Source organism: Cannabis sativa, chromosome 6 (assembly GCF_029168945.1).
Source record: "Cannabis sativa cultivar Pink pepper isolate KNU-18-1 chromosome 6, ASM2916894v1, whole genome shotgun sequence".
NCBI classification, from domain to species: Eukaryota; Viridiplantae; Streptophyta; class Magnoliopsida; order Rosales; family Cannabaceae; genus Cannabis; species Cannabis sativa.
In genome coordinates this window covers 57,153,031-57,225,119 of record NC_083606.1, presented here as the reverse complement: position 1 = coordinate 57,225,119, position 72,089 = coordinate 57,153,031, and the positions used below count along the sequence as shown (strand labels likewise).

Below are 72,089 nucleotides of genomic sequence, written 5' to 3'. Positions count from 1 at the left end.
ATGTGTTCAGATTCGGGTTTGACTCTTCGGAGGATAGGAACTGGGCTCTGCTTAATGGCCCTTGGTGCATCCGAGGGTATACGCTAGTGCTCCAAGCTTGGACTCTGGCTACTGATGGGCCGGTTGTGTTTCATCTCATGCGTGTGTGGATCCAACTTCATAACCTTCCCCATGAATATTTTTTTATCTCTAATGGCAATCTGCTGGGAGGTTTGGTTGGAAAAGTGGTGAATGTTGATTTGGAGGAAGATAAACCTGTTTTGTGGGATGATTTCTTGCATGTCCAGGTTGACATTTATCTCAACAATCCTTTAGTCTCTGGGTTCTTCTTTGATTTGGCTGCTGGGGTAAAGAAATGGATTCAAGTTAAGTATGATAAAATAGGTATTTTCTGCTATTTATGTGGCTGGCTGGGACATCAACGGAGGGGATGTAGTTTGTCGTCGCCGGTTACGGTTGCGAATATCGATGGCACTCCGTTTCCTATGTTCGATCCTTAGCTATCCATCTCCTCTGCGTATCGTGATGTTTTTTCCGGGCCAAAACCGTTTGGCTCCCGTAGTATTTTGGGTGTGGCTCAAAGAAAGTCGACGGGGGATGTTCGTTTGTCACCGGAGGCCATAGCAGAGGGTGTTGATGACCCGAGTTTCAAAATCTCCAACCCGGTTCGACGGACGAGGCATACCTCGATGGTGACTTCTCGTGACAAAGTTGTTCTCGGGCAGTCCCAGCGTATTGCGTGGATTCCTAAGTCACGTCCTCCTCGAGTTGCATCAGGCATTGCTTCTCTTGGTAGGGGAAGAACCACGGAGGTATTGGAAGTGGAAAGAGTACCTGAGAAATTTCCTTTTTTAATGATAAAAGAAAAGGACCGGTCAATGGGAGGTCAAAGTAATTTAAATGAGGGGACCGTTGGTGAAAATGGTATATGCACTGGGCCTAGTTCTATTGGGCCGAGTTTGGTGGAAAAGAGTGGGCCTTTTAACTTGAATTCTGCTGAGGTGGCTATTGTTTCGGCTGGAGGGAATAGCTTGGTTATTGGGCCGGTCCCTCATGGGCCGTGTTTGTCAAGAAATGGGCAGGCCATCATATGTAACAACTCTCCTGCCTTTGGGCCTTCTTTGCCTGATGGTACCATTATTCCCTCTGGGCCTGAGTTGCTAGATAGTAATGGAATGTCTTCACATGAAGGTGGAAATGGAAACCCAAGGCCCGTAAGTTGTATTCCAATTACTATTGATCCTAGACATAGTAAACAGAGGGACGAACAAGTTGAGATGACCACTTCTTTGGCTCCCTCAAATGTTCCTGATGGGGTTTATGAAGCAAAAGTGCAATCGGATGAAGATAAGGCTCTATCCCAGTTCTTTCATGCTCAAGAAAATTTATTACATGATCTCAAACATTTTGCAGAGCTTGACTTGTACGAGATTCGTAAGATTGGCGGGGATATTGGGGTCCTGACTTCTTCTGAAATAAATGAGAGGACCACTCCTTTCAAGAAAAGAAAATTTGAAACCTCTGCCTCCCTCTGTTGTAGGCCGCACAAAATTCAAGGAAGCATCCTGTTGTCATTCGTGACTTCCCTTGGGATACTAAACAGATTGATAATGATTCAAGAATGGTGTTTGATGAGCCTTCTGAGGACTCGTCGAAATCCCTGAACAGATCCGAAATTATGAAAAATCCTTTAGTTGGATCGTTTGTTGTTGAAAACTCTGGTTCTAGCGTCTCTGCTTACTCTCATACCCCTATGGAGGAGAATGTCGCATCTCCTCCACAGGAGTCATGAGAGGCATTGCTTGGAATTGTAGAGGGTTGGGGCAGACCTCTACAGTTCTTGAACTGAAGTCCCTGATTAGCTCTCGCTCTCCGGATTTTGTTTTTCTGCCTGAGCTTAAAGTGGATGCTAAACCGCTGGTACGTACTCTTAAAAATCTCCACTTTTACTTTAATATTTATGTTCCTCCGACTGGTGTTGCGGGTGGCATTATTTTGGCTTGGAAGTCGGGATTTAGTTTTGAACCTTTATCTTGTTCGCGTAATCATATATCTGGGCTAGTGTATTCGGACCCCCCTTTTCACCCGTGGCTCCTCTCGTGTGTTTATGGCCCTCCTTATTTGAACACTAAGAAAAAGTTTTGGTCTGATTTCTTGAGTTTGGGAGATAAGTTTGGTGGTCCTTGGCTTATTTTTGGTGATACGAATTTTGTTCTCTATGATTCTGAAAGAGAAGGCTCCTCGGGTCGGGATCCTTTTATCCCGGTCATCTATAATCTTGTTGCCTCTTGTGGTCTAATCAATATGCCTATTCAAGGGGATAAGATGACTTGGGATAATCACCGTTCTGGGCGGAGTCATGTAAAGTCTGCCCTTGATAAAGGGTTAGTCAATGTACACTGGCTCAATTTATTTCCAAAAGCGATTCTCTGTTCCATTCAGACTAGCAACTCTGACCATAGGCCTTCGTGCCTCCTATCGGGGGGTATGGATCAAAAGTTCTAGAGATTCTTTAAATTTGAAAAAGGGTGGACTCGAGATGAGCGAAGCAAGCTGGTAGTTGACAACACTTGGAAGTCTGTTAGTCATCCTTGGCCCCCTGCCCGAGTGTTTAAAAAAGTGGGGGCAACAAGGGTAGATCTCTTGCATTGGAATCGCACTCAATTTGGTAAACTAGATATGGTCATCAAGGAGCTTGAAAATCAACTCAACGCTCTGCAGAGCCTTCCTGCTGGATCGCGGGACTGGAATCGAGAGTGTGATATGCGGGGAGCGCTGAATGAATCTCTGGAAAGAAAGTCGATATACTGGAAACAAAGGGCAAGGATTTCTTGGCTAAAAGATGGGGATACATGTTCAAAATTTTTCTTTATGTCAGCTGCCATTAAAGGTAGAAGAAATGCCATTGAGAGTATTTTAGATAAAAATAATTCCTGGATTTTTTACCGTGAGCTTATTGGCAGAGAATTCATCGATTTTTTAAAGGTATTTTCGCAGGGGCGGATAATGGTTTGGAATATGATTGCGGTCATCTATTCCAAGAGCGAATATCTTTAGAAGAGTCCAAGACTCTTCTTACTTGCCCAAGCACCGATTAGATCAAAAGAACCTTGTTTGCCATGAACAGTCATAAGGCTCCTAGTCCACATGGAATGTCTGTTCTGTTCTACAAGCATTATTGGGAGTCTGTTCATAGTGATTTCTGTTAGGCAGTGTCTGATTTTTTTACAAATGGTAGTATGCATAGGGGTATCAATTCAACCAATGTTGTTCTCATTCCAAAGGTCCCGAACCCGAAAAGAACCAACCATTTTAGACCCATCTCCCTATGCAATGTGATGTACAAGGTCATTTCTAAGATTCTGGCGAATAGAATTAAACCTTTGTTACCTTCTCTCATTTGCCCTACTTAAGCTGCTTTTGTTCCGGGAAGAAATATCCATGATAACAATGTCATAGTCCAGGAGATCATACACTCTTTCAATAGAAAGAAAGGCAAGGAAGGATTTTTTGCAATCAAAATTGATCTTGTCAAAGCTTATGATAGGATGAGCTGGAGATTTATTGACCATGTGATGGAATGCCTAGGAACACCCGTGAGGTTCTGTAATTGGATCTCACAATGCATTTCCACCACGACTCTCAACATCTGTCTTAATGGGAGTCGGGTTGGAAAGATTAACCCTTCATGTGGTTTACGACAAGGCGACCCCCTCTAACCCTACCTGTTTATATGGGCAGCGGATGTGTTATCCAGATTATTACATAAAGCTCTTGCTCTGGGCAACATTCAAGGTATAAAGCTAAGCAGGGGTGGCCCGACCCTTTCCCATATTTTCTTTGCGGACGACTTAATTTTGGTGGGAAAAGCCAATTTAAATGAGGTCAATGGTTTCTGGAGATGCCTTGAGAATTTCTGCTCTTGGTCTGGCCAACAGGTTAATAGGCTAAAAACCTCAGTCTTTTTTAGTAAGAACACCCCGATGGGAATGAGGAAAGAGATTAAGGAGACTCTTGGGATTGAATCTCCTGAAGGTTGCATCAAATATTTAGGGCTACCTCTTTTCCGGTCTAGACAAAAGGACGCAGATTTTAATTTCATTCTTGATAATCTCTCGGCAAAGCTATAGGGTTGGAAGGATAAGACGTTGTCCAAAGCGGGCAGAGCTACCCTGATAAAATCAGTGGGCTTGTCTTTCCCTATGTACGCTATGCAAACTACCAAACTCTCAAACCGAATGGTCAATCGGATTGATGGATTAGTTAGAGATTTCTGGCGGGGTTTTGAAAAAGGAAATCATGGGATTCACCTAAAAGTGTGGGACAAGCTCTGCCTCCCAAAATCTCTTGGCGGCCTTGGATTCCGGAAAACGAGAGAAATGAACCAAGCTTTTTTAGCAAAATGGGGATGGAATATCCTAACTGGTAGCCAATCATTGTGCTGTAAAGTTCTGGCAGCCAAGTACTTAAAAGGAAATGACTTTCTCAATCACAAGTATAAAAACTCAGACTCTTGGTTCTGGAAGAGTGTTGTGAATGCAAATACAATTTTGAGAAGGGGTGCCTGCAAGATCGTGACAAATGGAGCGAATACAAATGTTTGGAGAGATCCCTGGATCCCTCACTTTAAAGGTTTTTGTCCAAAACCAAGCAGGGGCGATATCGAGTAGCAGATTTGTTGTTACCCAATGGATACTGGGACATTAATAAACTGAAAGAAAGCTTTGATCAGGAAACAGTGGCATCTATTTTAAAAGGAGGACATCCTTCAGGTCAGGGCTCTGACCGATGGATTTGGACTCTGACAAGTAATGGGCGATTCTCGTGCAAATCGGCTTATCTGGTTCAAGCCTTGGAAAGAGCGCCCCAGTGTGAGGTGGCTCCGAATCTTTGGAATAAACTTTGGAATAGCAAAGTTATGGAACGTCATAAGGTCTTGTGGTGGTGTAGCCTGTCTAATGCCTTACCTATAAGATCTGTGATCAGTAAGAGATTTCAAATTGAGGACACTAGCTGCCCTCTTTGTGGAACAAGGGAAGAATCCATGGAGCACCTGTTCCTTTCTTGTGAGGTGGCTTTTCACTTATGGCGGTCTTCCCCTTGGGGCATTTATCCTATTTGTAATACAGGCATCCAAGTTTGGGATTGGGTTAAGTTCATTTGGGATCTAAAGCACCGAGGAATTCAAGTCGAGGATGTTTTCTTATATGCTTCGATAATTGTGGATACTGTTTGGAGGGTTCGGAATGATAGAGTCCATAATAACTGCCCAGTTGATATGAAAAAATGTGTTGATGATATTAGTACTTCTTATTTTGATCTGCATGCTTCGTTATTCCCTAGTCCTGCTCCGCATCTCAAGGAAGCTTGGTCCCCTCCCCCAAGGATTGGATCAAGCTGAATTGTGATGTAAGAGTGGGTTTTGACAATATGTGTATTGCAGTGGTTGCTAGGAATCATCTTGTGTTGGAAATTATTTTACCAGGATCTAGATTTACTAACAAGTATGTTGGATTAACAACCTAATATGAATTCTAAAACAATGAAAATAAACACATATAAAGTTAGAAAACCTTACAGTGGGTGCAGCGGAATAATATGACTCCTTCCGTTCAGATCTCTAGCCCTTGATTCCTTTCTGTAGCAGAGCATCACCAAGATCTGAACCTGGATCTTCTTTTCTCATTCTTTGATGCAGAAATTCCATAGTCTTCCATACTATGATTGAGATACCACTTGATGTGTGTGGGCACTACTCATCTCACAAGGATTTCGAAATTTCTCTCTATTTTCTCTCTTAATTTCGTGGCTTATCATGCATAGAAGAGAAGAGAACAAGGTTGCTTTATATAGGGAAAAGGGAGAGCACAACTTTTCAAATAAAACAGTTTCCTTAATTACTGTGTAATCAATTAACTGCCTTATTTAGTGTGATCCACCACTTTCCTATTATAGCTAGGCTTTGATTAGCAATTACATGGCAATTAAAAAATAAAAATAATAATTGGGAAACACAAAGGGAGTGCTCGGCCCATAGAGGGAAAATGGGCCTCACTTGGATTTTGCAGTTTCCTCAATTTTATTTCTATTTCTCCAAAAATGCCATTTTTCTAATTCTAATCATTTAAATGCCAAAACTAATTATTTAATAACTAAAATAGATTATTAAATAATATTGTCATTTAAAATAATTATTAATTAGACATACAAAGTCTCTTAATTAATAATTAAACCTAGAAACCCTTTTCTTTACGATTTCATCCTTAAACTGTGAGAATTCATAAAGTAGACACAGTCTAACTTTTAGAATTATAATTGATTAATTAAAATCAATTAACTGAGTCTTACAAGCAGTATGGCCTCAACTAGTATGGGGACCATGGGTCTATATAACCGAGCTTCCAATAAGTCGAACTGAATTTACCAAGTAAATTCCCTAACTTATTAATTCCTCATTGAATCCACACTTAGAACTTGGAATTGCACTCTCAGTCATATAGAAACGCTCTATATGTTCCACGATATAGACACGTCATTAGTTATCCATTGTTATAACCTTAATGTGATCAATGATCCTCTATATAGATGATTTACACTGTACAGGGATTAAATTACCGTAACACCCTACAATGTATTTTATCCTTAAAACACTTAACCCTGTATAAATGATATTTCACCTAAGTGAAATGAGATCTCCACCATTTATCTTCGTTTGGTTAAGCTCGAAGGAAATCATCCTTTACTTCTATTTGCCAAATAGAAGCTATAGATTCCATATTTATGTTAGCGCTCCCCCACTCAATTGCATTACCGTGTTCCCAAAATGTACGTATCACCCTGATACAAAACTAGGCTTAACTAACAAATCAAAGAACACGAATAACACTCTTGAAATTGAGCCTAACCATATCAGGATTTCGATCATGTGATCTAGGATCAACTTATGATATTGAATTGAATAGATGTTTACGGTAAGTTTCAAAATCTAATTCAAAGTTCAATATCGGTCCATTCCAATGCATACTCCATGCATCCGATACTGGTAAACTTTGCCAATGTCCTGGAAAGGACATAACACTTTTCCAAGGTGTAAGAATACCTATCGCTGATTATACCATGTCAGTCTAAATCCAGTGTTCTGACAAATCAGGGAATCAACTTTTGAACATATAATAAAGATTATATTCCACTGTGCTGACAACACTATAATCTTTAACCAACTCATATGTTCTGGACTTAAAAGGAATTCATACATTATATACATATAATCATGAAATAAATCATGTGAACCATGCACCATAAAATGTTATTTCTGATCTTTATTAATAAGTAAATCTGATTATATTGAAATGAGTTTTATTTAGGGCATAAAATCCAACATCTTGGCAGCGTGATTAGAGTCCAGACGGCGCGGGTGGACTTCTCTGATGCTCTTTGTGGAGAAGCTGAGGCGTGTTGCTTGGCTGTGTCGGTTGCCTTGGATATCGGTTGCCAGTTTGTGATAGTGGAGAATGACTCGAGGGTAGTGATCAATGCTATCAATGGGATTGAGTCTCGTTGGGCTCTTGATCACTATGTCTCCTTTTGTTCTAAGTCTTCTCCATCCTTTATTAGTTGTAATTTTTCCTTTATTAATCGAACTTGTAATTTTGCCGCTCACAATGTGGCTAGATGGGCCTTTGCTCATCAAATGTTTGGAACTATCCCGGTCTCTGTTTTACCGGAGAACCTTTTATGTAATAACCATGAGATCTATCTTTAAGTAATTTAATGATATCACGCTTATTTTAAAAAAAAAAAAGACAATTTTATAGTTTCTAAAATACATACGAAGAAGTGACCCACTGCTTTGACAACTACTTCTGCCGCACTATTGATATATAGTGAGAAACAAAACAAAAACAGAGACCATAAACATTCATAAGCAAGCCAATGAAAGTTTAAAATAAATATATATATCTTTTTCAAGCATGCCAAATAGAATGATGAGAAAGTGAACTTTGTACATCGCTATGATGTGGTAGATAAAAAAGGGAAAAAATTTCAATACTCAAACACACATTTGGTAAAATCGCATCCAACAAAATTCTGTAGTAATGTATTCCAGCAAGCATAGAATAAAACTTGACCTGAAAATAATCTAGATTGTTCTCGTAAACGTAAAAACTTCTTTACCTTTCTTTGAAGAGCCCGACTTTCTGAATTTAAAGAAATCTACACACAATATATTTTTTGAGTAATGCAAAGTGCTCCAACTGCTAATCTCACCATGACTAATTAGTCTTCTCATTTAACCATTATGTGAGTTCTTAAAAGTTACATTTTTCATTTTTGGTTCGGTACCCTATATTATATGATATTGTATTATATATTATTATATTTAATTATACATATAATATTTTTATATATAACTCTATATAATATTGACTTTTATACACTTAAATATATAAATATTTAATATTTTAGTATAAATTAAAATTTAATATAATATTATATAAAAATATAATATATATATATATATTTATATAATCTAATTCATTATAATACAATACCACTTACTATAACAAACCAAACAAGTTCATGTCTTAATCAAGATCTTGCAATACAAAATTAATCCACCCATCCGACCGCAGTACATGTATTCGCAGAACCTACTTCACTACGGATGAATATTTAAGATATTCAAACTCAACTAACATGCATTGATAATTAATTATATATTAAGAAAAAGTTAGTAAAAGTATATACCTATAATTGCAAGCCCAAATACGCTACACACAAAATTATGCCGAACCCCTATAATATAAAGAAATACAACGAAATTACAAAATTAATTATTTCATAACTTATAACTAGTTATAAAAAATTGTAACAAGTTACTTAGTTACTAAATTATACATACATATATATAATCAATTATATCTCACACTATTATCTCAAAAAAATAAAATTATATCACACACTAATTCCATTTTAAAATTTTTATTTCTAAACTAATGAAATCCCTCCAATGTCATTTTATTCACAATAAATATATATTGCAAAAAATATATAAAATACAATTACAAAATTTATTTTCATAAAAAATATACACACACTATATACACACACACAATATATACACACATTATATACAAATATTCAATAAAATATACAAATACATATATATACTATACATTGTGGTATAAATTATTACCTAATAACCGCAATCCGACGACCACCGTAAAAAATCCCGACACTATACACATAAAACACAATAATATTACTAATAAAATAAAAAAACTCAAATAACAATTTACAAAAACAAAAAATAAAACAATATACATAATACAATAAGAATAGAAGCAATATTTATACCTTAAACAAGGTTGAGATTGAACAATTTCTCAACAAAAATGGGTGGCCGGATTTCACACCCAAAATTTACTATTTGGGTTCGGATGACACTTTTAGAGGCTAAAAAATCAGAACTTTTTAGGTGTATGTTATTAAGTATCGAAAATGGAGGATTTTAAAAAAAAAATGGGCTGAAATGGTTGAGAAATGGGGGAGATATGGTTGAGGGAAGGTGGTTCGGCGAGGGTTTTGGCTGGGTTTTTTTCTCTCTGGTTTTTGCTGGGTGGGGAAATGGCTGAGTGAAATGAAGGAGGAAGACGAGCCATAGGGTTTATTCAGAGATCGACCCTATGGCGTCGGTTCCTTCATAGGAACCGACGGCATAGGGTACACGTGTCAGGTTTTCGTGTACCCTATGTCGTCGGTTCCTATGAAGGAACCGACGCCATAGGGTATTTCAGAAAAAAAAAAATAAAAATTAATTTCCAACCGCCTCTAAATGGTATAATGCAATTTTATACCTACGGTTTTTATCAAAAAACCCCCTCTAAATGTCAATTTCGAACATAGCGGGTATTTTCACACCCTTTAGCTTCCCTTTTTATAAATGGGGTTGAAAAAACTGCCTCTAAAGGCTAACATTGTAGTAGTGTTAAGTGATACGTTATAAGTTAAGTCTTAGCATACTCTTTAGGAACAAAACACTAACCTTTAGACATTAAACGAAAGAAATCATTACCATCCATAGTTATTGTGAGCGAGACAATACAAGACTTCCAATGGAGTCATTCTCATGCTATATCAATTAAGTTCCTAACAAGTATTAGTAAAGGTGGCAGATATTAGATACTCAGAAACAGAGTACATCAAACTTTTACAATATGAAAGCATGGTGAACTAGAAAATACAGAAGCATACTTAGCATTTTAACTTCAAATTAGGGTATCTCGGTAAAATATACTAAAGAGAGATTAATAAGATAATAATGAACCCATAAATAATTAATAAAAAAAAGTTATCTTTGATACTACACAATTATTAAATCACAAGCGAACTACGAATAAACAAGAGATTGATTAATTAGTGACTTTCATAAATATAAATGAAAGTAGTAACAAGAAGCTTATATATAAATTTACATATACATGAAATTAGCAAAGTCAATTCGATTGAAATTACTAAAAGTAGAAGATAAGTACTCACAAATTACAATGAAAAAGACACATCACTACTAACATACATATTTTTAATCAACATTTACAAGAGCTTGGCAGTATAACAGACCTTGATAGCAAGTCAATTCTATTGAAGCTACTAAAAGCAGAGGAGAAGTAACCACAAATTACAATGAAAAAGACTCGTCACTAACATACTTACATGTTTTTAATCAATATTTCCAAGAGCTTGGCAGGATAAAAGACCTCCATTGTGAAACTTTTAAAAAGTGACATTTGGATATAGTTTTTGTTACGGGTGTTCACGAATTGGTTTGGTTCGGATTTTTAATTTTTTTAAATTAAATAAGTATTACTGTTTTTTCAAAAATTCAAAACTACACCAGACCAATTAAATGATCAAACCAAACCACTCAGAAACAAATTATTTTGGTTCGAACCATGGTTTATATTTCGTAGTTGTCTTAATTTTTTTTTTACAATAATTGTTCATTTTTCGGTATTTTTTTACTTTTAGTAAGTTTATAATACATAATTAATAATAAAAAATTATAATCATAACAATATAAACTCAATATCAATATTCTACATAAAGTTGTTCTTAAATATCAATGTTTTGTGGAAAACAAAAATATATTAAGAGTATATATATAATAGTTATACGGATTAGTTTAGTTTGAAATGCTACCAAAAATTCTAAAAGTGTGACCGAACCAAAGAATTTAAAACGGTCCAGATTGATCAAATCATTCACACCAGATTTATTTTGTCAGGTCTCAAATGGTTTGGTCCAGATTGGTTGGGGTTTGGAACTACGAATTGCACATATGAACACCCTTAGTTTCTGTTAGAATTTGAGATAAGATGAATGAGGTTCTATCTCAAAAGTAATTGGCAATAGGAGGAGTAGCCCATTCATCTTATATATGACAATTTATGTCCACACATTAGCAATGTGGGACTAACTCTAATACACCCTCCTCACGTTTTAGCCTAAAAAGTGTGGGTATGACGAACGACCTTTAATAGTCCACAGGGCTGAACGTGATATTTGAAAGAATCCCACAAGGCCAAATATCGGGAAATTTGTGGGTGTATAAGTTGGGAAATTTGTAGATTTTGAAACACAATAAGGACCCCAAAACTAAAACTGGCACACATTAGTTGAAAGGTCTGAAATAGAGGTTAAAGGGGAGATAAGAGAAGTTTGGCTCGCCTTTTTGGATTGACGACACTTTGGGCTCACAACGGATCACAAACGGTTCTTTTTATGGCTCATATTTTTGAACCAGCGGCTTTTTAGGCTCATAACGGATCACAAGTGGCTCTGATACCATGTTAGAATTTAGGATAAGATAAATGAGATTCTATCTCAAAACTAATTGGTAATGGGAGGAGTAGCCCATTCATCTTATATATGACAATTTATTTCCACACATTAGCAATGTGGAACTAACACTAATAGTTTCTCCACGTGATTCTAATTTCTTTTGAAGTTTGGTAAAAGGATACATGTTGTTAATCATAATAACTAATCAAGAATAAACCATGATTCTTCAATTACCTTGCATAAATTATGAGAAAAAATATGAACTACAAACAGGAAAATAAAACTAATACTATGTTTTTAACTAATAAATAAATCTAAAATAATTTCTAAGAAAAAAAAATATAATTATTTCAATTTCTTTACATAAATTCAGAGAACAAAAAATATAATTTAAATAAGAAATAAAATTTAAAATCGAGAATTCTCACAAATAGTTTAAATCTCATCATACTTATCTTCAACGTTGAAGCCACTCCCCCTACCCAATTCAATCTACTTCTCTCTCAAATCATCATCATCAACAAAATCAACTCTAGTCTAGAATTCTTCCTGCTCCTATTCCTTTGCCTCAATATTGGATTTGGGGTTTTCAGCTTGAACCGAGCTCAGATGGATTTTGAGTATTGAGTTAGACCCAAAACGGCATAAATAACATTGCTTACTGTTGAGCTTGAGATTGAACTGTAACTGGGGAATTAGAGAACTGCTAGTGCTTCCCATCTCAATCTCTCATTCTATTGATTTCTTTAGCAATGAAAAAATTTAAGCATGTCAATAGAGCCCATAGCACAGAGAAAACAATAATCTTACAATGAGAAAAAGAACAAATACCTTAGTCTCGCACTCTTCCAAGAAGAAGAAGAGATCTGACCTTTCCCACCACCAGAGTCCTAGCCACGAGAGCTTCGTTCGTGCCCATCATCGTAGAACTAGAAAGGTTTTTTTTTTTTGAGATGGGTGCTTTCATTTTGTCTATAGAATAATTTTTATGTAGAGGAGTGATGATATTCGAGTTTTGGGGTAGTTTATGATGGCTAAAGGCAAAGAAGGTGAGAGAGACTAGGTGAGATTGAAGAAGAAAATGGTTAAATGGGTGGAGAAGAAGAAAGCTTTTAGGATTTATTAGGTGTGCATAGTTGGCACGACATTGACCTGCCTAATTTTCTGCATATTTTGTGCAAATAGAAAAAATATACACAACGTGATAGATCATCGGGGTCGACATTTATCGTGTCGAACTTGTTGACTGGGAAAATTCCCGCCACTTCCAACGTCATTTTTGATAAATTGAGAAAAAAACATAGGCACAACAGTGACAGTGACAAGAGACCCCTTCTCATGCAAGAAACACTTTTGTATTCAAATAAAAAAAAAGTGAAAACATGGTTGGCATGACAATTAGGGTGTCGGCCCTAAAACCATATCCTTTAGGCACAATTTTTTGCCATGCCTAACTACGGTGTACCTGTATCCTAATTTTGTTGTAGTGGGACTTAGTATTTTTGCCATAACATTCTCAATATAACTCGTAATCGGACAATTGAAGATGTTTTAGAAAGCTAATAAAGATATATACAAATTTCATGTTTATGACCAAATCCACTTCTAAATGTAAGATCATCTAAATCCACATACAAGTTCTACCTAGTAACTTGGTCTCACTAATTTTACTCGTACCAATCAGCCTCCGTTGGAAATACCTTAAATGAGTTAAAACACATGATTGACATTTGAAAACCCTCATAGAGAGAAGTATCTCCTATTAATAATTACTCTATTTGCAATAAATTCATTTTACACCATGTGAATTTTCAAGGTTAACACACAACTTTGAGGGAGTCGTCTCAAGGGACAAAACCATCATCCTTGGTGGCATAAGAGAATAGTGTATGGGCATCCCAAAGGGTGGTTGTCACAGGGGGTATCGTTTGAACTTATTTTACCAAGGTCTCATTTACTATCAAGTATGTTAAATATGGATTAATAAAATAACAATCTAGAACATGCTTTTGTAAACACAAAATATAAATACATGAAGTTTGAGTATAATTACAGCATTGGGCAAAAAAACAATTGATTCCTTTAATTCAATCATGTTATCTTTTGATTCCTTTCTGTAGCAACATTTTATCAAGTGATGAATATGGATCTTATTTACTCTAAATATGTGATTGATGTTCTTCACAGTCTTCCACTGTGTCCTGGATATCACACATGATTAATGTGGGTCATTTCTCAATCACTAAGTGTTATTTGTGTTTTTTAGAAAAGACACATAGCGCAATCGGAAAGTAATCATCATCCAAAATAGGCCTAAGCCTTGCCTCATGTAAAAGGCTAAGCTAGACTTGGAATGGGCCTAAGCCCAACGAAGTCTCAAGGTTTCGCCCCCGAGACCTGAAAGCCTCCATAGCCTTCCTAGATAGGGAAGGAATAAAGACCTCCTAATGAAGGTAAGGGCATACATAGAGACAGGCCGTGTGAGATGCTCTTGGACGCCTACCACAAGAGGGCACTCGGAAGCCTTCCACGGACTGGGAGTTGGTGGTTTACTGTGAAATGAGAAGAAAATGTCTCCCCTAAGATGACGTGTCCATGTCTCTAACATAGAATTAGATATTGTCCCATGTATCAGATCATGGTATTGTGCGCATTGCATACACCCCTTTTGTCTAACGGCTCCTCTAATGCCTTTGTCTGCCAGGTGTAGCCTCCGTGCAACACATGTTTTGTACCAAACGGTCCCCTTATTAGTGTGGGACAGTCGCCCCATGACTTTGATATCCTTAGTGGGCCTCATAGTCATGTATTTGTGTATTTTACCACGTTAGTCGCTAATTTTTACAATAAAACCTTAATGGGTCACGCGTATGCCCCAACATAAACTCTAGCCTATATAAACCCTACTACCACTTCATGAAAAATGGACAAAACTTTAGCGAAAAGCTCTATTGGTTTTAATTCTAAGCTTTCTTCTTCTCTAAGAGAAACCTAGAGAAACCATGATATAGCAAGAGTTAGGGTTCCTTACTATAAAACTCATTTGTAATAAATTTAAGTGCCTAAGAGGCCAATAGATTGACTCATGGACTATGGATAATTAACGTCTAAACCATGTAAAAATCCTCCATATCTTTTGCTTAATCTTTACTTAAATTCTTGAAGCTCTCACTTAATTAGATTCTAAAATCTCGATAAACATTTTGGTGCATTCATTGAGAGTTGAAGGAAGCTTAAAGCTACAGTACATATTGAACAATGGTGGCTACACGTAAAACTGCGGTAGAAGAAACTCCTCGAGCAGATCCTAAAGTTATCATGGGCGATCTTAACCAACTCCCTCTAGTGTACGTCTAGCCAAGCCATGTGAGGGATGGGGAAGCATTTGAAGCTAGCAACAGAGTTTATGAGCCCACCAAGTCTAAAGAACATTTTGTGAGCAAGAACCTTGATGATGTAGAAAAGGAGGAAGAAGATGATGTAAAAATCAAAGGCAACTACTATAAAGATGGATACTACTACAAACAGGACTCCAATCTTCTTTGAGTGTCCAATGAGCTAGTTAAAACTCAATAAAAGTTAGCACCTCAGGAAGAGTTCTCTCAAAAAATGGAGAAAATGATGGTTCACCTCTGGCTAAATTTGGCGACCTGGATGAAGACTCTGAGGAGGTTGATTCTGCGGATCCTCTCGATGGAGAAAATAGAGCAAACCCCACCAACGTTGGAACCCCGGATCCTATAAAGGACAAAGGGGAAGGAGAAGGTGGGAGAACCTCATACCGAAATTGCCTCGTTACCTCCATTGAAAAATGTAAACACTGCCAATTAGCTCATACAGACGTAAAAGGCCACCACGCCTTCGGGGTTGGACGCCCTTTCTGCTCCACAGGGCAAGGTTGTGCCAAAAAAAGGCCTGGTGTAATATCTTGGAGACTTAATTATGAATAATTAGGATTTATTATATATTATTGATTAACTAAGTAGTAATGAGTAAGATTATTATCTCGCAAACATAATTAGCATAAACTATAATAGCATCAGCTACCTCTTCACTAATAACCTTCCAATTTTCCTGAAAAAAAGAACTACCAAATCCATCTGGCCCTGGAGCTTTGATACCAGGAATAGCAAAAATAGCTTCCTTTACCTCCTCTCTAGTGTAATCTGTCATTAGGAAATCTGCTTGTATTTTTGTTAATAGGTTCCTTTCTTTGAGTATGCACTGTTGTATTGGCTTCCTTCCCTGCATACTAGTACCTAATAGACCAATATAATATTGTATGAATGCCTCAATGATGTCTCTTGGTTCCTCTACTCTTTTCCCTTCTGCATTTACAATTAAGAGCACCTGATTGTGCCTCCTTTACTCTCGGATGCTGGTGTGAAATAATGCAGAATTCTCGTCTCCTTCTCTTGCCCAATTCAATTTTGCTTTCTGCTGCAAAAAGGATAGATAGTTCTTATAGATAGCAGCATAATTGGTCCTAGCCTCCTGTTGTGTCTGTTGCAAAACAACATTTAATGGTTGTTGTTGCAGCTGTATTTGGCATTCTTTGAGCTGAAGTTTTACATTTCCGTGCTCTTCAATTTGGAAACAATACAAAATATTTTAGTTCCATATATATGTTTCTGCTAAGTCTGCTTTACAATTTTAACATAGTTGGGGTGGGTTCCATATATATTATAACTGCTATTATTATTATATTATTAATATTATTAATACTATTATTATAATATTATTATTTTAGAAAATTATCAGATTTAATAAATTTAAAATATATATATTATGTTTAAAACAGTAAGAACATACGAAAAGAAACCCTCCTCTTTCTATCAAATGAAAATCTTATCCCTTTTATCTATTTTTTTTTTCAATTTTAACCTGAAACATAGCAATCTAAGCTATGATAATAGCGGGATAGAAAATCTTCAGAGAAAAAAACACTAAGGTATAGTTTAATTTTTTTTAAAGATAAAAATGATTAGTTTGATGTAGGAGTTTCGTGAATTAGAATAGTTATGGAGGTTCAGACCTTATTGAACTATTCTCTAGTAGTCATGGGACTAGTTTTGATATTTTTTTTATTGAATTTGAGGAGATTTTAAGTTAGAAATTGAGTTCGGAACTTTTTTGTAGCTTAAGTTCGAACGTTAGTAGTGTTTTTCAAATAAGGGCTCGATTTTGATTTTAATTATGTAAGTATAGTCATATGTATGGTATATGTGCGCCTTATGAAGTTCGTAGTGGTTTGGACAGGTTTTGGTAGCGTTTCAGTGAGTGCATAAATTGAAAATCGAGATTTTTTGCCCCTACCCAACTAGCCAACCGGTTCTTATGGAGGCAGTTAACTGGTTCTCAACCGATTTACTGTTTTGGACAGTCTTGGGAAAATTGGAAAACGTATTTTTGCCGTAACTTTTCACTTGGGTGTCCGGTTTGGACATTCTATCTACCATTTTGAAGCTTGCGACGAGGTCTACCATATGTTTTATGTTTTAAAGCCAAAATATAAGTTTTATTTTAGTGTATTTGTACTAGAGGTTTCCTAGGAAACCCTAGGTTATTCTTTGCAACTGTTAAGCAGTGTTTTGGGATAAACACTTATTGGTTTACCGTTGTTGTGACATAAGGGCAAGATCATTAGGGAGGTTTCTCCACTTGGGTATGTCGACATGTATGAATCTGGATTATAGGTAAGAAAAGTATATTGTATTGCATAGTATGTTGTATCGTAGTACAATTAATATTGTTGTGAATTGATTGATATTGAGATTGAAATATGGTTAATATTGTTTATAATAAAAAGATTGATTTATTAAGCAATAATAATTGGAGGATACCATGAATGTGAGTACCAGGAGTAGGTACAGGCTCACTTGATTAGGTGATGAAATATGCCAGGCATCGTACCTATTAGGGACGAGCAGCAGTGATATATGAGTGCCGAGCATAGGTACAGTGACATATGAATACTGAGAGTAGGTAAAGTGACATATTAGTACCGAGCGTAGGTACAGTGACATGTGAGTACCAAGCGTAGGTACGGTGACATGTGAGTACTGGGCGTAGGTACGGGATCGTCTTATTAGGCAATGCGATATATTAGTGCCAAATTTTGGCACAGGCTCACCTTATTAGGTGATGCAATTATGCGGTATATAAGTGCCAGGCTATGGCAAGGGCTTGCCTGATTAGGCAATGCAATACAAGATTATCAGATTAAAGTGTCAACTTGTCTAATTAGGAAATGCTATGTAATTAAGATGGTTACTTTATGACGTAACATATACATAATTTATATTATTAAATGAATATGAAATCTGTTATTGGTATAATAGTTTTGTATTACAAAATATCTGTATACTGATGTTTATTCGTGGTAGAGTGGTAGATGGCAATAGTGCTTGAGATTTCATCTTATGAGCAACGCATGATTGTTTAATTTTGATTGTGTATAAATGATAATATTCAAATATTAAACTATATGATTATTATTATTACTTTTCTTACTGAGTCCTTATGATGCACGAGTGCTGTGTGGTGCAGGTAACGACAAGGAAAAGTTAGAGCTACCTTGAAGTAACTGCCTTCTCCAGCAATGTACATATTGACCTCATCGGCCTGCGTGCTAGATTGCAAGGAGTTATTTTAGGTTGTATCTATTGCTTATTTAAGTTTTAGGTTTTTTAAGCATCGTTGTATATAGCTCTTTTATAAAACTTTTCATAACAAGGATCTCAAAAACACTCTTTTTACGTTGTTATAATATTTGTGTTTAGTGTTTTAGTTTATTCAAGCTTTTAATATTATCAGGATTTTTAATAATTAATTAATCTATTGTATTAAACTAGTTTATAAAATCACACACGTGGCGTCCCCATAGATTAGGGTGTTACAACTTGGTATCAGAGCAACCATAGTTTTAAAAGTCCTAAAAATTAGTCGAATATGTACATTTGTTGTGAAAAAAGGTCCACTTATGGTATAGTAAGAATTTATATTGTTTGTTATTCGATTAACTGCCTAGATTATTATAAAGTATATTGGGAAAAGTAGTATAATGATGATTATAATAAGAATATGTGTATGGTATACACATATTGATATTGATATTCATTTGAGTTCTAGATGCTTGGAAGATGTGGATTAAATGTGTGACAAGTTATGCAGTAAAGGCAATCGAGTTGTTTAATTAGCGAGCTATCTAGGCTCAAGGCAAACAGTAAGGAAGAGAATCCTTTATTGCTGCAATACTTGGAACATGTAAATTCTGCTATGTAGGATATGATTAGGCAACAAGGGGAAATAGATCCGAGATCTGAGAGAACAACAAGCTCGTCTTGTGTCTATTCTTGTACTACCAACACTTCCTTTTGTACAACTGGATGTGGTGAAATATATGAAGTCAACTTAAGAGCAGATCACAAAATGAAAACTAAATGAACCACCAATTATGGGATAGAACAAAAAGTTTCTAGGGTGACCAAGATAGTAGTTAAGTGAGAATAAGAAATGGCAACTTTATCCTGAGTGTTCAAGATGCAAAAATGTGCTATTTAGGCTAATGTAGAGCCAAATCTTATTATTATGGGGTAGTGGGTCATATGAAAAGAACATGCCCATGGTTTAAAAATACTGATGCTAAAGAATAAATTTGTACGGGTCCTGCCCAAGTGCTGATTATGACTCAAGGTGACCCAGGTATCTATCCTTCAGTCGACTCAAGTTAGAATTTTATGGGCAATATTACACTTGCTATTTAAATTGATATCCATATTAAGCATTGTACATTCAGTTAGAGACATCAAGGAATCTGAATTGTCTTTGCATGTATGTTATTTAGTGGTAACTCATTTAACAGGGTAGAGAGTTAGAGAATTCACAATATGAGTAAAATTTGATGGTATTCCTAAGTGGAATATAGGACATGAGTAGCCAATGGAGGCATCCATTTAATTGATTTAGAGAAAAGAATCTTTTTGTCCAAAAGTGATCTAGTGTTAGCAAATGTTGGACAATTTATGAGTATTGCTTGGAATTCTAGGTCAATTAAAGGAGACAATTATGTGGGTTAATCTATTTAAAAATGAGATCAAAAGGGGTATGAATCAAACAGCTACAGTTAGGAATTGGATTTTGAGACTATGTAGGAATGGGATTACATAGATGTAAGGGAGTTGAATGGATTGATTGGGGCTACCTATATTAAAAAGGCGTATATTTCTTTTGGTAGCCATCACGAAAGAACTCCATAGTTGAGTGTCCTTGACCTAGAGTGATTTCATTCAGGAAGGGTGACTTCCTTGGAAGTTTTCCCAAGAAACATGTGAGTCAAAACAAAGCACATTGGGCACACTCAAGTTGACCTAAAGGGTCAATCATCATTCCATGAAACATCCAAAGTGACATACTCGTGTATAAGAGCCACCATTCTATGGGAGTAAGGGCCAATGGAGGCTTGAAGCAGGAACGTTACAAATGGTATCAAATAACCGAACATTAGGGAGAGTAGTGGTATCACTGAGGTAAAGAAGATTCCTTGAATTGCTCATGGTGATATGGTAATGATGGAGAATGCTTTTATATTTGACCAGATGTTCAATTTGGTATACGAGGTGACTATTGAAATTTCAAGAAAAGATTGTCTTATTAAGCAATGATAAAAAGGTATGCTCACCCAGAATGGAAAAGCATATAAACTGGGATGCAATTTAATGGGCATGTATTCAAGTGGTTGGTGAATGTTGGACTGCAAAGTAGGCTGTTTATTAAATAACGAGCTATATAGTTGAGTGTAAAATAAGTTATAGAGGGGTTAACCAAGTAGAAAGATGTGATGATTGAAAGTGAGCAATGGTATGCTGGCGTATGAACTAGGGAGTAAAACCTTAGTGGTAATGATGGGAAAAATATACGTTTTATGAATTAGCATCATCAACGGGGGACTCACTATAAGTTGTCATGGTAGTTCATGCCAAGGAATTATCAATAAAATAGAGAATATACTTGAGGAATGTATGTCTTTTGATGTGTTTAAAAATATTTTAAGACTTCTACTAAATACAGAAATGAAACTTCGAGATCAAGGAATGATCTCTGATTAATTGTTATCAGTTGAGAATTCAGGAAATGAGTCTTTCTAATTTAGTTATGGGTGGCTAACTGTAATTGATTGGAAAATTTAAAAGTTGTGCTAGTTCAAAGAAAATTGATGCAAGATAAGTAGAGATTAGAAAGATTCAATTTGATAATAAGGTGGAAATTCGTCATAGTTAAGTGAACAAAACAGATGAGGAATTGTAAGACGATAATGAAGGGGGTGATAGAAATTAAATTTATTAACAAAAGAATGAGAGCAAGAAATACAATTAGGAACAACAAAGAAGCATTTACTTTCTGATAACCCACCATGAGCTTACCTTAAAGTTAAGCATACTTAACTTAGGGTAATCTCAAGATGAGAAATCTTCCAGGAAATTATCTCGAAAAGCGTACGAGTGAGGACAATGTACGCTAAAAAGATACATATTAGGATGTAGAATCGATAGTAGTTCCAGAGATTATTGAGAAAAAGAAATGTGTTAACAAGTAAAGATTTACAAGGTATCGAGATGAGTATATGTTAGTGAGTAGAATTAAGAAATGCTTTGATTGAATATCTATCAGAAACGAATACTTAACTTGTTATTAAGTTAAGTCAGTGGATCAGCCTAGGAGGTTCCATAAGAGTAATAAACAGACATAATTATGAATATAATGTGGGATCTTATGATTTTGACTGAGTAGTAACGGTTTGACATATCGAGTTAATATGTTGTCTATCAGTGTAGAATATTTATACAATAAATGAGAATAGGGAATTCATACGAAAGAATATTCTAATCTTGTGATATCCCAAAGCTGATATCTTCAGCTATATGTTAATAGTTAAAGAAAGTTATTGAGAATTATGGAGATTAAAGTGAAAATAATATGATATTTTATTCTTAAAAGATGGGTAATCTGGAAGGATCAATGGAATATTCGAAACAGGTTGTGAACATATTTGATAAAGGTTAGATTATCTTAGAATAACCTCTTCCCCTGACAAAGTGTTTGTCTAAAGGTGATAATTAATGTACCACGGGTTAGGTGTTGGGTTTTGTGCCCTAAATAAAACTCATTACAATCTGATTAGTTATCAATTTAGAATTTTGAAGTGATTTATGTTTACATGCATTTTACATGTTTATGGTTTAATATACATATTTAAAATATGCACAAAATCAGTTAAGTCCAGAACATATATTCATTCACAATTACAATATTGTCAATACAGTGAAATGTGATTGTGATTATATGATTCAAAAGACTAAGTCCCTGTTCATCAGTGTTTTGGATTTACACTGATGTGATAATCAGCGATGAAGTATACTTACACTGGGAGCAAGTGTTATGTTCTTTCCAGGACATTGGTAAAGTATACTAGTTTCGAATGTATGGAGTATACATTGGAATGGACCGATATTGAACTTGGTCGAAGATATTATAAACTTACCGTTGTATCTTTTCAAGTCAATATCAGAAGTTGATCTTAGATTAAAAGAATCTAAATCCTGATATGCTTAGGCTCAATCTCAGGAGTGCTATTCATGTTCTTTGATTTATTAGTTAAGCCTACTTTTGGGTCAGGGTGATACGTATATTTTGGGAACATGATAGCATGATTGAGTGGGAGTGCTGAACATAAATATGGAATCTATAGCTTCTACTGGTGTATAGAAGTCAAGTGATGATTCCCTTCGAGCTTAGTTAAATAGAAGTAAATGGATGAGCTCTTGTTTCAGTGACTATATATTAGATCACTAAAACATCATTTACAGGTGACTAAGTGTTTTAAGGGGCAAAATACATTGAGGGGTGGAAACGGTAAATTTATCCCATCTCGATGTAAATCATCTATATAGAAGATCTTTAATCACATTAAGATTATAACAATGGTTAAATGAGATAGCATATGTATATCGTGAAACATATAGTATGCTCTATATAAGTCTGAGAGTGCAATTCCAAGTTCTAAGAGTGGATTTAACAAGGAATTAATAAGTTAGGGATTTACTTGGTAAATTCGGTTCAAATTATTGGAAGCTCAGCAATATAGATCCATGGTCCCCATTCTAGTTGAGATCATACTGTCTGTAAGACTCTATAATTGATTTATGATTAATCAATTATAATTCTAAAAGTTAGGCTATGTCTAATTTAAGAATTCTCACTAAATAAGGGTGAAATTGTAAATAAAAGGGTTTCTAGGTTTTATTATTAATTAAGAGACTTTGTATGTCTAATTAATAATTATATTAAATGATAATATTATTTAATAATCTATTTTAGTTATTAAATAATTAGTTTTGGCATTTAAATGGTTAGATTTGGAAAAATGGCATTTTTGGAGAAATAAAAATAAAATTGAGGAAACTACAAAACCCTAGTGAGGCCCATATCACACCTATGGTCGGCCACTATATTGTGTTTCCCAATTATTATTTTAAATTTTTTAATTGCCAAATAATTGCTAACCTAAACCTAGCAGCTATTTATAAATGGGAAGTGGTGGATCACACCAAATAAGGCAGTTAATCAATTACACAGTAATTAAGGAAACTGTTTGATTTGGAAATTTCAGCTCTCCTTTTCCCTACATATAGCAGCCCTTGTTCTCTTCTCTTTGCATGCTTTGTATCACACGAAATTAAGAGAGAAAAGAGAGAGAAATTTCGAATTCCTTGTGAGAGAGAAGTGCCCACACACAGCAAACAGTACCTCAATCATAGATTGGAAGACTGTGAAGGATCACATCCATCTGAAGGACTTTCGGGCTCAGATCTTGATTATACTCTGCTACAGACAGGAATCAAGGGTTAGAGATCTGAGTGGAAGGAGACATATAATTTCGTTGCCATCACTGTAAGGTTTCTTAACTTTTATGTGTTTTTATTTATTGTTTTAGAAGTTCATATTTAGGTTGTTAATTCAACATACTTGTGAGTAGATCTAAGATCCTGGTAAAAATTAATTCCAACATTAGGTACTTTAGTAAGTGTGGTACGAGAGAAATATTAGACACATGTTCACTTCAGTAACATATGTGAGAAAAGAATATTGAGTTCTCAGAGATGCTACACTAATTTAAAGTGTAGGAATATCGAGTTCCAAATGGGAAATTTTATTTTCTCCAAGTATTGTCTATGGAAAGGATACGTAGAGAGGGAAGTTAAACCATAAATTCATTATACATTTTGATAATGGAGTAAGTAGGCCAGGTAGCGTATTAGCTAACTTTAATCCTTACATTGTCTACAGATAATGTATTTAATATGTCCATACTGAGAAAGTATGTATTAGACTCAACCCCTATTCTGAGCTGTGACGCGCGATGTTAAGCTTCAGAAAATTTTATTATATGGGAAAAACATTTTGTCCAAGTTTTGGACTAGAAAAAAGAAGTATTATGGAATGAGACAATTTCACTAGTTAAGAAAGTGTTGTAGAGAAAGAGTAAGATAGAAACAGCAGCTTGAGAGTTAAAATCATAAATACGGGGGTAATATCTAGAATTGTTTCAATAAATTTCAAGGACAAAATTTCTATAAGGAGGGAATGGTTGTAATATCCCAAAGACCTAATTATGAATAATTAGTGTTTAATATATATTATGGATTGATAAGGTAGTAATGAGTAGGATTATGATCATACTAACCTAGTTACAATAAACTATAAATATTGTTATATGTGGATAAATAAGCGTAATTTGATAATTACGGAGATTTATTTAAAATATGTGGATATAATGTAAATTATTTGTGACAAAAAATGATTTTAAGTTCAAGGACCCTGGAAACCCGATTGGAGGCTAAAATTGTCACAAAAGTATAAGTTAAAAATATTGATTGGATTATTGAGGTAAGTTAATTTTAAAAATAGCGGGGTATTTTGGGGTACTCATAGTTGACCAAATACCCTAGAAGTAGATATTTTTTAGTGGCTAAGAAATGATAAGATAATTATTAATATTAAAGTTTTTCTTAATATTATTATTCTATTATTATTATAACTGTTATTATTATATTATTATTAATTTTATAAACTTATCAGATTTGATAAGTTTAAAATATATATATATTATGTTTAAAACAGTAAGAACATATGAAATGAAACCCTCTCCCCTCGGTCAAATGAAAACTTTATCCCTTTTATCTACTTTCTTAAATTTTAAACTCAAAACCTAGCGAGCTAAGCTTCGACAGTAGCGCGATAGCAAATCTTTGAAAAAGAAAAGCCTAAGGTATGGTTTAATTTTGTTTTAAACTAAAAACAATTTGTTTTATACAGGTGTTTTGTGAATTAGAATAATTATGAAGGTTCTAACCTTATAGAACTGTTATCGGGTAATCATGGGACTTGTTCTGATATTTTCTTATTGAATTTGAGGAGATTTTGAATTAGAAATTGAGTTTGGAACTTTTTATAGTTTAAGTCTAAACATTAGTGGTATTTTTCCACTACTACAAATATGGGCTTTAGAGACGGTTTTTAAGGCCTTTCAACGTCAGTTTTGGCAAAATTTGCTACCGACGTTGATTCGAGCAACGTTGTAGGGTTGAAAATAACCGATGCTAAAAGTTACCATATGGTGTCGGTTATTACAATAGAACCAACCCCATATGTACCCTATAGTGTCAGTTATATACCAATAACTGACGCCAAATATCCTCAAAACTGACGCTAAATGGCCTTTTAACCGACGCTAAGAACGAATTATAAAACAGAAAATTTAATTTATTTAAATTACATATTTATTAATTTATTTATTATATTATTCAATTTAAATTTAAATTAAATATTTATTTTTTAAAAGGTAAATTTAATATTATTTAAATTAATTTTATGATTAGCCAATATATTTAATTTCATTTCATAGAAGAAATTAATTAAATTACAATTATATATTACACAAATATTGTAAAATTAGTCCAAGTATTAACAAGTTAATAAATCCAATTACAAGTTAACCTAAAAAAATAAGCTAGGGAAGAAAAATTCTTAGGCCTTTCAGCATCATTTGTTAAAGTCTTCGTGAATCATCGCCATCAATCGTTCTATCCACTATCGTTGTAATGATAATAATTCAGTTTTTGGATTGTATGCCTGTTTTTCTCTAAACTGTAAAAAAAAAAAAAAATTATATTAGTCTATATATATATTAATATTTGTTATTACAATAAATACTATAATGAATAATTAAAATTTACAGATTTTTGATCTTGTATATAACGGTTGGAGTTTGCACGTACAACGATGTCAGTCATGTATTTCAAAATATAAAAACCACATTCTTAGTTTTTAGGTTGTCTTGGACAATTTGCTAGTGAAAATCCCGGCAACAACCCAAGATACACATTTGATGTTCCCATAAGCTGGTATGCTCTGTTTGAAAAATTATATCAATATTTTAATTCATTAGTTAATTAAATAATTTGTTACATAAATAGTAATTATATTATTACATTTCCAATATTTTAGTAATTTGTTGGGGAACTTTGTCGCTAGGGTCTAAATGGATAATTTTTCCTAGCACACGACCTCTAGCATCTAATGCGCACGAGAAAATTATATGGGGATGTAAGTAAAATAGTATAAAAATAATTTCAAGTTATAATATAGAAATAAACAATTAGCACTAAAAAATTAAATAGTGTTTACCCGATATTCCAGGGAATAAAGAACATTTGATGGTTGTTATTCATCGATGATAACCAAACATCCAATCGTTTTGCTGTATTCTCAAAAGACTGACACTTCTCTTCATCATGATGGAAACATTTCGTAAATCGGATACATTCAAAGTCACACATAAACCAACATGAACACATCAAAATCAACAATATTCATCGTTTTAAATTCATATTACTAAAAGTAAATTATTACAATGGCTCTGAGGCCAGTTGTTGGGAATATTTTACCAGGATCTAGATTTACTAACAAGTATATTGAATTAACATCCTAAATATGAATATCTCCAAAATAATGAAATTAAACACATAAGGGATTAGAAAACCTTACATTGGTTGCAGTAGAATATAATGACTTCTTCCACTCAGATCTCTAACCCTTGTTCCTTTCTGTCGTGGAGTATTATCAAGATCTGAGCCTGGATCTCTTTCTCTCCTTTGAGTTTGATTTCCACCATCTTACTTACTATGATTGAGTACTTGACTTGATATGTGTGGGCATTGTACTCTTTCACTAATGGGTTTGAATATGTAAAGAACAATGAAGGAGGTGAAATTACTAAGGTAGGAACTCTCTCATCTACTAGTTGTCAGAGAATGAAAACTAGATTTAAGTTTGGTTGAAGTGAATAGTTGGATGAGATGAGAGCATCATGTTCCTTTTATAGTGTTTCAACTAGGGCTTAGGGCTGAATTATATGGATTAAAAAGAATAAAATATTGGGCAAAAATCACTTGAATGCCCGGCCAGTAAAGGACCACTTTCTAGTTATAATTTTGCCACTTTATTTCAACTACTTATTCTTCTATCAATAATACCACATTTTCCAATTCAATCCTATAAATGTAAGAACTATTTATTTAATAATAATAATTAAATATCAAATAAAATTACCATTTCTAGTATTTATTAATTAGACCATGCAAAGTCTCTTAATTTATAAATTGACCCCAAAACCTCTTTTCTGCACAATTAAGCCCTTGCTTAGTGAAAATTCAAAAATAAGACATAGTCTTATTTTAGAATTATAATTGATTAATGACAACCAATTAACTAAGTCACCAAGCAGTATTATCTCATTTAGTAAGGGACCATGGGCCTATATAACTGAGCTTTCAATAAGTAGATCTAGAAATTACCAAGTAAATTCTCTAACTTATTGATTCCGCCTTGCGCCACTATAGATTTGGAATTAAATACACTCTCAATTATATAGAACGCTCTATATGTACCACGATATAGATACGTTATGATAATCCACTGTTACAATCCTAATAGTCAAAGATCCTCTATAGATGATCTACATTGAATAGGGACAAAATTTACCGTTCTACCCTTTAATGTTTTTTATCCTTAAATAACTTAGCTACCTATAAATGATATTTTAGTAAACTAATATAATTACTGAAATGACGCCTCAATCATTTATCTCTATTCAACCAAGCTCAAAAGAAATCACCGTTTTACTTCTAAATACTTATAGAAGCTATAGATTCCATATCTATGATCAACGCTCCCACTCAATCAAACTACCATGTTCCCAAGATGTAAGTATCTGCCAGAACTATTTGCTAGCTTCCACGAACACCTCTAAGAATAAAAATAATACAACTAAGTTGACTCTAACCATATCAGTATTAAGATCCATAGACCTAAGATCAACCATTGATATTTACTTAGAAAGATATAACGGTAAGTTTATGATATCTTTTCTAAGATCAAAATCGATCCCTTCCAATGTATACTTCATACATCCGATACTGGTAAACTTTGTCAATGCCCTAGAAAGGACATAACACTTATCCAAGGTGTAAGTATACCTTATCGCTGATTATCATGCTAGTCTAAATCAAGTGAACTGACTAATCCTGGGAATTAAACTTTTGAACATATAATCATGATTATATTCCATTGTGTTGAAGACACAATAATCATGAACAAATATATATGTTCTGGACTTAATGGATTTTATACATTAAGTATAATTATGATATAAATCATGTGAACCATGTAATATAAAACGATTTCTGATCTTTTATTAATTAGTAAATCTAATTATAGTGAAATGAGTTTTATTTAGGGCACAAAATCCAACAATATTTTCTTAGAACTTAAATAGAATTAATAATTAAGTTGATTTTATTCAAAATACTTAATTATTTATTTCTATTTCATGAATTTTGACTAAATAAGAAAATATATTTAAGCTGAAAATTTTTCAATATCATATCAACTTAAATTAGAATAATTTTCAGAGTATATTTTATTTTATTCTAAGATTCATTTTTATATACATTTCGAAATACAAATCTTTAAATGTAGATATTTTGAAATTTTTTCAATTTGAAAATTAGATTAAAGTTAAAAATTAATATTAATTAATTTTAAATCAACTTAAATCAAGAAATTTTTAATAATGATTAATTAAAATAGATAGACTAAAATATATTATATTTTAATTAGAAAATCTATAATTAGCTTATGAATTATCTAGACAGATATTTTCTAGGTAGACTTTTGGTATTTTTCTAGATATATTTAATTAAATAGAAATTTAATATTTAAGTTAATTTTTTCTAGACACTTAAATATTTGCTATTTTTCTTAAGAGATTTAATTAAATAGAAAAATTATATTTATGTTGAAAATTAATTTATTTAATTTCAGAACAACATAAATTAGAATAATTTTTCTAGTTTTATTTTATTTTTGATGAATTTCGAAAATGTATTTTTTATAATACATTGGATTTCAAATTTTGTCATATATATATATATATATATATTTATAGAAAATTAAATTTTAGTTAAAAATTAATTATTTAATTTTGGACCAACTTAAATTAAGTAATTTTCATAATTTAATTGAAAATTTATACTAAGGATGGAAAATAAATTTTTTATTTTTTAGATCTTCCTAGGGTATAATTTTATAACTATTAAATTAAAACTTATATTTAGAGTTATCTAAATTAGTGATTTTAATTACATCAATATATGTTAAAATAAATAAAATAAGTATCAAATGTTTAAAATAATGAGCTTTAGTTATAAGGATATTCGATCTCCATTGTTAGTTCTACATAGTTCTTGTTTTAGTGAGATTCATCCCTAATAGATAGACGTTCATTAGCAATTTAGCGTCGTAGAATCTCGAAAGATAAGTATTATTGTAAGTGTTTTATTTTTAGTAACGTCCATCCCAATAGTGGCTGCTAAGAGTAAGACTTACAAAGTATGAAATAATGGTGGAAGCTCATAAGATAGAATGGTGTTGACTCTCGCCTAAATGAGACAACACCGGATTCTAGTCTTGATCGAATAAAAGGTTGCTAGAATGGTATCCATTTTAGATTAATTGACTGCTCTATTATATGAATGATATCTTTAACTCTCGCTTAAATGGGACACAGTGTCAGTTTATTGAAAACCTTAAAACTTATTTAAGATGTCTTTATTTTGTATTTTCACATTTCTTTCGTACTTGCAAAATGTATGATAATTTCTGAATGTGTGTGAATTTATATTGAACCTATGTTGTTTTCTGTTAATAATGTTGTAGTATAATTTCGAATCTTCATTGTTGGTCTAACTTAGCTTGTTGTTTTTAATGGGACAAATGCCAAAGGATTGTCATCCGTTAGACAATCATAATAGTGTTAGATCTCGATAGATAAATATTTGTAATTGCACCATCTACTTGTACATCCAAAGATGACAACTTAGACTAGTCATTACAATATGAAACAATGAAGAGATTTATAAAATAAGAATAATTTTGACTCTCGGCTAAACGGAACATTGTTGAATTCTTATTTTATTCGAAATTATTCTTTATTAGTTTCCTCTTAGCTTTTTTATTTAGAATTTGCTTAGATAGTATATTATTGGATGAATGGTTTATAAATCATCTGCTTAAGATGTCATTGTATTTTCTTCTATGAAATTGAATGGTACAGATGACTACATTCCCAACATTCTATCCCAAAATGATATAAATTCTCGATCTAAGAAATCTCCTACTTGAATATGCTTACTATAGGCAACCTAAACATAGAGTTAGATTAGTAGTGGTGGTCCAAACTAGTATAATAACTCAAGAAATATTTGGTATAAATTTAAGTCTTTGACATTAAATTTTAGATTCCCAATAGAAATTTAATTTCATGTCCTAAAATACATTGGACAATACAGTATGACTTTCATAAGTTATTAATATCTATTTTCTGTCAATGGTTCCAAACTGTATGTTAATGTAAGGAATATGAGTTTTGTATTCTGTGACCCAGACCCACTTAGACTATTCTAAGAACTCTTTGTAGTAACTAGACCTAAGTCATCAAAAGACCACAACCACATTCTTATATATTTATGGCATTTGCATCTTGTTCATCGTAATTTTGACAAGATCAATTCTCTGCAAAGAGTCAATATGTCAATATTCACTTGAAAGTAAGATTATTTATATTCGAATATGGATATACATTCAGGGGTGGATATGAGTTTTCATTATATTCTTAAGATGATCACTCTAGATATTTACCTTATCCAAAGAAATTTGAAATGTTTGAGAAACTTCATGAATTTCTAGCAATGTTAAAAAGCATTGAGATAAATGGTTAAAGATCTTTTGAAAAGATAGGGGTGGAAAAATATTTAGTGGATATGCAGTTCAAAGATCATTAAGTTGAATTTTTGAATTGTATCCAAACTTACCTCCCTAGAAATTTGATATGCATATTGATGAAAGTGAAAGGTCTATTATTAGTTACTAGTTGCTGCCTAAATCTTTCTAAGGATATATCCTAGTGATAGGAAAATTTCAGAATGATGGAATGGTTATGTACTTAACCATTACTTGATTTAGGGATGTCCTGATTGTGAACTTCAAAAAGCTAAAACTATTAATTAAGGTTTACATGTTTGATAGCTATTCTATGTGATTAGGGGTAGACCATCCTATGGTCATTAAGAGTACTTTTCTAAGAATATGACTAAATCTGAAAATAAATTAACAAAGAAGAGGAGATATTTTTTTCTTGATTCCAAAGTGTTCTATCATCTTATTCTATATAAGATGGTCCCACTGCCTATGTTGTATTGACACAACCAATGAGGGTAATACTATTAAGGTTCTTAGATAGAAAGTCACGGTACCTCGTCGTAGTGGGAGGGTTTCAAGGATCTCGCCCTCTTATGACTTGGAAGACATTGGTGATAAAAATCTATTGCTAGTTTAAACAAGTAATGATTAGTCAAAATAGGGAACTAAGAAGCTAAGCCAAGAGAACTATAGTTAAAACCATTCAAATGGAGTAACCAAAGGTTTTCCATTACAAGGACAAGAAAGGAAATTTTGAAAATAAGTCTATTCAATGGATTGAACAAAATTCCTGATTCTAGTATCAAAGGTCAGAGTTTATCTAAGCCTGTGGCTTGTGGTATGCCTGGTAATTTACTTACTCTAGTGCAAGCAATTTACTTTAGTAAGATGCTGGGGCATTTTTTTAATGGCTACGTCTATAGAAGCTTTTCGAATTCTAGACGTAGATTTTATTTATCTAAGGAAAAGTTTCAACTATTCCAGAAAAGATAAAGGCCAAGGAAAGAATTCCTTGGGATCAACAGTGAGAGGTCTCAGATATGCTTTAGTATGCAGTAGACCAGACACCTGTTGTTGAGTGGGAGAAATGAGTTGGTAGCAAATTAATCCAGGAATGGAACATTGGAAGACAATCAAGTAAATCTTAGATCAAGAAAAGGAACTATATGTTAGTCGACAAGGGTGGTATTTTAATACTCTTAGACTACACCAAATCAGGTTTCTAGACTTGCCTTAAAGTTTGAAAGTCTACTGATGAGATGGTGATTACGCTGGGGTGGAGCAGTGATTTTGGTGAAGTGCAAAAACAACATATCTAAAATCTCTAACTCTACCAGTGAGACTGAATGATGAAGTTGCATGAAAGATACTTATTTTTAGCCTATGGAAAGTTCTATACAGTTTTTGGCATTGTACCAATAATTTATTAACTACTATTGTTACTTCCTGACTAACACAGAAGTAGTTGCCAAAAAGTAAAGAATCCAGTATCCTTAGAGGAGTAGACATATGGAGATGAATTTCACAATATCAACAATTTTGTGATTAAGGATACGTAATGGTGGAGAAAGTTTGTATTGAATACAACCTGTCAAATCCTGTTACAGAGAGAATACTACACACTACACTTAGTCTGGATATCAAGGTGTTGAGATTATTTGAAATACACTTTTGTTTTATGTTAGTGCGAGAGGGAGTTTGTTGGGTTTTGTGCCTTATATAAAATTCATTTCAATATAATCAGATTTACTAATTAATATAAGATCGAAAATCGCTTTTATGTTGCATGGTTCACATGATTTATTTCATGATTATGTTTAATGTATAAATTTTATTAAGTTCAAAACATATATAAATATATATATTTGTTCATGATTATAGTGTTGTCAGCACAGTGCAATATAATCATGATTATATGTTCAAAAGTTTAATTTCTATGATTTGTCAATTCATTGGATTTAGACTAACATGATAATCAGCAGTAATGTATACTTACACGTAATCCTTCCCAAGGCATTGGCAAAGTTTACTAATATCAAATGTATGGAGTATACATTGGAAGGGACCGATATTGAACTTAGACAGGATATCATAAACTTACCGTTATATCTTTCTAAGTCAATATCAATGGTTGATCTTAGGTCTATGGATCTTAATCCTGATATGGTTAGGTTCAACTTAGTTGTATTATTTATGTTCTTCAAGTTGTTCGTGGAAGCTAACCAATGGTTCTGGCAGATGTTTACATCTTGGGAACATGGTAGTTCAATTGAGTGCAAGCGCTGATCATAGATATCGAATCTATAGCTTTTATAAGTATTTAAAAATGAAATGATAATTTTCGTCGAGCTTGGCTGAATAGAGATAAATGATTGAGATCTCATTTCAGTAATTATATTAGTTTACTAAAATAACATTTGTAGGTAGTTAAGTGTTTTAAGGATAACATTGAAGGGTAGAACGGTAAATTTGTCTTTTTTCAGTGTAGATCATCTATAGAGGATCTTTGATTATTAGGATTGTAGCAATGTATAATCATAACGTTTCTATATCTTGGTACATATAGAGCATTTTATATAATTAAGAGTGTATTCAATTCCAAATCTATAGTGGCGCAAGGCAAAATTCATAAGTTAGATAATTTACTTGGTAAATTCTATAGCTACTTATTGGAAGCTCGGTTATATAGGCCCATGGTCCCCTCACTAGTTGAGATAATACTACTTGCAGACTCAGTCAATTGATTTTAATTAATCAATTATAATTCAAAAATTAGACTACGTCTTATTTATGAATGTTCACTAAGTAAGGGCTCTATTGTGAAGAAAAGAAGTTTTGGGGTCAATTTATTAATTAAGAGACTTTGTATGGTCTAATTAATAAATAATATAAATGGTAATTTTATTTGATAATTAATTATAAATAGTAAATAAATAGTTTTGGCATTTATAAAATTGAATCAAAAAATATGGTATTATTGAAAGAAGAATAAGTGGTTGAAATAAAGTGGCAAAATTGTAATTAAAAACTGGTCCTTTAAGCGGTCGGCCACTATGTGGTTTTTTGCCCAATATTTTATTCTTTTTTAATTCATATAATTCAAACCTAATCCCTAGTTGAAACACTATAAAAGGAACATGATGCTCTAATCTCATCCAACTGACCATTCAACCAACCTAAACCTAGTTTTCATTCTCTGACAACTAGTAGATGAAAGACACCTTCTATAGTGATTTTCAAGCCTCCTTCATTGTTCTTCATACTAGAGCTTATAATGATAGAGTGCCATACCCACACATAGCAAGTAAAGTACTCAATCATAGTAGGTAAGACGGTGGTAACCAACCCAAAGGAGAGAGAGAGATCCAGACTCAAATCTTGATAATACTCTGCGACAGAAAGGAACAAGAGTTAGAGATCTGAGTGGAAGGAGTCATTATATTTCGATGCAATCAATGTAAGGTTTTCTAAATTCTTATGTTTTTAATTTTATTGTTTTAGAGATATTCATATTTAGGATGTTAATCAACATACTTGTTCGTAAATCTAGATCCTGGTAAAATATTCCCAATGACAGCAGCTATGTTCATGAAAACATTGAAATTCCAAGTGAAAATTCTAGTAGTGATTTAGCTGAACAAGATAATGATTGTAGTGATCAGCAAGATCAGAATCAGAATAATGACCAATCTGGAGCGCCTTTGGCTTCAATTCATCCTATGGTAATAAGAGCTAAGGCTGGAATTTTTATTCCTAAGACCTAAATGGTAAAAATTATCACTGTCAATGAACATGAATTGCATAGTTCTATTGCAGAAGCCTTAGCTCATGCAGGTTGGAACAATGTTATGGGGTAAGAGGTCTATGCCTTAAAGAAAAATAAAACCTGGATTTTAGTTCCAAAGATGCATGGTATGAACATTGTAGGAAACAAGTGGGTATATAGTATCAAGCTTAACTCTGATGGATATGTTTAAAGACTCAAAACAAGGTTGGTTGCTAAAGGGTTTAGTCAAACACCTTGTATAGACTATGGAGAGACATTCAGTCCTGTTGTAAAAGCATGTATAGTCAGAATTATCTTAACTATAGTTGTCTCAAAGTCATGGGAGGTTACACAGCTTGATATAAATAATGCTTTTCTAAATGGCAATTTGATAGAAGATGTGTATATGGCTCAACTTGCTGGTTTTGAAGATAAGGATTATCCTGATTATGTTTGTAAACTTTCAAAATCTTTGTATGGTTCGAGATAAGCTCCAAGAGCATGGTTTGGCAGATTGAAATAAACTTTGCTTGAGGGGAAATTTTACAATTCCAAGGCTGATTCCTCACTATTCTTTTATAGAAATACTACTAACATTGTGTTTGTGCTTATCTGTGTTGATGACATAATTGTCATAGGGAACAACTCAGATAAACACAAGCAATTTACCAGCAAATTGAACAGAGTTTTTACTTTGAAAGATCTTAGTTCCCTACATTATTTCCTAGGGATCGAAGTGCAAAGAGATGAGAGAGGCATGTACTTGTTACGAAAATTATAAACACTACGCAAGTATACGCAGTCAAGTAGTAGCTCACGCAAGTGAGGTCGATCCCACAGGGAATTGGATTAATTACTACTAAACTATACCTATAATTCTATTTGGCAAATCGAAAGTATTTATGATTTAAAAGACTTAAAGTAATTCAGAAAACTTAATAACATAGTTAAAGTTTAAGCAAGATGAGCTGATAGGGAGGAGAATACTGTTGTTGTTTACCCAAATTGTTAATGCCTAATTGCTATCCTATTCCTGAAGTGAATGACAGATTATAAAGTAACCTAGCTCTTGTCAGATCTTCTAGGTTCTAAATCACATGTTCTCTGATTAATTCCTTAATTAAACTAACATGAAATCAGCATAAGGTAATAATCTACTTGTCACATAAGTCATGTGAATACTCTCGTTTCACATAGAACATCGATTATCCAAATTTTAGCATTCTCGATTCTCACTTTTCAGATTTCGAATTGAGATCATAAAGCATGCACAAGGTGATCAATCTTAAACATAAAATTAAACACAAATTAAGATAATTTCACAAACAAGAATGGAGGAATGGCAATTAAAACATTAACTAGGCAAAACATTAAACAACAATCATCATCCTCCCTAAATGGGAAATTTAGTTCAGAAATAAATCCATAACCATTCATATGACAATATTCAACATAAAGTAATTAAAGAGGAATAAAAAAAGAAACTGTTGGTGGATGAATTCTGGATCTTCAATTTGAATCACTCTGCTCTTCCTGCCGCTCTCTGCTGTGTTTTAGGGTACCAAATTGCTTCCCCTGACTTCCAATCGCAGTTTTCCATTTATAACTAATTTTTAGGGTTTGATGGACAAAAATACCCTTGGGCCGTACGGGATCTCGCCGCGACCAAGCTTCCTCTCGCCGCGGCCAGATAGTTGCCTAAAAATACCTTTCTGTAAGTTTCAAATGGTCGCGGCGAGGGTGTATCTCGTCGTGGCGACTGTAGCCTCAAAAACCTGCTTCCCTGCTTCGTGATCTAGCCGCGGCCAAGCTGTATCTCGCCGCGGCCAGATATGCATCTTTCCTCAAAAAGTTTTTTTCTTGGCTCAGCTCGTCTTTTATTGGACTTTTTCATCCCGAGACCTCTATTATTCCAAAGAACCTGAAAAACATAGAAAACAAGCGTAATTCTGTCCCAACACAGTGAAAAACGCACATAAAATCGATCCAAAATATAGGCTAAAAATAGCCTAACAAGCTCCCCCAGACTGAATCTTTACTCGCCCCGAGTAAACTAAGACTCAAACTAAAAACAAACAACACAATAGATAACCAAACTTTCCAACGATTGAACTGCTACCACCACCTGCACTACATCAAGCCATCAATAACTAGAATTTCAACTCGCTAACTCTAAGAACTAATTTGGATGTACAATATAGAAGTAAGCAATTCATACAAACACAAAACATCGCATTTGACGTTCATATCACAACCGTTCTACACTTCCCGATATTCCACTAACACATGATCAATAAGTTTGGATGACATACCTCTCTCCACTAATGTTGACAAATTTCTCTTTGGAATCAATAGGTCTTTTCGGTTATCACAACGTGGCTTAGGTACATGGGTAGGTGACAAGTCATTTCAGCTACGTTATACCATAAGCACAATTAACCAAGCAAGCACCCGCATTCATCTTTTTTTTTCATATATCCCAAAGACAATAGTAAGAGATTGCATATTTTTTCCTATGTGCCTACCTCATATTTTTGTTGGAAATTCTCTTACCAGGATCTTAGATCTACTCACAAGTATGTATATTAACACCCTAAATATGAACTTTCTAAAACGATGAAATAAACACATATAAAGTTTAGGAAACCTTACATTGGGTGCAGCGGAATATAATGACTCCTTCCCTTCAGATATCTAGCCCTTGATTCCTTTTTGTAGCAGAGCATTATCAATATCTGAACCTGGATCTCTTTCTCTCAATCTTTGATGCTGAAACTCCTTCTTGCTGAAAGTCTTTCTTCACGATCTTCCTCACTATGATTGAGGTATCACTTGCTGTGTGTGGGCACTACTCATACACTAAGAATTTTGAAATTATCAAGGAAGAAGAGAGAGAGAGGGTGGCGGCCAAGGTAGAGAGAGAAAGGCTCAGGTTTTCTAATTCAGAAGTGTCAGAAGAAAAGTGTAATTTTCCTGAAGCCTTCACTATCTATTTATAGCATTCCCCTAGGGTTAGGTTTGAATTATTTGGAATTAAAATAATGAAAATATCAGTTTAAATTTCCTACAAAAGTGGCAGGCCCTATACTAGTGGATTTGGGCCTCACTTTTTGTAATTTTGCAGTTTTACCTTTTCTGCATCTGATTTTCTCAAAAATGTCAATTTTCAAATTCAACCATTTAAATGCCAATTCTAACTATTTAATAACTATAAATAATTATTAAATAATATTGTCATTTATCATATTTATTAATTGAACCATACAAAGTATCATAATTAACAAATATGCCCCTAAAACTCTTTCTTTACAATTTCGCCCTTACTTAGTGAAAAATTCACAAATAGACATAGTATAATTTGAGAATTATAATTGATTAATCAAAACCAATTACATGAGTCTTACAAGCAATATTATCTCAACTAGTGCGGGGACCATGGGTCTATATAACCGAGCTTCCAATAAGTAGATTAAGAATTTATTACTAAAATTCACTAACTTATTAATTCTTCGTTGAATCCACGCATAGAACTTAGAATTGCACTCTCAGTTATATAGAATGCTCTATATGTTCCACCATATAGACGCATCATTAGTTATCCATTGTTATAATCCTAATTTGATCAATGATCCTCTATATGAATGATTTACACTGTAAAGGGATTAGATTACCGTTACACCCTACAATGTATTTATTCCTTAAAACACTTGACCCCGTATAAATGATATTTCAGCTTATGTGAAATGAGTACTCCACCATTTATGTTCGTTTGGTCAAGCTCGAAGGAGATCATCCTTTGCTTACTATTCGCCAGATAGAAGCTATAGATTCCATGTTTATGCTAGCGCTCCCACTCAATTGCACTACCGTGTTCCCAAAATGTACGTATCACCCTGACCTAAAAGTAGGCTTAACTAACAAATCAAAGAACACGAATAGCCTTTCAAGATTGAGCCTAATCATAACAGGATTAAGAACATTTGATCTAGGATCAACTAGGCGATATTGAGTTGAATAGATATTACGGTAAGTTTAATAAATCTAAGTCAAAGTTCAATATCGGTCCCTTTCGATGCATACTCCATGCATCCCACCTGAGCTTTACTTTAACCAATGCTCTGGAAAGAACATAGCATTTCTCCAAATGCAAGTAAACTCTGTTGTAGATTATCATATCAGTAAAACCCTATGTCTGATAAATCTAGGAAACTTTATTCACATAGTCATGTTTACTTTCCAATGTGTTGACAGCACAATAAACAGGATCAAGTATGTGAAAAGGGTTTCAGATGAATTTATACATTATGTACATATAATCATGAAATAAATCATGTGAACCATGCAACATTAAATGTTATTTCTGATCTATATTAATAAGTAAATCTGATTATATTGAAATGAGTTTTATTTAGGGCATAAAATCCAACAAACTCCCACTTGCACTAATATAAAACAAAAAGTGCGTTTCAAATAATCTCAACACCTTGATATACAAATCAAGTGTAGTAGTAGTAAACTCCTCGTAATAGGATCTGAAAGGTTGAATTAAACACAACCTTTTCTCCACCATTACTCTTCCTTTAATCAAAAAATTATTGATAATGTGAAATTCCTCTTTATATGTCTACTCTCTTGGGATACTGGATTCTATATCTTTGGCAACTACTTCTTGGTTATTCAGGAAGTAACACTAGTAGTTAAGGCAATTTGGAATGGTGCCAAAGATGTATAGAACTTTCCTTAGACTGAATAAGTACCTTTCCTGCAGCTTTAACATTCAGTCTCTCTCTGGTAGACCTAGAGACTTCAGATAGGTTTTTACACTTCTCCAAAATCACTATTCCACCCCCAGAGTAACCACCATCTTATCAGAAAGATTTACTAGCACAAAGGCAAATTTCGAAATCTGATATGGTGTAGTCTAAGAGTTTTAAATACACCGTTATAGACTAACATATAGTTCCTCTTCTTAATCTTAAGATTTACTTGATTGTCTTCCAATGTTCTTCTCCTGGATTAATCTGATACCTTCTCATTACTCACACTCAACAACAGGTGTCTGGTCTAAGGCATGCAAAAGCATATCTGAGACCTCTCACTGTTGATATAAGAAATTCTTTCATGGCTTTATCTTTGCTGGAATAGTTGAGACTTTTCCTTAGATAAATAAAATCTTTGTCTAAGAAGTTGTGAAGCTTCTATAGATTGCCATTAGAAAGAAAATGCTTCAGCATCTTGCTAAAGTAAGTTGCTTGCATTAGAGTAAGTAATTACCAGGTATACCATAAGCCATAGGTTTAGATAAACTCAAACCTATAATACTAGGAAACTTTATTCACATAGTCATGTTTACTTTCCAATGTGTTGACAGCACAATAAACAGGATCAAGTATGTGAAAAGGGTTTCAGATAAATTTATACATTATGTACATATAATCATGAAATAAATCATGTAAACCATGCAACATTAAATGTTATTTCTGATCTATATTAATAAGTAAATCTGATTATATTGAAATGAGTTTTATTTAGGGCATAAAATCCAACAATTTTTTCATAATTTTTTTCAAGAAGACATTATCACATATTTTCTTTCTTTTTTCTTATTCTATTTTTTTTTTCACTAGAGGCACAACACACAATACTTTATCATATATTATTTTTCAATCTCTTACTAATACACTTTATTTCCCCACTGACAACAATTTATCCCCCCCAAACTTGCTTAAAGGCTCATGGCATAATAAGGTATGTTTAGAGTGAAAAGAGTTAAGGATAATGAGTTTAGCTTAGGTAAGTGGTGAGAAATTTTTAGAATAGGTTAAGGCTCAACTTTGGGTATACTAGGGTAAAATTTTTGGGTAGGCTCGAAAGGCTCAATCGATCCAAAGAAAACTTGCCTAAATCATTTTCCAAACAAAAATCATCAAGGTTTTCGCTTCAAGAGAGTATGTCAAACAAATTCTATTTCATGTCAAGTCAATCATTCCACAATCCAAATGGAACACAAGTGATATGCATCAAAAACAAATGTTTTATATCTACATGAACAACCTTCTAATACACATCCACCTTAATTCAAACAGTTGCAAGTCAAGCACATAGTTAAGATTTTAATCCATTGCACAAGTGAATAACAGTGGTTCAATCAATCTTCCAACTTAGCTATCAACACACGACACTCAAAAAAACTAACTAACTAAAACACAAAGAATGAAATAGACTGAAAAAAATTAAGTCTCTCCCCCCAAACTAAAGATGCACATTGTCCCCAATGTGTGAAAATAAATCAGGATGAGAGAAACTTACCTGAGCCCCTTAAAAGGGGTTTGGCGGAGGTGGCTGATCATAGGGGTTGAAGCGGGGTGGCATGGCAAAATAGTTGGGATCGTCCACACCGACATTCATTCTCGTGACTAGTGTGTTCAATTGGGCCACCTGCTGCTCATCGAAAACACTCCGTTGGGCCATGTAATTATGCATGTGCATGTTTTGCTGAATCAGATAATTCAACTGATCGTGAGTGTACTGCATGGCTGGGTCGAGAGGCCCGGCAAGACGTGGTGGTTCAATGTCTTCATGCTCCTCTTGTTCTCTTGCAGGAGGATCTCTCTGAGCTGGCGGTTGACCATAAGGATGAGGTGGTTTGAAGCGAAGAACAGTGGCCAATGTAATGCTGTGTTGTGGCGCTACCTTTGTATTGTAAGACTACTGTGGTACTCCATGTTTCTCACAAAGATCAGTTATAATTCCGGCAAGCCCAAGTCCACCACCACAGGACCCCTCAACCATTATATCAAATGTCACTCGAATTATGTCCCCCACATTCAAATTGTAACCTTTCATAATTCCATAAACCTACTTAATCCTGTCAATCTGAGCATCAGAAAAATGTTTGTTCGGGAGCATCCTTGCACTAACGAAGTATAGCCATGCCTTGGCTACCGGGTTGAGTTCACACCGATACAATTGATACGGTTCTCCATCAATTTCATGGAACCTAAGGCCAGGATACCCTAGAGTTTCGGCTATATCCACATAATTCAAACTCCTTGCCCGAAATTGCTGCTTCAAGGGTTGCTGTTCTACAGTGAAGGTTCGTAGCTCATAAAGATCACGAATTGCAGCTGTTGAAGCAGGCACTCTAACCCCCCTAACTCTCACTTTGTCATCCTCTCTTTCTGGCCAGTTGGCTAAGAATTCTAAAGCTAAAGTTTGGTTGCTACGCCCAGTGACATCCACGAACTTAGTCCACTGCCTATTTAAGATTTGATCTCTAATGGACGCAAATACAGCAGGAATGTTTGCAGTTTGGCTCAGGTTAACAATGTCTATCCCTCTATCTTCAATGAATGCCCTATCTTTCAATTTCAAAAATCGCTCTTGAGCATCCATATTAGTAAACCTCACTCTATCAAGACTAGAGCGACCCCTAGGTGGGTTGGATGATGAAGCTCCCCCTTGTTCACTCACTCTTGATCTTTTAGGACCCATCTCACTCAAATTTTCTAACACTCAAGATTTTTTAAAAATTTCGGCAGCACTTCCCCTTAAAAATCCACTTCCCAGGAATTAACCCAATCACAAACAAACCAAATCCTAATCACAACAACTATATTGAACAATGCAAAAAATCCAAAATTCTCCAACAATCCACAAATTTTTCAATAAAAATTGTATAGAGAGTCTTAGAATTATTACCTCAATGAAAATCCACCTTTAGTCAACCTCCATTGTAGGAAAACTTGAAGTTCTTGAGAAGGAAGAAGATGAATAGGGGTTTTTGAAATTTTGGGTGAGGTTTTGGGGATTTGGGATGGATTTTGAGAGGAAAAGAATGATTGATGAAGGGAATAATGGTTTAGAAGGATTTGGGATGAAGATTTATGGTTAGATTTGAATGAGAAAGGTTTTGAATGGGATTTGAAGAAGAAAAATGGTGTAGAAGAGGGGTATTCGGCGTGGAGGTGGTTAGGGTTGAGAAAAGGTTGAGTTTTGAAATGTTTGGAATTTTTGCCTTTTAAATCCCGTGTGACTCCTCTCGCCGCGGCCAAATATAGCCTCGCCGCGGCCAGATATCACGAAAAAACATACCTCTCTGTAACTCTTATATGGCCGCAGCGGCACTACCCCTCGTCGCGGCCAGATAACCTCGAAAAATAGGCCATTCTGTAAGGCCCATCTAGCTGCGGCGGCACTACATCTGGCCGCGGCCACTGGGCTAAACCCCGAAAAAAAAAATTCTATACAGTACATAAATAACAAGAAAACTAAAAGTTGTTTTACCAGTTTTCTAAACAAAACTAGAAAGAACACAAAAAGAAAATAACAACTAAAACATAAAAGAGTTCAACTAAATCATAAAGAAAACATGGGTTGCCTCCCAATTAGCGCTATCTTTATCGTCGCACAGCTAGACGTTGATCGAGTTCTTCATAGTGGCGCCAGAATCATGGTGGACTTGGCTTGATCAAATTGACCTCCCATGTTGCTAATTTCAAAGTTTTGCACTAGAGTAACTTCACTTTAAAAATTACCACACATCACTCTTTTCCAATGCTGTCGAATCGTTCGAAGTCGCTCTTTAGGCTTTGCTTTTTTCTTATTAGCTTTAACAAAAGAACCCTTCACCATCTCAATCTTGCAACAGGTAGGAATGTCGGTTGGGGCAAACACATTAAAACTGACCTCTTCATCTTGCACTCGCAACTTTAACTCCCCCTTTTGAACATCTATTAATGCTCGACTCGTGGCTAAGAATGGTCTTCCCAAAATAATGGGAATAGTTGAATCTTCCTCCATATCAAGAATTAGGAAATCAGCAGGGAAGATAAACTTACCAACCTTCACCAGTACATCTTCAATTATCCCACGAGGATGAGTCAAAGAACGATCTGCCAGTTGTAAAGTCACTGTTGTAGGCTTTGCTTTTCCCAATCCTAGCCTTTTGAAGACAGACAATGGCATTAGATTAATGCTTGCTCCCAGATCACATAGAGCTTTAGTTTCCACCGAATCCCTTATAGAACATGGAATATTGAAACTACTCGAATCTTTAAGCTTGGGCGGTAGTTTCTTTTGCAAAATAGCGCTACACTCCTCAGTTAATGCCACTGTTTCATAGTCCTCCATTTTTCTCTTCTTAGACAGTATCTCCTTCATGAACTTCACATAACGGGGCATTTGTTCCAAGGCTTCAGCAAAAGGAATGTTGATGTGTAGTCTTTTGAAGACCTCTAGAAATTTTGTGAACTGCTTGTCTAGATTGGTCTTACGGAGTCTTTGAGGGTAAGGTATCTTTACATGATGATCAATACTCATTGGTGGAGATTGTTGTGGTGGTGTAGGGCTATAAGTAGCCTTCTTTTCTGTTGATGTTGGGATTGGCACTGGTTGACCTTTAATCTCTTCATCCACGGGTTGTATCATTTCAGGCCCATCATATTTCTTACCGCTCCTCAGGGTAATTGCATTGCAGTTTTCCTTAGGATTAATTTCAGTTGTACTAGGAAAATTTCCTTGAGGACGGGTTGCTACCAGAGTGGCTAGTTGCCCCATTTGAGTCTGCAAATCCTTAATGGAAGATCTAGTTTCAGTCATAAATTGTAGCAATAAATCTGTCTGCAAACCAGAATTTCCACTAGAGCTTTGTTGCTGAGTATACTGTTGGTTCTGTGTCTGGTTCTGGTTTCTTTGCTGATAGAACCCACTGTTTCTTCGGTTACCTCCTTGGTTGAACCCATAATTATTGTTGTTGTTCTGCGAGTAATTTCCAATGGCTTTTGCTTCATCCATTGGCAAATCATCCACATCTGCTTGACACTCTGAAAAGTGATGGTTGCCTCCACATATCTCACAAATAACTTGGGCTTGTTTAGCTTGCCCTGCAATTAGCTTTGTCAAGGCCTCAACCTGAGCTGTTAACTTTGTGATGGCATCAACCTCTAGCACACCAGCTACTTTCTTAGTTTGACTCCTTTCATTTGGCCACTGCTGATTGTTTAGAGCCATCTCCTCCAATAGATCGTAAGCCTCATTAGCACTCTTTCTCATAAAAGCTCCACCAGCTGCTGCATCTATCAGAGTTCTAGTGTTACCAACCAACCCGTTGTAGAAATTGTGAACCAGCATCCACTTCTCTATACCATGATGAGGGCATTTTCTGATTACATCTTTAAACCTCTCCCAAGCCTCATGGAGAGATTCATTATCTTGCTGACAGAAGTTTTTGATTTCACCTCGCAACTTGGCTGACTTTGCTGGAGGGAAGAACTTTGACAAAAATTTCGTGGCTAAGTCATTCCAAGTGGCAATAGAGTTGGGTGGCAGGGAATTCAACCAGCTCTTGGCTCGTTCTCTGAGTGAGAATGGAAGCAGTCTCAGATGAATGGCATCATCACTAACTCCATTGACTTTAAAAGTCTCACAAAGTTCCATGAAGTTAGAGAGATGCAGATTAGGATCTTCAGAAGGGAGGCCACCAAACTGAACTGAGGACTGCACCATTTGAAGTATGGCAGGTTTGATCTCAAAGTTATTCGCATCCACTGCCGGTGGCCTGATACATGACTGCACTCCAGTAAGAGTAGGGAGAATGTAATCTCTCAAGCTACGGCCATTAGCTTGATCTTCAACGGCACCGCCATTATTACCGTTATTACCTCCATTGTTTGCAGCATTAGCATTCACATTAGCAGCCATGATTTCTGAAGTTTCAGCAGTTGCTGAAACTCTTTCTTGCCTCTTGTTCTTTCGTTTTCTCCTACAAGTTTTCTCGATTTCAGGGTCAACAGGTAATACAACTGCTTGCCCTTGGCGGCGCATGCACTCAAAATACCTGAAATAGATAAGAACAGCTTTACAAGAGAAAGGTTAGAAATTCAACAAGAAAAATATACCAAAGTAGAAGTTAGTATAATTTTATGTAATATTAATCTTTATACAATTCCCCGACAACAGCGCCAAAAACTTGTTGTGAAAATTATAAACACTACGCAAGTATACGCAGTCAAGTAGTAGCTCACGCAAGTGAGGTTGATCCCACAGGGAATTGGATTAATTACTACTAAACTATACCTATAATTCTATTTGGCAAATCGAAAGTATTTATGATTTAAAAGAATTAAAGTAATTCAGAAAACTTAATGACACAGTTAAAGTTTAAGCAAGATGAGATGATAGGGAGGAGAATCCTGTTGTTGTTTACCCAAATTGTTAATGCCTAATTGCTATCCTATTCTTGAAGTGAATGACAGATTATAAAGTAACCTAGCTCTTGTCAGATCTTCTAGGTTCTAAATCACATGTTCTCTAATTAACTCCTTAATTAAACTAACATGAAATCAGCATTAGGTAATAATCTACTTGTCACATAAGTCATGTGAATACTCTCGTTTCACATAGAACATCGATTATCTAAATTTTAGCATTCTCGATTCTCACTTTTCAGATTTCGAATTGAGATCATAAAGCATGCACAAGGTGATCAATCTTAAACATAAAATTAAACAAAAATTAAGATAATTTCACAAACAAGAATGGAGGAATGGCAATTAAACATTAACTAGGCAAAATATTAAACAACAATCATCATCCTCACTAAATGGGAAATTTAGTTCAGAAATAAATCCATAACCATTCCTATTACAATATTCAACATAAAGTAATTAAAGAGGAATAAAGAAAGAAATTGTTGGTGGATGAATTCTGCATCTTCACTTTGAATCACTCTGCTCTTCTTGCCGCTCTCTGCTGTGTTTTAGGGTTCCAAATCGCTTCCCCTGACTTCCAATTGCAGTTTTCCATTTATAACTAATTTTTAGGGTTCGATGGACAAAAATACCCCTGAGCCGTATGGGATCTCGCCGCGGCCAAGCTTCCTCTCGCCGCGGCCAGATAGGTGCCTAAAAATACCTTTCTGTAAGTTTCAAATGGCCGCGGCGAGTGTGTATCTCGCCGCGGTGAATGTAGCCTCAAAAACCTGCTTCCCTGCTTCTTAATCTAGCCACGGCCAAGCTGTATCTAGCCGCGACCAGATATGCATTTTTCCTCAAAAAGTGTTTTTCTTGGCTCAGCTCGTCTTTTATTGGACTTTTTCATCCCGAGACCTCTATTATTCCAAAGAACCATAAAACATAGAAAACAAGCGTAATTATGTCCCAACACAGTGAAAAGCGCACATAAAATCGATCCAAAATATAGGCTAAAAATAGCCTAACAGTACTTGTCTCAAGGAAAATACATAGCAGATCTACTCAAGAAAGCAAGCATGACACATCTAAAACCCTATCCTACTCCCATGACAGTTGGGAAAGTTCTTTCCATACAAGATGGTACACCTCTACAAAATCCTATAGAATATAGAAGTCTAATTAAGGCTCTCCAATATCTTACACACACAAGACCTGACATTAGTTTCTCTATCAACAAACTAAGTCAGTTTCTATAGGCTCCAACTAATGTTCATTGGTCTGCAGTAAAGAGGATTCTAAGATATCTAAAGGGTACTGAAGATCATGGCCTTCACATCAAACATTGTGACAGATTGACTCTTAATGGATACTCTAATGCTGACTGGGCTTGCTGTCCTGATGACAAAAAGTTAGTAGTTGGTTACTGTGTCTATTTTGGAGATTCCCTAGTGTCATGGTCATCAAAGAAGCAAGTTGTCATCTCAAGATCGAGCACTGAATCATAATACAGAGTTCTTGCTCAAGTTGCTGCAGAACTTTCCTGGATCAATCCTTACTCCGAGAAGTTCAATTTCCTTTTCAACAGACTCCAATTATCTGATGTGACAACATGGGGGCCAGTGCACTAGCATCTAATCCCGTTTGCCACGCAAGAACAAAGCACATTGAGCTAGATGTGTATTTTGTTAGAGACAAGGTTTTGGCCAAAGATCTTGACATTAGATATATACACTACTACAATATTAGCCTTTAGAGGCAGTTTTTTCAACCCTATTTATAAAAAGGGAAGCTAAAGGGTGTGAAAATACCCGCTATGTTCGAAATTGACATTTAGAGGCGGTTTTTTGATAAAAACCGTAGGTATAAAATTGTATTATACCATTTAGAGGCGGTTGGAAATTATTTTTTATTTTTTTTTTCTGAACTACCCTATGGCGTCGGTTCCTGTATAGGAACCGACGGCATAGGGTACACAGTCTTCTGACACGTGTACCCTATGCCGTCGGTTCCTATGAAGGAACCGACGCCATAGGGTCGATCAGAGTATATCTCTTTGCTCGACCTTCCTTCTTCCTCCCCACTTCACTCAGCAACCCAGAAAAACCAGAGACCCCATTTTCTCAGCCAAAACCCTCGCCTCCACCACCTTCTCCCCACCCTATCTCCCTCATTTCTCAACCATTTCAGCCCATTTTTTTTTTAAATCCTCCATTTTCGATACTTAATAACATACACCTAAAAAGTTTTGATTTTTTAGCCTCTAAAAGTGTCATCCGAACCCAAATAGTAAATTTTGGGTGTGAAATCCGGCCACCCATTTTTGTTGAGAAATTGTTCAATCTCAACCTCGTTTAAGGTATAAATATTGCTTCTATTCTTATTGTATTATGTATATTGTTTTATTTTTTGTTTTTGTAAATTATTATTTGAGTTTTTTTATTTTATTAGTAATATTATTGTGTTTTATGTGTAGTGTCGGGATTTTTTACGGTGGTCGTCGGATTGCGGTTATTAGGTAATAATTTATACCACAATGTATAGTATATATATGTATTTGTATATTTTATTGAATATTTGTATATAATGTGTGTATATATTGTGTGTGTATATAGTGTGTGTATATTTTTTATGAAAATAAATTTTGTAATTGTATTTTATATATTTTTTGCAATATATATTTATTGTGAATAAAATGACATTGGAGGGATTTCATTAGTTTCAAAAAAAAAATTAGTTTAGAAATAAAAATTTCAAAATGGAATTAGTGTGTGATATAATTTTATTTTTTTGAGATAATAGTGTGAGATATAATTGATTATATATATGTATGTATAATTTAGTAACTAAGTAACTTGTTACAATTTTGTATAACTAGTTATAAGTTATGAAATAATTAATTTTGTAATTTCGTTGTATTTCTTTATATTATAGGGGTTCGGCATAATTTTGTGTGTAGCGTATTTGGGCTTGCAATTATAGGTATATACTTTTACTAACTTTTTCTTAATATATAATTAATTATCAATGCATGTTAGTTGAGTTTGAATATCTTAAATATTCATCCGTAGTGAAGTAGGTTCTGCGAATACATGTACTGCGGTCGGATGGGTGGATTAATTTTGTATTGTTTATCTGTTTTGTTTGTTATTTTAGGCACTTGTAAAATTTTTGAGAACGTCCAATTACAGCCGTTATGCTGCCGAAATTTCGGTAGAATTAGGATAAATCTTACTAAAATCATTCATAATATAGTTAATTATAACATAGTAATAAGAAGTTAGGTCACATAAAAAATAATAATATTCACATTTATGTAAACTTTTTAATTTTACCAACATTCTAATCAACTAAACAACCTAATAACATGAACTAATGTAAAACGAAAATTTGAGTAATTTTTAGATTAATATGAATAAATTGTGTGAGAGACTTAGTTAGTTACATTGTGTAATTAGTAACTAGATATAATTAGTTACTAAATAAATTAACAAAATAAACATATAAAATCCTTCTTTTTTTATTTTTTTTTTCTTTCATTTGAGAGGTTCAATGTGGATTTTTATTTTTCAAAGAAAATAAAGAGCAAAAGTTAATTAAAAGGGGAAAATATTAGTTAATACCTTTATTGCTTTACCAAAAAATTTTCCCCTCAATTTTATTTATTAAAAATATTTAACATTTTAATAACATTCTAATCAACAAAACAACCTAATAATATGAACTAATCTAAAACGAGAATTTGAGTAATTTATAAATTAATATGAATAAATTGTGAGAAACTTAGTTAGTTACATTGTGTAATTAGTAACTAGCTATAAGTAGTTACTAAATACTGAATTTTTTTGGATAGGATTTTTGTTATGGATAAATCATGGATGCGTGAGGAGAGAGACACACTGCGATTTCAAGTAGGGTTCGATGCATTTTTAGAGTTTGCCTTAAAGAATTCTACAAATCACGATCGTATTCATTGTCCGTGTGTAGATTGTTGTAATGTATCTAAAGGGAATATTACAATGATTAAGAACCATGTGTATTTACGAGGTTTCAATAGAAGTTATACTAATTGGTATTACCATGGCGAACATTTACCTAATGATCCATATCCATTAGGAAAGCGGGGGGTAGATGATATCGAGGGTAATGATTTCGATGATTATCCATTGGACTTGCTTAACGAAGCACAGGAGGAATTTCTTAATGATCCTGAGAAATTCGATAATTTTCTTAGTGATGCTGATAAACCTCTGTTCGATGGTTGTAAAAAACTAAGATTACCAACAATGGTAAAGTTTTACAACATAAAAGCAGAAAATGGAGTGAGCGATAAATGTTTTACTCAATTTTTAGCTGCTTTTAAAGATATCTTACCATTTGCCAACTGCTTTCCGGAATCTACTTATGAAGTGAAAAAAACGTTAAATTCTATAGGATTGAAGTATGAAAAAATTCATGCATGTCCGAACGATTGCATTTTATATCGTAAGGAATATGCAGACATGAATTTAGATAAAATTTGATATATATATATATATTATGTTCTGTTTTGTTTAGGGTCCACTCGCTAAACCGCCCTCAAGACGTGATGCGTCAAAGGGGAAAGCTCCGATGCTTTCTCCACAAGGCCGTGGTGCACGGGAAGATGACTTGTTCACGGAAGAGAACATGGCGTTGATCCCTAATTCGCTAAAATGGATGATTCATGAATTCCTAAGGCTCAAAGATAAACGTGATATAATCACAATTCCTGTCCCCCGAGTATTCATTGCACCGCGTACCCAGATCACGTTATCTGGAGAGGATTTGCAGCAGGTTGCTACGTGTGACTACATCGGCAACCAGGGAATGCTGTTTGGAATGATGTATACTCTTCTTTAATCTAATTAACCTTATATCAAATTATAGTTAAATTATTATAAGGCACTAACACTTTTTTTGGCAGGCACATATGGGAGAGCATCAACGGTCTGAGAAAAATTTTCAAGTTTTACGACCCAGAGCTTCTCACAGTGCATGGGATCAACGATGAAGAACAGAGTCAGTCTTTTGACGATGCGGCAAGACGATTGGCTAATTGGTTATCATTAATGAACAACAACCACCAAATGTTCTTTATTCCTTGGAATATCGGGTAAACTTTATTAAATTCTTTAGTGCTAATTGTTCATTTCTATATTATGTCTTCAAATTATTTTTATACTATCTTACTTATATTCCAATATAATTTTCTAGGATGCATTGGACGCTAGTGGTGGTTGCGCCAGGGAAAATTATCCATTTAAACCCTGTAAAAGGCCGCCCAATTCCCGAAGAAATAGAACAAATGATCGGAAGGTAATAATTTAATGACTTCTTATGTAACGAATTGAAATGCTAATATAATTTTCCTAAACAGGGCATTCATGTATATAGGGGACGCACATCAGTATCTTGGCCCGTGGCAAGGAATTTCACAAGCAAACTGTCCAAGACAACCTAAAAGCCAAGAATGGGGTTTTTATGTTTTGAAATATATCACTGACATCGTCGCACGTGCCAACCCCAACCGTTACATACAAGATCAAAAAGCTGTAAGTTTTAATTATTGATCATAGTATATAAATTTTATAATAACAAATATATAATATACATATACATAAACTAATATAAATTTTTAATTTTTTTAACAGTTTGGTGGTAAGAAGCAATACGATCCAAAAACAGAATTGTTACCACTACAGCGAAAGTGGATCGAACAATTGATGGCGGTGATTCACGGTGACGATTGAGGTTCAAAGGACGAAGAATTTTTCTTCATTATGTTATTTTTATAGATTAACTTGTAATTAGATTTATTAACTTATTAATATTTTTAACTAATTTTACATGTTTGTGTAATATTTAATTACTTTTATGAAATCAAATTATGTTTTTACCCAAATTTAATTACTATTTAATTTAAAATGTAATTAATATATAATTAAATTAAATAAATATGTAATTAATATATAATTAAATTAAATAAATATGTAATTAATATATAATTAAATTAAATAAATATGTAATTTAAAATTTAAATAAATATGTAATTTAAATTAAATAAAATAATATATAAATTAATAAATATAAAATTAAAATAATATATAAAATTATTAAATATATAATTAAAATGAAATTAAAATTATATAATTAAATAAAAAAAAATTGAAAAAACTGAAAGCCCCTATGGCGTCGGTTATGAGCTTATAACCGACGCCATAGGTACCCCTATGGCGTCGGTTATAAGCTTATAATCGACGCCATAGGGGTACCTATGGCGTCGGTTCATATAAACCCTTTAGCGTCGCCCTGATCAGCGTCGGTAGCGAATTTCGCGAAAACCGACGCTGAAAGGGCTTAAAAACCGCCTCTAAAGAGTGTTTTTGTAGTAGTGATACCCTCTCATGATCAAACTGCAGACTGCCTAACAAAAAGTCTATCCAACACAACGTTTCATTTTCTTGTTGACAAATTAAGTGTGGTTTGCTATAAGAGTTTTTATGTGAAATTCTGTAAAAATACCAAAAAAAAAAAATTAAAGTATAAAAAAAAACAAAACAAAAAGTCCCTATTTTTTTTTTCTTTTTCCCCTTTCTGGAATTAAAAAGTGAAATTTATTATTATAGGTGCATCAATTACTGAACATGATTATATATATACGCATTATCATGTCTTATTTTAAAAGCAGCACTATAATTCAAGAAGAAAAAATCTAAAGCACTCAAGTCACTATTAAATTTTACTATAAAATATATCACTGTAAGCAAACGTGATCATAAATTCTGGAAACTATCTGAAGTAGTGCGTGTGCCAAATTTTAAGTGCACTTATTTTCTTATTCCTACTTTCACATAACTTTCATATTTGAGAAATAACTTTGATCATGGTGGAACGTGGTCGACACTTAGCTTGAAGTGGATTAGTCAAGGACAAACTAAGTCCTCTCACATGTTCACTCATATCAACCATTTTATGGCTCATTCTTTCCCATTCAAAACACTGAATAATGGTTGCTAAAGTTAGTCCCATCATACGCCAAGCTAAGTTCTCACCAGGGCAGACCCTCCTTCCATACCCAAATGGTAGCAATGTAAACCCTTCCCCTAGCCCTTCATTTTCCAAAAATCTCTCAGGCATGAACTTATCTGGCTCAGCCCAAATCATTGGATCTCTATGAATGGCCCACATGTTAAAAAGTACCATAGAACCAGCTGGTACCCTGTGTCCACTAATGGTTGTTTCATCTGATGATGCGTGTACGATCACTGGCCCAGGCGGAAGTAATCGTAATGTTTCTTTGATGATTGCATGAAGATAAGGAAGCTTAGCCAAATCAGACTCATTCACCAAACGATCATTTCCAATAATATTGACCAACTCCATATGTGCCTTCTCCATTGCTTCAGGATGATTCAATAAGAAAGATAAGGCGATTTCCATAGTTGTCGTTGAAGTTTCTGTTCCTGCAGCCAATAAATCCTGAACATAAAATTAGTCATTATCACAAAAAAAATGGTCGATTCTTTGTTTTTATAAATGGAAAATAATTTAACAATAATATGTATATACCAGTAGAAGACCTTTGATAATCTCATCTTTGTAGTACTCGGGTTCTGACTCTTGTAAGGCCATTAATACTTCAATCATACTCTTTACATTGTTCTTGCTCTCATTAGAGTTACTAGAGCAATCGGTTTTTGGGGTTGTTTTATGTTGGTTTATAAGAATTTGCATAAACCTATCTCTATTATTCCGCAACTCAATCATTTTCTTGTGAAGTTTCTTTTCAAAACCAAACATCTTCAATATAGGGACAAAATCACTAACTAGCACGTATGAGGCCGACCTTAAAGACTCCGTTATCATTCCTCTAAACATCTCAGCCTCTTCTGAATCTTTTGATGACACAATGCAATCTTCATAGTAACGTTTTCCAACAATCATTCTCATCAAAGAGTTTAGGGTTACCTAATGAATAATTGTCAGCAAAACTAAATTATTCTAAAAAGAAAAACAAAACAAAAAAAATATATTATTAATAAGTTCGATAGGAAGTAGAATTCAAACTAAAAATAATATTCTTATTTACAAAATTTCAACTCCAAGTTTTTTTGTTGGCATAGTTAAATTAGAAATAATCAATACAAAAAATTATATCTCACAATTGTAAACAAAATTAATTCCAATCCATACATTTCATGGGAGACCCCATAAATAAGCACAAAAAATATTTCTCTTGCACAAAATTAAAATTCATATTTCAATAATCACCATAAGGTGCATGAATTGATTATTAAAAAAACATTGAAATGAGAATCTAGTGGTCATAATATATGATATCGTTTAAAAACAAAGTATATAGTCAAACCACATCGCCAAGCAACCAATACATCACCACATGATCACCAAAGAATAGAATATTTTCATCAAACGAATCAAGATAGAAAATTAGAATTCAAAAAATACTCTATCATATTTTGAGCTTTTCAAAGATTAAGTAATTTTTCATGATGTGCTCGGTGAAAGACTAATTACATCAAAAGGCTATGGGTGACTAAAACTTCCTTTCAAAACCAAGCAAATATTATAGTTCATAGAAAAGGAGACAAAATCCAAAATTAACCAACTTGATTAAAATATAAGCATTGACCAATGTGTGAGAAAATATAGAAATCGAGTCAAGGTGGTCATTATTACATACATCCCCATGAGTAATAATATAACACACATATGATTCAAGTTACACAAGATTATGAGGAAATAGAGTTAACTGCTCATCACAATCTTCCCTTTGGTTGAGAACATAACACACATATATTACTCAATTTACAATATAAAATATAGAGTGAACTAATCACCATAAATTTGCCTTTGGGATGAGAATCCAAAATACTCCCTTGATACATGATAAAGAAAATATATAAATAAATTAAAATTTAGGGGAATTAGCCTATATACTATTTTTTAATTTTTTTTTCAAATTTACAGTTTGAGTTTCTCATGTAGTTTCTCTAGTGCTTTCCATATGGATTCCTATACGAATTTTGATTGCAATTAGGTCGCTCCATTAATTAGTTGCAATAGAGGTTTCTATGGACAATTCCCTAAAAACAAAAAAAAAAAATATTTCGAAGTTTAAAAATGAAAAAATCGCTAAAATTTATTACTTATACATAAATAAATTAATAAAAAAATATATATTAATTTAAATCATATACAACAACAACAAGTATACATATTTAAATAATTACTTTTTGGGAAAATAATTTTTTTTTTTTTGAAATCCTTCGTCAGCTTTATTAAAGACAATCCTTATTTACTAAAATATATATATATATATAATTTTAGTAAATTTTTTTAAAATCATTCATCAGCTTTATTAAACGCAATCCATAGCGATTATTTACTAATTTTGGTTCCTATACGAATTTTAGTTGTAATTAGGTTGCTCCGTTAGTTGCAATAAAAGTTTCTATGGACAATTCCTTAAAAAAATATTTCGAAGTTTAAAAATGAAAAAATCGCTAAAATTTATTACTTTTGCATAAATAAATTAATAAAAAAATATATGTTAATTTAAATCAGAAAACAACAACAACAAGTATACATATTTAAATAATTACTTTTTGGGAAAATAATTTTTTTTTTTTTTAAATCATTCATCAGCTTTATTAAAGGCAATCCATAGCGATTATTTACTAAAATTAGTAAATTTTTTTGAAATCATTCATCAGCTTTATTAAAGGCAATCCATAGCGATTATTTACTAAAATATATATTTTTTAGTAAATCATTTATCAGCTTTATTAAATGCAATCTATAGCGATTATTTACACTAAAATATATATTTTAAAGGAATAATAATTTTTCTTTTGAAATCATGACTAAATTAAGGTGAAACATCACTACCCTTTTTGGGAAAATAATTTTAAACATGCAGGTTTATCGTTAACACACTTCATAAAATGCTAACTAACACTACAAAAAATTTAACTTTTAGTAACAACAAAACTTGTGACTAAAAGTAAAAAAGTTTTGACTAATTATAAATTATTATTCCTATGTTGTGACTAAAAGGTCCATGATTAAAGGTATTAGTCACAAAAATTGTAATTTATTGTGACTAAATGTATTTTTAGTCACAGTACTTGTTGTGACTAAAACTAAATTAGTGACAACTTGTGTTTAAATGCTATGTTTTAATCACAAATAATTTTTTGTTGTAACTAAAAAATCACATTTAGTCACAAAAAATTTATATTGTGACTAAAAAGTTGTCACTAAAAGAAATAATTTTTTTGAGTGTAATATACATATAATCACTACCTTCCATTAGATTATTACATACATTAATCAATCAAGAAATATATTTTCTCAAAATTAATAATAAAAAAAAAAAAACTAGTGATAAAACAATGATTGAGAATTAAATCCCTTTGGTGAAATAATTAATAAACTTCATCCAAATCTCAAACAAATACTTATTGCTCATAAACATATAAATAATCAAAATAAAGTATCCCATCATAATACATTATTTAATCAACAAATAATCAAGTTTTGCTTCTTAGAACAGCAAATAATGAATGAATATAAACAAAGATAAATTAAAAGTTAGGGGTAGCAAAATGTGTCATCGTATTGTGTTCGTGTTATATTTTATGTGACTCGCTTCTATATTTTGTGTTAGGCGTGTCGACCCATTTTTTGACTTTGTATCTAATTTACTCGACCTGTAAAAAATCGTGTTGTGTTCTTGTTGACCTACTTTGACCCATTTGCTATCATTGAAGATGGAGTTATAGAGAAAAATAGATTTAGGTTCCATGCAAAAACTTATGTACATTTATTTATATATAATTTATTATAGGGATATTGGCGGCTAAACCACCTGAACTCTACGGTTTGTAACACTTAACCACAAAAATTGAATTTTTGGCGGCTAAACTACCTAAACCCTGGTTCCGTTTTGCTCTGCACACCTCCGTCCAAAAATCACAGTTAAGTGCCACGGTGGACTGTCCACGTGTATACACTTGTACACGTGGCAAGTTTTTAATGGTCCACGTAATATTAATTTTAAAAAATAATTACAAATATTTAAAAAATTAAAAATTAGATTTTGTTTTTCTTTTTTTACTTTTTTTTTAATTTAAAAAAATTAAAAAATTAATTTTTTTTTTCTTTTTCTTCGTCTTCTTCTTCTTTCTTCTTCTTCTTCTTCTTTCTTCTTTCTTCTTCTTTTTCTGCAGAAACCTTCCCAGCAGAAGAAGAGGGCAAAACCACCAGTAGAGAAGCTTACAAACTATTAATGGCTGCCAAAAAGAAGAACGGTTTTGCCATTCTCCCATTCTCTCTTTTAACCCATAAAAACGCAGAGAAAAAACTTCAATCGAAATCCAAAAACGACATCATAAGGTCACAAAACGACAATGGATCCTTGCCCATTCGCTCGCCTAATGTTGGAGTCTCTAGCTCTCAAACTCCCCCACCTAAAATTTCCCCTCACAGACGGCTCTCATCCCTCTCTGCTCATCTTCCGGCGATTCTCCTCCGCCCGATTTCGCCACCTCCTCTGCTGGATTCCACCTCAATTCCATCGCTCTCTGCCGTATCAAGGCTGCTGGAAAGCCTGTTACCCTTCGCGTCTCGGTCTACACGGGGCGCATGGGTCGCACGTGTTGGGTGACCAACGCGAAGCTTCTTGGTCGGGTTTATGTGAGTGTGGACCTGAGTGGAGCCGAGTTTCGACCTGGGGTTAATCTAGTTTGTAAGCTTCTCTATTGGTGGTTTTGCCCTCTTCCTCTCTGCTGGGAAGGTTTCTCCAAAAAAAGAAGAAGAAAGAAGAAAGAAGAAGAAGAAAGAAGAAAGAAGAAGAAAAAGAAAAAAAATAAAAAAAAAATTATTTTTTTTTAAATTAAAAAAGTAAAAAAAGAAAAAAATTTGATTTTTTAATTTTTTAAATATTTGTAATAATTTTTAAAATTAATATTACGTGGACCACTAAAAACTTGCCACGTGTACAAGTGTGTACACGTGGACAGTCCACCGTGGCACTTAACTGTGATTTTTGGACGGACGTGTGCAGAGCAAAACGGAACCAGGGTTTAGGTAGTTTAGCCGCCAAAAATTCGGTTTTTGTGGTTAAGTGTTACAAATCGTAAAATTCAGGTGGTTTAGCCGCCAATATCCCTTTATTATATATATAGTAAAAATTAAAAAATTTAAAATATTTCTATTTCATGGTGAAGAAAATTAAATTTTAAATTTTTTAACTTAACAATAAATCACTAAATATGTATTCTTACATAATTATATTATTATTAATAATTTTTTATTTTATTTTATTTAAAAATCGTATCAAATGTGTCAAATTTGTGTTTAAGCAGGTATCATGTAGTGTTTGACCTATTTTTATTTCGTGTCAAGTCGTGTTGAACCATTTTCTACCCGCATTTAATTTTCTCAACCCTAACCTGTAAAATTTGTATCGTACCTATTCGTATTTGTGTGCTATGTCAAAACCCATTTTACAACCCTACAAAAAGGTGATGATGGAGAGTACATAATAACCAAGAAACATTAAATAAAGAAAGTTAATATGCTCTAACGATTGAGCAAATTCTCAATTAATTTATTTTAATTTAAAATTTGAAAGAAAAATTCAAAAATCATTTTTAATAATTTTTTTAAATGTATGACTATTATATCTTTAATAATAATTATCAAACTCAGTCGAAAAATAAATTAAAAATCACCAAAAATTCAAAAATTATATTATAATAATATTAGAAAAAAAAATCTTCGAAAACGGAATCCAGAAACTATTGCACTCTCCTTCAGTCTCTGACAGCCACGAATGGGCTTCATCCCAAGAGGTTATCTTCAACCTCCAGCAGCTCTAAACATTTAAAATTTCGACCAGCCAGTCGGAGACTTGTTTTTCGACGAAAAATTAAGCAATTTTGATACATTTTTTAGGGGTTTTGGTCGGATTTTAATGTCTAAACTATCTATGATATTTAATTTGATGTAAACAACTAAATCGCAAGCTTGAATGGTTGACAAGTATTAGGAACAGTGAAGTCCGACTAGAACAAATTCTATCTATACTACAAATTAACTTAGGGAAAAAAACAAAAAAATACAAAAAAGGAAAAAAAATTACAAAAATACTTTGGGCCGGCCCATTAAACATTTATACAGTCCACATACAAATATTTACAAAAATACCACATGCACTAAGCCTTCAGCTGTACAGAGCGAACCATGAAGATGAAAATACGCGCTCGTTTCAAAACCGCAAAACAACCAAAATGAAACCAAAACGAGAAAAATACAACTATTAATTCTGGAAAAATCAACTGGAAAAGAATACCTGCAATGATCTAAACTGAAAATGACGAAAAAAAAATCAGAAAAACTGTGAAGAAACTGAAATTACACATTTGTTTTCTATTTTATTCGATCAAAATAACTCCCACTAATATCGAAATCTATATTCATGAAATATAGATCTGTAACAAACAGATCTGGAGCTCCCACTAAATCCAAAACAATGTATGATGTGAAAAATTTAAAAAAAAACCTCATGAATAATACATCTACGTTATATACAGTTGCATTTTGATTTATTTTTTGTTTTGGTTGCCTTATAGTTGCATTATCGTTTTATGATAGTTTATATATTATGCAAGAATTTAATTTGATGGGGACTAAGAAATAGTAGTTATACATAGTAAGTTTTGTGCAAATAGTTGCATATTAATTTTATAGTGAAATAATATATGCAAGTAGCAAAACTATAACAAAACTACAAAACAACTGTATGCAAGTGCAAATAGTTGCCTTATAGTTGCATTATCGTTTTATGATAGTTTATATATTATGCAAGAATTTAATTTGATGGGGACTAAGAAATAGTAGTTATACATAGTAAGTTTTGTGCAAATAGTTGCATATTAATTTTATAGTGAAATAACATATGCAAGTAACAAAACTATAATAAAACTACAAAACAACTGTATGCAAGTGCAAATAGTTGCCTTATAGTTGCATTATCGTTTTATGATAGTTTATATATTATGCAAGAATTTAATTTGATGGGGACTAAGAAATAGTAGTTATACATAGTAAGTTTTGTGCAAATAGTTGCATATGAATTTTATAGTGAAATAACATATGCAAGTAGCAAAACTATAATAAAACTACAAAACAACTGTATACAAACTAAAATACAGGAAAAACTCTTTGAACATCAATATCCATGATAAATCTCATTGTTACCCATTGATGATATAAAAATGGGACTGACCAGGTTAATCTAATCTATTAGCTTTGCCACCTTCACTCATAAATCTTAATCATGTTTGTCCTAATACTTTTCTAATATAAAACATGCTGCATGCAAAATATGAAGCTTGATCTGGTGATTTTCTTTAGTAGGATATGTATTCAATTTAGTGAGTTTTCATTAGGACATGTACACTTTTTTGTTATGTTATTTTCATTTTCACTTTCATTTGCTATTTGTTTTTGTTATTATTATGATTCTTTCCATGATAATGATATATAGCCAGATATCCTTTATGCTCGAACTAAATCGATAATAACATGTTAAATAAAATTAAATAATGATTTTCTAATAAACTGGGTTATTATTAAAATATTTTCTTCCAATTGAAATAAAGTTTTTGTAATTTTTCTAGAATTAATTAGGATATAATTATCAGCCAAAATAATAAATATAATAACAAATTAAACATCAGTAATAATCAAATAATAATCATAATAAATGACAAATTAAACATTTTGCAATGTATGCATCGGGCCTTTCCTGGAAACTAACTTATTTAAAGCTGAGCCAATTGTTTATTTGTTTTTTTCTTTTTAATTTCCAATATTTTGATTGCTACAAAATGATCAGTATAAGACAAGCACCGACAGACAAAGTTGATATGGCTTGACGCGTAAGGAACAGTGTCCAACAAAGTTCATACAAAATATGATTATTAAAAAACTGAAAATAAAATTTAAAATAAAAAATTAAAAACTGAAATAAAATTAAAAATAAAAAGAAAAGAAGAAAAAAAGAGAGTGAAATGATGGATTGATTGATAGAAAATGAAAAAAGAGAGGGAAGAGAGTAGGATTTGATTGATGATGGATGGAATGATGAGTAAGTGGTAAATGTGTAATAAAAATAAGTTTGTAAGTATAAATGTAGTAATAGGCGTGTGAGGGTAATTATGTAATAAAGTGTGTAAAAAGGATTTTTCATGTAAAAATTTCATTAACTTAACCGTCCCAAAACACAATAAAATAATAACATAATACTTTATTTAATTTCAGATTTGATCCACTATAATTTCAAAAATAAAACAAGTAATTTTATTATAATTTTACGTGTAATCAAAAATTTTAAACATTAAATTCTATCCCACTAGTCAACAAGATGTTAAAATTTTGGAATAAGATGAATGAGGTTCCATCTCAAAACCAATTGGCAATGGGAGGAGTAGCACATTTATCTTATATATCACAATTTATATTCACACATTAGCAATGTGGGACTAACTCTTAATACACCCTCCTCACGTTTGGACTTGGAAAGTGTGGGTATAACGAACGACATTTAAGAGACCACAGGACCGAACGTCACATTTGCAAGAATCTCACAAGGCCAAATATCGGGAAATTTGTAAGTGTACACGTCAGGAAATTTTTGGATTTTAAAATAGCTTAAAGATCTAACACTAGAAACTGGCACATTGGCCGCAAGGTCCCAAATGGAGGCTAACGGGGAGACAGCGGAAGTATCTGTTTGGACCGGCAGCACTTTAGCTCACAACGGATCACAAACGGGTTTTTTTTTTTTGGACCGGTGGCAATTTGGGCTCACAACGGATCACAAGTGGCTCTGATAGCATATTAGAATTTGGAGATAAGATGAATGAGGTTCCATCTTAAAACCAATTGGCAATGGGAGGAGTAGCCCATTCATCTTATATATCACAATTTATTTCCACACATTAGCAAAGTGGGACTAACTCTTAATACAAGAGGAATAATAATTGTAATGTTTCAAGATCAATACATAAAAAATTTAACATAAAATAATAACGAAACTAATATGTAATTTTATAATTAATCTATATTAATCAATTATTAAACAAAATATAAGTCATAAATCATATACAATTAGCAATCTGTACCACATGTTAGAAAATTTATATCACATTAGAATTCAAGATTGTAGAAAATATAGAACACTGTGAATAATTCAATGATGTAGAAAACATACTTGATCGCTATATAGAAATGACTAATAAACAACCGAGATTGGTAGTGTAATACAAACCTAATAAATCATCTTCTTTAGGTCTCTAAAACATAGAATTGTAATGAGGCAATATGTAATTATTGAGCTAGGCAGGGGAGCTAGAAATAAAACGCTAGTTGGACTTAGCCTCCCCATTAAAAGCTTAAGTTAATCAAAAACGTCTGCTAAGCCCATTAACTAGAAATCATAAACAATATGGACCAAAACGACAAAAAACTATTCATCAACCCATATTTTAATAAAACATTTAATATATTAATGTAAGCTCAAATAAAAGTCTAATATTTCCAGCAATTATTCTCATCAAAGTGTTTAGGTTTACCTCCTTGAATAATAATCTCATGTTCAATGCATGGGTCTTGTCTTGCTGTTCTCCAAGGCGTAAGAGTTGGAAAACAAGCAACGAAACCTCGTCAACACGTACATAGGAAAATGCATTAAGACGATTAGTTGTTAGAATTTCATGTGAGATTCGACGAAGGTTTCGCCAGTGCCCATTATAGGGTGATGTTGCAAGGGTAGTGTAGTTGTAAGCTATAATTTTACCACTTGTGGTCCCGAGAGGCCGATTTGCGAAGATGACATCCTTTTGTTTTAGGCATTCTTCAATTATAGATGGGGATGAGATGACGAGAACTGGATAGTTGCCAAAATTGAGGTGAAATATTGGACCATATAACTTGGATAGCTTAGTGAGAGTTCTGTGAAGGCAACTAGGATTTTTAAGTAGGTAAATGTGGCCAATAATTGGAAGAGTTGGAAAAAGAGTTGGTGGGAAATTTAGAATCTTGTTGTACAAGTGACAAACAATGGCATAAATAAAAAAGAAGATCTGTATGATGTAGAGGAACATTGTTCTTCAAAAAGTGAAAATGAAAAAAGAGTAATTTATGAGAGATGATTTTTTTTCTTATGTCTTATGTCGAATGAGATAGAAATGCTTGAGCATATTTTTCTTATTATATAGAAGTGTGAATTGCAAGGAAATATAGGTCTTGTAGAAATTTATAAACTAACCTAACCTAAGTTTTAAGCTAAAAGCTACTAGTTAAAAGTTGTTGTAGGTAAGCAGCTATAATTGACTTTTGAGATTGAAATATCACTAAGATTTTGATGTTTCATGTTTAGAAAATTTACATGCATTAAATTACACCATAAAAATTTATCTTTTATGGTGCTTAGCACTTTAAGATATCTTTTAGTATTTTTCTTATTATTTAAAGATATGTAGAGTGAAACTACCCAATTTTTCGTAAGTGTGACAGATAAATAATAAAAAAAATTATGATAGGGTTTATGTTATACTTTTATTTATCAATAAGATGAATAAATATTAGAATTATTTAGCGAAATGTATTGCTACTTATTTATTGATATGATTATAAATTTAGTATAAATATTTATTAAAACTAGAATATATGTATAAAATAATAATTATAGTTACGTGGTCACAATAAAATATAATTGTGATTGTATGATGAAGTAAATTTAGTAAGATTTACACTGACATGTAAATCTACGATATTATTTACTTATACTCTTTATAACGGTATGTGTTTTTCAAGACATTGGTAATGTAAATACATCAGAGGTATTTATTACATAGGACATCATTGATATTGATTTTGGATAAGATAAGTAAATGTATCTTTACCATCTAATCTAATTATATCACTTAGTTGATCATATGTCAATTAATTAAATAAAATTAAAAGGCCAAAACTGAGTGTTGAACTACTTCAACAAGTCTGCGTGTAAGATATCCAGCATTCGATGTTCGTACAACAGTATGCACGAATGGCACAGTCAATCTGACTATGTCATGCATTTAGCAAGATTCCACCAGGGCATATGGTTTTTGTTTTAAATTTTTTTAATTTAATTAATTACCTCATATATAATATTTTATCATCTTTTTAAGGAAAAGATAATAACTAATTTTCATTTTAAGTTCTAAATTTAAAATTAAATTGATGAGCATCTTTAACATCATTATATTTAAATAAATGAAACAAAACTAATTTCAATTTTTTTACTTGATTTTTCAAACTCAAATAAATTAATTGTTAATCCTAAGATTTCATGAAATATAATCTCATAGTTATTAAAATACGAAGTAAAATAGCATGTCAACTAAGGTGGGTCCCAAGAGACAACCACCCTATCCCTATCTCCCATTGGCGCAATCCACCAACCCCTCTCTTCTCCTCTTCTCTCTTTATTTTTCATTGGTGCCATCTAGCTACTCGACTCTCTTTTATTCTCTTCTCTTTCTCTTTCCTTGGTCCCATCTAGCCTCCTCTCTTTTCTTCCCTTCTCTCTTTCTTTTTCCTTAGCACCATCTACCCTCCTCTCTTCTATTACCTTCTTTTTCTTTTTCCTTGGCACCATCTACCCTCTTCTCTTCTCTTTTTATATTTTCCCACTTTCTCTCTCCTTGGTGCCAAGGAGACTTGTGTTGGTTTTATTGTGTTACTAAATCAAGTGTACAGTGAAAGCATTTCAAATAATTATCATTGTACAACACTCAGAATCTCTATATGTATATATATTAAATCAAAAATAAAAGATGAATAAAAAATATTTGCCTATACAAGCCTTTCAAGTAGGATTTTACATAAACACCATGGGGACGGGGACTCGTAAGAATCCACCCTTAATGGAGCTGGAGTTCCCTGATTTAGCAAGGATTAGAGGTAGGGCGGAGTCAGGAAAAGTACTATCTACCTTGATATATCCCTGATTATCTATATGAATATGTATAATAATTAAATACGTATAATAAGTATATAACTTGGACTTTTCTCATCTCAACATATCAATTTGGTTTAATACATATATTAATACATGACACATAGTATTTCTTCTTCTCAACATATTAATTTAGTTTACAAAAATTTAATGACAGGACTTTTCAATTTTTACACCATCAATAATGTACTGTATTTAATTACATTAAATATTTTAAAAGTTGGCTGATTGGTTATTTCTTTAGAAAAGTCACTAACACTACTCAACTTAAATCACAACTAAATGGCTAATTGATATCAAATTTAAAAAATTACTTATTAATTAAAAAGATTTTAGTGATATTATATATTAGTTATACAATAATTTTACATATGTACAGAAACAGTTTTATATCCTATAGTATTTTCACTTTTTTCAGTTTCTCTCTTTTGTTTAAACTGAAATTTCTCTCTTATAGGCATTTTTTGTGATTGTGACAGTGACTCTGAAATTAGAAGGAAATTTAAAATTAGCATTCTATTTATTTGTCTTGTATGTATACTATACATATATATTACTGAGATTTGAGAAATTTTATCTTATATATTTTTATATGTGATATGTGTGTGACTGTGCATGACTATGTTTAATGTTTGCTAGTGGTAGCTGATGAGCATTATAGATTTGGATATACATACGAATATAGATAGATGAGATTATAACAGTAAAATAAAAAGTTATTTTGTATTTTTATTCTTAATGTATAAAATGCATATAAATATATATTGTAATTATATTGTATTGTTAATAACAAGAAGAATTTATGTGTAAAGATAAGTGCGAGTATTCAACCTAGAATGGCGAGTACTCGACTGGGAATGAGAAACAATCGACAAAGGCTGGAAAATAACAATAAGACAGAGAAATATAGTGGTTCAGTCAGATTATGATCTGCTTAGTCCACTGTAGCAAGGCATTCGTAGGTGTCATTTCATGGTGGATCACCCCTTTATATACAAAGCAGGTGTCCAATCGGTTACACAAGGATCACATTCATTGTTAATCCATTATTTACATATTGAATAGCAATAATTAAACCCAAGCAACGTTAACATTAATAAATGAACGACAGTTACTAAGTCCATCAACGTATGCGTCTTCCGCATCTGCGAGTTGACTGTTCATGTTCCGTTGTTGAGCTTGCAGGGTCATCAGTACGTTTGGAACGTCTGCGCCCTTAGGTAATCGCCTCTTGTTGACATCGCATGTCGAGCTGATAGAACCTAGACATGCGAGTCTATATCGGTTTATCAAGGCTATTGGGCCGTTGGGACCAAATCACATCATAGAGAGTTGATCTCTATGCTTTCGCATAAGTATAGAGAGGATACTCGCATACGTCCTGACACATGCGAGTTGGATCCATCCTGTATAATGCGAGTTAAAGTGATGCGATCCGACTTAGGTCGTGCTCGCAGTACCTCGCTGGTTTTATCCTGGGCGAGGTCTAAACTTCGAGAAGTCTCTCATGGACATTTCAGCTTTCATTGGAAATCTGAATATACGTGTCCTTTAAATAGGAGTCTGGTCTCGAATTTCTAGGTGTGAGAAATCTCACTATAACACATGCCTCTAGTTTCGCGATGTGACAGGTGCGGTCACAGAGGGAAACTATTGCTCGAGAGACAGGTGAAGGGTTGTCACGAGGAGGTGACCTTTTGGTTGTCCCATCGAGGGTTTCGAAAAATGACGGCTGTAATTATTACTTTTTATTGCATTTATGGTGCCACGTCACAAAAACTCCTCGGTTTTCGTGTAGGCGTGGCCATCGTTGGCCGTTGGATTGGGCGACCTTAGGCATTCTGGCTCCCACGTGTCGTGATCCCAATTAATGATATGGGTATTTAAACCCTTTGATACGAATCAAATCCTCCATTTTTCCCTCTTATTTCTTAACTTCCTTCTTCCCTCCTTTATAGAGACTTCAAAACCGTTTTCATCTTTTGCCCAGATTTCTATCGTTCTTTCCAAAATATCCTCAATCTTAGAAGTGATCGAGAGCAATCGCAGGGACAACTTGCTAAAACTAAAGGTTAGTTTCGAGTCTCACTGTATTTTTTTGTTTTCTGTGTTTGAGAAAGAATGTTTTCTGGGTTTTGGTATTTTGAGACTCTTTAGGAATGTATGTTTGTAAGGGATGAGGTTACGTTTTTTGGGTAAAAAACTGGGTAATCTTATGAAAAATGACCTGTAAATTGGAATAACCGCATACTGTGTAAGAAATATTTAAATAGGCGCTGTTTCGTACTTTGAATACTCGCGGGTATTCGGATGAACAGTTTGAATACTCGCACACTGATAGAATTTATTTACTTCTGATTATTGGCTAGATCTTTTAGGATTTTACATGCCGTGAGTTGAATTGCGAGAGTATTAATCGCTTTTCTTAATGGTAGGTGTGTCACAGTATTCTAATGGTCATATACGCGGTTATATGCCCCTTGAGATACTGTGATACACCCAGCCATTTGCGACATGCGTTAATATTCAAATGAGCGTACTCCTTGGCTGATAGGTAGTCTCGGAACGGTGGGAGTAACTCAGTAATTTCAAGGTCATGCTTGAGAACGCATGCCCCTTGAGTAACTGAGTTTCTCCCAGCCGTTTCTGGAGGTATACCGCTTGGCCCAGGATGCATGGCTTATTCGCATCTCTACTCGCATATGGATGGGGTGGTCAGCATTCGTAAGGATGCTGACCATTCTATCAAGTGTGACTTTATAGTTTTAATGCGGGTGAGATCACTTATTTTTGTTTTCACACATTCATCACGCTGAAAAGATCTTCTATCTTTCAGATGAGCGACCTGTCGGATAGCCAACTGCTCGACTCGGGAGGCCATGCATTCGATGGCGACGATGACCAGGAGGAAAACAGTTTTCTCCCAGCTTCGATTTCAGAAGTGGAGGTCGTGCCAATAGAGCTAGGCCTGATGTCATCTGCAGACATCGAAAGAATGGTGCAGGAACTCGCCGAACCTGGGACCGTCGATATTCGAGACAGCGAGTCTACGATGTCGGCTCGCGACTACCTTATTCACTCGAGGCATGCTCCTGACGTCGAGGTCGAGGAGATGGACGATGACTGGACGGCCCCAGCTCGCGAATCAGGCGAGGATGAAGAAGAGGCGGAAGGGAGTGGGATAGACTCGGTCGATGACGCCCAGCTGAACGAGCCTTTCGCGTGCGAAGATCTGATTTCGAGGGTTACCAAATCAGACTTCACTACCTTTACGAGGTTAAATCTGCTGCGACTTGCGTTTCAGCGACCTAAACCGACCCAGAGGGCGCACCTTCCTTTCACCAACCCTGCGATTATTCCCACAGAGGATGTGGTAATCTCAATACCCATTCTCCGATGTGGGGTATCAGTCCCTTTCCATCCCTTTATCACAGCCATCCTTAAACGGTATGACGTATCGCCTTTTCAACTAACTCCAAATAGTTATCGCAGTGCCCTGGCCTTTTACGCGATGTATATGGAGTACGTTCATAGGGCTCCATCGGTAGAAGAGTTCAGCTACTTTTACGATATAAAAAGCGTAGGCCTTCATAACGGTTTCTACTGCTTTAGCAAATGGGCGACTTCTGAAATCAATGGAGTAGAAGGAATGGTGTCGAACATGGGGGACTGGAAATCAAAATGGTTCTACATCTTCAAAGTCCCTGGGATTAGAAATGATTTTAATCGCAGACCTAGTACGTCGCGTGTTTTCTAACTTAGGCATTTTCTGAATTACTTTCAGATCTCATGCTAACTCGCTCTTTTTTGTTCTCGCAGATAGACCAGCTCGACCTGCACTTGACGCAACTCGCAGAGAAACAGCTGAAATTCTCGGGAGCCTTCCGGTACAAGATCGCGACTGGCGATTACTGTGTACAACTGCCAAGCTGCGAGAACACTAGCTCATTCCAGAGAACGCAAGTCTTCAAAGAGAGCCAGTATACAAAGAGCCATCTAAGAGACAACAAGAGCGGATAGACAAACGCCTCTCCAAGCAAACTTCTCAACCAGTCCCAGGTAACATATCTTATGTTTATAAACTAGTGCCTTGAAATTTATCCATACTTATCCTTATTTATCCTCGTAGAGATGACATTTTTGAAGTCCGCGCCCGTCCTTAAAATCAAGCCAAAGGGTGGAACAGCGACGACATCACCCGTTATCGCCCAGAAGAGGAAGAGCGATGTTGTAACTACTCTTGCCGCAGATTCTTCCAAGAAGCTGGCTAAAACCACGCAGGACAAGGGGAAGAAAGTCATGATCGAGCCAACTGTCCGAGCCCGCGTTCTGCCTATGCAGGAGAAGTTTGTGGGTGAGGAGTTCATATCCAAGGCGGAGAAGATCCCTTCTGAGGAGCTTGTTCCGCGTTCTGTGGAGTTGGCTTCGCAGTCGATGACCTTGTTCCTGAAGGCTCTTGCCGCTGGTTCTAAGGAAGCTGACTCGCTGAAGAGGCACAATGCCCAGCTTCAGGAGAACATGAAGAGGCCGAAACAAGAGGCGGCTAGAAAGGACAAAGAGCTTGAAGAACTTCGCAAGGCTAAGGAGCAGGCAGAGCTCGAGGCCAAGAACTCTCAGGCGAAGATCGAGGAGATGGCTCGCGACTTAGAGGTCGAGAAGGAGAATGGGAAGAAACAGTATGATCAGGCAGTTTCTGATTATATTTACACCACTCTTTCTAAAATCCCAGACTTCGACTTCTCTATCCTCGGAGCAGAGGCCGCTGAGATGGCTGAGGCTTTTCGCGCCATGTCGCCTACTCAAACTCAAGGTGGTGGAGGGAATCTTCCTGAGGAGGCCGAGGGTGCGGATGCTGAGGAAGTCGAGAACGAGGCCGTTAGCAAAGTCGCGGATGAAACTGCTCCTGCTGCTCCAGATGCTTGACTTTTTTCTTCTATGTTTAAACTGTTATGTTTTTTGAATTTGCTCGTTTAGTTTTTATGCGGTACAGGGGTACTCGCACTCTGTACTTAGACAAATTTGCATTTTACTTTGGACAAGTTTATATCCTCGTGGGGATAATTATCCTTTAACATTTTCGCAGTACACGGGTACTCGCATTTTTAATATATATATATATATATGCGACTTTAATTACAGCTTGGTGTAATAAGTAGAAATATTTACAAGTCTTGACAAAATTTGAAAATTTAACAAACATGAGGCATTTCCTTTATATAATCAATAGTACATTATGGCATATATACCCCCCTATACTTAGGATTTTTTTTTATGAAAAATGTCTAAGTATAAGTACAAGAGCGAACATGGTTTAATAATGCGAGTACTATTGATAATATAATTTTAAACTCTCGCCATTCCAAGCTCGTGGAATCGCAGTACCATCGAGTGCTGCGAGTCGGTATGTGGCATCACCAATTTTTTTTCCGCGATGAGATATGGTCCTTCCCAATTATCTCTGAAGACCCCATGTGTTGGGTTCTTGGTATTTGGCATTACCCTTCTAAGGACCAAGTCTCCTGCTCGCAGGACCTTTACTTTCACCTTGGAGTTAAAGTATCTTGCAGTTCGCTGCTGGTAAGCCGCGTTTTTTAAGTGTGCTTGATCACGTTTTTCCTCCAAAAGATCAAGGCAGAGTAACTGCTTTTCGTCGTTCTGCGAGATGTTGAAAACATCTCTTCGTAGGGAACCTGCCCCGATTTCAACTGGCAACATGGCCTCGCACCCGTAAGAAAGTGAGAAGGGTGTTTCGCCAGTTGTAGATCGAGGAGTTGTATTATAAGACCATAGTACTTGCGGTAACTCGTCTGGCCAAGCCCCTTTGCGATCTTCTAGTTTCCCTTTAATGGTGTGTTTTATTATTTTGTTAACAGCTTCAGTCTGTCCATTGCTTTGTGGGTAAGCAACCGCGGAGAATGCCTTTTTGATTCCTAAATCGTCGCATAGTTGTCGCATCTCCAAACAATCAAACTGTCTTCCATTGTCTGAGATAAGCTTGTATGGAATAGCAAAGCGAAAAATTATGGAGGTATAGACAAACTCACGCAATTTTGTTGCTGTGATGGTTGCGAGTGCTTTGGCTTCGGCCCATTTCGTGAAGTAATCCACTGCGACTACCGCGTATTTGACTCCACCTTTCCCTTTAGGTAACTCGCCGATTAAGTCAATCCCCCATACTGCAAAGGGCCATGGACTGGTGATAGAATGGAGGTTCCTTGGAGGTTGGTGGGTATATGTGGCTATTCGCTGGCACCAGTCACACTTCTTCGCAAATGCGAGAGCATCTTGTCGCAAGGTTGGCCAGTAATACCCTTGTCGCAGATTTTTAATGCAAGGGAGTTACCTTCGATATGATTGCCACAAATCCCCTCATGTACCTCGTGAAGTATATAACCACAATCTTCCCCGCTAATGCATTTGAGTAGAGGTTGAGTGAAACTTCTGCGATACAGCCTTTGGTCATATATTACATAACGGGCGGCTCGCTGTCGCAGCTTTCTTGCTTCTATTTTGTCATCAGGCAAGAGCCCTTTTTCCAGATATGCGACGATAGGAGTCATCCAGGTGATCTCCTTAACGGTATCTATTTCCATGATCTCTTCTTGATTTATAGTAGGGTGAGCAAATACATCTACCGGAATTACATCGAGCAATTCGGCTTCTCTAGTTGAGGCCAAACGGGCCAGTGCGTCTGCATGTGAATTTTGAGCACGTGGTACTCGAGACACAATTACTTTTTTGAATTTCTGCATTAGTTCGCAGACAATGGCTAAATATTTAACCAATCTCCCGCCTCTTGCCA

At 34.1% G+C, this 72,089-nt stretch overlaps 1 protein-coding gene, 2 long non-coding RNA genes and 1 other non-coding gene across 4 annotated transcripts; 3 read left to right on the top strand and 1 right to left on the bottom strand.

Moving 5' to 3' along the window:
- Positions 1-45,125: 45,125 nt before the first annotated feature.
- On the top strand, positions 45,126-45,232 carry LOC115696111 (small nucleolar RNA R71). The gene has a single exon (XR_004007707.2). It is a non-coding gene; the product is annotated as a small nucleolar RNA R71 (small nucleolar RNA).
- Positions 45,233-47,901: 2,669 nt separating this feature from the next.
- Positions 47,902-48,891, top strand: LOC133038868 (uncharacterized). Its single transcript, XR_009688436.1, has 2 exons — positions 47,902-48,532; positions 48,650-48,891. It is a non-coding gene; the product is annotated as an uncharacterized LOC133038868 (long non-coding RNA).
- A 2,045-nt stretch (positions 48,892-50,936) lies between these two features.
- Positions 50,937-52,312, top strand: LOC133039492 (uncharacterized). The gene is made up of 3 exons (XR_009688638.1): positions 50,937-51,038; positions 51,119-51,746; positions 51,846-52,312. It is a non-coding gene; the product is annotated as an uncharacterized LOC133039492 (long non-coding RNA).
- A 738-nt stretch (positions 52,313-53,050) lies between these two features.
- Positions 53,051-63,492, bottom strand: LOC115725242 (cytochrome P450 81Q32). Its single transcript, XM_030654686.2, has 3 exons — positions 62,859-63,492; positions 53,764-54,162; positions 53,051-53,673 (listed from the first exon to the last, which is right to left on the bottom strand). The coding sequence occupies exons 1-3, from the start codon at positions 63,387-63,389 to the stop codon at positions 53,053-53,055; spliced, it is 1,551 nt and encodes a 516-aa protein (XP_030510546.1). The 5' UTR covers positions 63,390-63,492; the 3' UTR covers positions 53,051-53,052.
- Positions 63,493-72,089: the final 8,597 nt, after the last annotated feature.

Coding starts and splice junctions, on each gene's coding strand:
- LOC115725242 (XM_030654686.2), bottom strand. CDS start 63,389: ATGTTCCTCTACATCATACAGATCTTCTTTTTTATTTATGCCATTGTT. Junction 54,163..62,858: donor TGAGATTATTATTCAAGGAG/GTAAACCTAAAC, acceptor ATTATTCATTAG/GTAACCCTAAACTCTTTGAT. Junction 53,674..53,763: donor TTATCAAAGGTCTTCTACTG/GTATATACATAT, acceptor TTTTATGTTCAG/GATTTATTGGCTGCAGGAAC.